Source organism: Phymastichus coffea, unplaced genomic scaffold (genome assembly GCF_024137745.1).
Source record: "Phymastichus coffea isolate CEN01 unplaced genomic scaffold, Cenicafe_Pcof_1.1 PCOF00115, whole genome shotgun sequence".
NCBI classification, from domain to species: Eukaryota; Metazoa; Arthropoda; class Insecta; order Hymenoptera; family Eulophidae; genus Phymastichus; species Phymastichus coffea.
In genome coordinates, this window is record NW_026706926.1 from 437,311 (window position 1) to 509,090 (window position 71,780).

The following is a 71,780-nucleotide window of genomic DNA, read 5'->3' on the forward strand; positions in this document are numbered from 1 at the left end:
TTTCTTTAGCGGCTTAAGTTAGGCACCGGGTGCTCCAGGGGATGCCATTGAGCGGATCGCTGCACATTTTCCTCGCGTGCGTATCCTATACGTACGACGCGCGAGCGAGGGGTGCAAGGGGGACAATGGCTCAAGAAAAAGAAAAAGAAGAAGGTACCTGCCGAGGCTCTATGCTATAAACTATAGGCGCAAGGCCCACCTGCGCCAACGAGACTTTTGATTTTTGGGCCACTGCACTCTCCTCGAGGGTTCACGGCGGCACATCGTTTGTGTCTTTCCGTCTGCGCTTCTGTTAGATTCTAGATGATGAGGCTTGATGGCGCAATACCTCGGGGATTATCCCCCCCCCCCCCCCCCCACCATCTATCTCTCTAGATTTTTTTACATTCTTTTTGCGTTGAATTTTTTCAAAACCGCTTTCGATGTACAACTTTTTTTTATAATAATCGAATCACCAACAAGCAAAGTAATAAATAAGTGTTGTTTAGTAACGAAGAATGTTTTCCGATGTGTCATGACAGTCTCGCCAAAAGAAATCAATTGTTTCTTCCGAAATTAATATTCTATTTTCTTTTGCTGCCAAAATATAGTTAAGAATGCGATAATTATATGACAACTATTCGCGAGATATTATCAGCAAAGCTTGGCAATAAATCGAATGCACATGCCAGTAAAATAGCAGCTTTGTAATTACATTAGGTACAATCTACCCTAGACCAAAAGCCTTGCACACCTTTGAGCATATAAACCAAAACTGAACAAACAGGCTTTGAGAGAACCAGCTGGGTCGAAACAGGAGCCTGATGCCGAAGGATGCCACATGCGCGCACGCGTTTCTACCCTTCGACCTCAAAATACAAGAGGCAAAAAATTTTGAGGGGGAGAGGGAGACGAGCAAGAAATAAAGGGCTGAAACGGTACACACACACACGGGCGGCGACTAAATGGAATTCTTGCAGACTTGGTCGGCTCTAGCTCAAAAACCCGATCGACATCGAACCTGATATACGCGCACGAGGGTTGAATGGGCCTGAGGACGTACAGTTACATGGAACCCCGGTTTTCGTGGCTGTAGATACTTGTTTTTTTTTATCATTCCCATTTTTTTCACATTGTCGATGTGGGATACACTTGGCGCGATGCGTCCTTGGGCTATATTCTTCGTCTTGTAATGCCATCCTAAAGCTTCTCGGAATTGGCCTACTTTCGCTTCAAAGTGCCTTTCGTAGCACCCAACGATACGTGTAGCACGCACTGACTTCTACTGTTACACTCTGGGCGTGCGGCTCTGTCGGTTTTACGGCAGTACAAATGAAACGGAGGTGGCAGGTCTCGGTAAAAATTGCGAAAAGCCAGCGCCGCGAGCCGCGCCGCGATGCGAACCTGGTTAACGGCGACTGCAGGCGCTGGCTTAGGTTATAATGCAAGTCAGCAGGCTGAAGCTGGACGGCCGATCAAAGTGAACGCTCGGACGCATAGGCCGCGCTGCGGTTCGGCCGCGTGTAATCCTGATGGACGTCGCGATAGCATTAGCGTCGGCGCTCTTGTCGCGGCGCGCGCAACCCGACACCGAGCTGGCAAGGCGATTTCACGCAATGAGTAATTCGCGATGGACTGGCAACGAGGAGAGCGGATGAAAGGGCCGGCCTCGCGCGCTGCCTTTGCCGTGCGGCGTCTCTGCGGCGAGGAGACGAGCGAAACGAAGAAGAGAAACGAATTTCCGAGTCAGCGGCCGATCCATGGATCCGCGAGTGACGCGAGCAGGAGGAGGAAGGCGATCGATCAAAGGAGTCGTAATCGAGGTACTGACAAAGGCGCCTGGACTGGCTGCAGCACCGCGGCAGGATAGTTTACGAGGATGCTCGCGCGCTAACGATTAAAGAGCCTGCTACATGCGGACGCTGCGGCGCAGATGAAGAGCGAGCTGGGGAGAGCCAGGTGCGCAGGCCGAGTGCGGCGGCAGGGCGCGTGTCGGGGCCTAGGGGTAGGGGGCAGGTGGGCCCCCTGCGCATTGTGTCAATCTCGGCTGCGCTCGCGCTCGAGGAGCGAGTCGAGGTGCCACAACACATAATGAGGATGTATGCCTCGTAAAGAGGGGTGGCCCCTCCAGAAGGGTAGCCCCATTCATCGCCGCCAGCGGCAGCTCTAGGTGCGTATGCGCGCAGAGCCCATTGTTCGGCCAGCTCCAGCCAGCGAGAGAGAACGAGAGAGGCAGGTGATGAGGACGGTTGATGACTGTACTCCACTACCACGCGACTGCGCGCGCGACGGTGCTCAGTTCTTACCCTGACGTCTCTTTGACACAGCTGCCATCATATACACCTAAAGATTATGTGGACCTACCTAGCCGATGCTCCTGCCATTATAAATGATCGGTTTTATAGGCTCTAGCGATAGCCTTGATAGAGTCAAAAGTCGCGATGAAAGGGATCCAGCGCAGCCCATCCCCGCTGGCTCGTTTATCAATTGATTTTTCCTCGAGTGGAGCGGCATCGTCGCGCCGAATTCAACGTCTTTGCGTGTCCACGTTTTATTAAATATTCTAGCCAATATTCTGCATGCCCGTGCAAAACTCTTTGCCTAAAGCTTTTTGTCGAGTTCGTTTCGTTCGATGAAAGCGCTGGGCGAAGCTCCGCGTCGTCGACATTTCCGATCGTTTTCTTGCGCAAGTTGAGAATCATTGTGGGTCAGTCAAAGCTCAGCATGGCAACACGGCGTTACGGTATGAGGCCCCATCTCGTCAGCGCGTGCAAACTCCCTTTTTATCCCCGCCCCGAAATCCGACGAGGGCACGTGCCATCAGCTGCCCGCACCACCAGTGCTCTACTATTGCTGGACCACAGCTGGTGCATAGCTATAGAATAGGGCTGGAACAATGGCGGCGTGTTCGTTCGACAAACGGTACTCTCCGCGGAAAAGCCGCGACTTTTCAGGCGCTTTCATTGTGCAAAGGAGATAGATGCGTTGTTCGCTCTCCCGCCGAGTGTGCGCCCAGGAAATCAGTCGGGAAAAGCAGAGAGAAGGCAAATTTCCTTCTGAACGGTGTTTTCGCCTGCAGGAGAAACAAAACGAGAGCAGCGCCGGAGATTAATTCGCCGAGTTACGAGGCTGTGGCGGTGGCGGTGACACCCGCGATACGCGAGAAAGCGCCGTAAATCCTGGACCAGTCGACAATGCCGCGGCAGTAGACCGCCGCTGTGGCGTGGCCAATAAGATTACACCCGATGATCTCGGGGCTTGAACGTCTTTAAAAAAAGTAAAAGGCAACAGCGGCAAGAAGGAGGTGTCTAGGCGACAAAGAGACGCGGACAATGAGCGAGATGTGCTTTACGATATCTCGAGAGATCCTGAATGCATTGTATAGAAAATGAAAAAAAAACGTTTGCCTCCGTTAATGATTTATTTACTCCAGAAGAACTTTGACTTTTTATACTCGCTTATACGTGTTTGGACTTGTAGCTTGTGTATTTCTACAATGAAACATTTTTCAGGAGTAACGTGGTTCTCCGCACCTAGCAGACGGACTTTAAAAATCAACGAATTGAAAAAAAAAAATCGTATTAACGTCAACAGTCATTTGTATATAAATACATTAAATGTATTATGTCACTTATTACGTATATTACTTATTCGTATACTTATACCTATGTCACTTATGACGTATATTATGTTTCTTATAGTTACGAATTGCAAAGAGTGACTTAACGGATAGAACTTGCGATTGTTTTCTTGCTGCTTCCTTGTCGGAATCACTGGTTCGAATAAAACATTTGAATCGAAAGCGAGAGAGTCGGTTAATTTCCAAGTTTGTCCACCTGCTGGCAATTAACGCAAATCACAATCGGTGCCTGCAAGCGGTGCCGCGTAGCAATCCTCAACGGAAATCTCGGCTTCCATTACAAAATCTCGAGTGTGCCCAGGTGCTACAATAATGCCTACATAACCGGACGCGTCGTCGTCATCGTCGACGTCGTCGTCGCGGCAATGCTTTTTTCTTATTATTTCTTCTCGAGTGCCCGCGTACTATAAGCTCGCGCGCAGTCAGTGGGCCACTTGTGCCAATCTCTGGGCATCGACGCGCCCGATTGTAACCTGCCGAGCGCGATAGGGGTGCCATGAGAATCGCCAAAATTCACGATGTGAAACTCGCCGTCGCGATAATATGCTGCTGCTGCTGCTGCTGCTGCGCGATCTTAACGGGATTGAAAACCAGCTGTGGTTCCAGTCGTGCATTCGCTGTTGGAGTGCAAATCACAACGGTAATGATGCTCATTCAAGTTTTTAGTTGGCGTGAATTTTTTTACATGAGGCAAACACACCAAGTACCCTGATCTAACAATAAGACGAAATAAGGGCATTAATATTTTTTCTCGAACTTCCATCTCGTAAAAACATCTTTCTTCATATGTTAATCGGCTATTATACAAAAACGTTATTTATTTTCGTGTTGTAGGTTTGAAAGAATAAATATTTTACGTCTCCATATTAGAGTTTTTTCTCGAAAGTTGTAGTTGACATGGCACGCGTACTAGCTAAAAAGTTGTAAGTAAACAAAGCTCGATTTGCAAATAAATTAGAATTTGGAAATCATAGGAATCTAATCATTCTATTTTCACAACGAAATTCATTGATTGCTGCCAGATTTTACACAAAAAGAAACTGATCGTTTCTAATAAGCTATGAATAAAAAGTGTATTTTCACGAATATAAAAACCTTTCAATCATCCGTGCCAGTAACTTATTTGAAATATTTAGCAAAGCTGTTTTTTTCAGACATGAATAATTGATGAATTGAAATGCTCCCTGAATGGGTGAAAATCTTCAAAAGCTCCAGAATTTCGTCAAAAATCCAGCGACAAGCTGTCCCACTGTATAAAATTCAAACTTTAGTCAGAATATTATTGCAATTAATTTGCTACTTGGAAACATTGAGAAAAGCTCATATTATCCATAGAAACGCCTATCGTGTACGTAAAATTGACACCGCAAGCTGCCTTCAGTTATTCGCGTTTCTCTGCCAATAAAAAAAGGATAGCCAGTTCTATTTATCGTAATATCAAATCAAAGCCCGCTGCAACTTTTCTCGAACAAGATCCATCCTCAAAAAGGCGACACCTGGCCTCCAATAAAAAAAATAAAAGACTGCTCTCGCATTGCTACAAAGGACAATCAAAACTAGCTATCAGATAAAAAAAGCAGCCTCGTCGAATTGCACCCTCCTGCTACAGACGCAGCAGCAGCAGCAGCAGCAGCAGCAGCAGCTTCTTAACTTGGGAAGTGGGCGTCGCCCGTCGCATTCCAGCGCTAAAAAAAGGGCATTGCGCGCAAAAGCCACCCCTCGACAATCGCAGAGACACACGCGCAGCGCAGGGGTGAGCGCGCTGCCGCGCGGCAGATGCCTGCACACGGCATGCACATGCTCGCTGCGCAGATTGAAGCAGATGCTGCATCGCGCATGTGCTGCGGCATGCGCCTAGTACTTTTGTGCGCTAGGCGGGGGCAGGTGTGTACACGTATCCCCCTTGGAAGTTGCTCGTGGCGCGTGCCCCACACGAGCGTAGGCGGGCACCGTTCTCCCTTTCAGTTTTCGCCATTCAGCTCCTGAGGGGCGCGCGCGCGCGCACGTGCGTGCTCGCTCGGAGTCCTCTTCAGCCGGCAGCGTCGTTGCTTCCTCCCCTCGGCGTCTTCGGCTCGCACGCGTTTCGGCCTCTCGCGGACGGGAAGGCTTCGCGACTTGGATCTTTGATCGGTCGCGACGCGCAGCCAGGCGGCGGCGGTTTCCGATTTCCGCGCCGCACTCGGTTTTGTCGCGAAGAAAGCGCTGCCGCCGCCAGGAGTAACGGGGAGAAGGGACGAAATCGAACGGCCACCCGATAACGGGGAGGCGAAAAGTTAAGCGTTATATTTGGAATTCGATCTGGTGCTTGGCGCTTTTGTGCATTGAGAAGCCGTGCTGTTTATTGGTATACGTCAAGGGAGACGCGAGTCTAGTGTTTCCCTAATAACGGACATGCGGGGAGTGCTGAGTCGCACGTCATAATGCCACGGGCCAGTTTGCCTACGAGAAATTCAATTTGCCGAGCGTTCCATTTGAGCAAGTGCGATGCTCGAAATAAAAATTACGCAAACAGCAACTGTCGACGTTTGCCGAGCCCGTTATCCCCCGATGATAATTGCATTGAGCCTTCTATTAACATGTAAATCCTGCTTTGTAAGGTGGAGCGCGAATGCGTCATAATGGAGCTAACGCCAATATAATACAGTTAGTGTTGCCTATCAAATTCCAATTTAATAGGAAAACTAAACGAAGCCGCACAGAGGCATCGGCAGAATAGTAATGCAGGGCGAAAGGACCTCGGCATTAGCATTGATCCTACAAATAATCCAGCGCGCTAAGCACAGCCAACCCCAATCAGTCTTTGGCCAATGTACACACAGATCTCTCTCTCTCTCTCTTTCTCGACTACACACAAGCTGCACATCAGTGTTCAACGGTCACAACGGTCCAGAGAGAGAGAGAGAGAGAGAGAGAGAGAGAGAGAGAGAGAGAGAGAGAGAGAAAGAGAGAGCGCGAAGGGGGAGAGGGAGAGCTCGTGTCGACTTGGTATAATGAAAGAAGCCATACGCGCGCGTGCCATCCCAGGAGAGGGGAGGCATTTCAAAAACGGACGACGCGTGCCGGAGAAAGTCGTCGCCTGCCGTGGAAACTGGTTCGAGCGATACTGCGAGCGGTAATGAGCACGTAACACTCATTGTCCGGATTTACCAGATTCGATTGATCGCAGGAGAAGGGAACGGTCAAACAGAAAAGTCTCCGTTGGGCTCGCGCCGCGATTTCTCGTTTTGAGCGCGCCTCGCTGTCGCCGATCGATCGCCCGAGCTTTCGATCCCGACTCGCGCTTTCGTTTACCCTTTCGAAAGCGTTGCATTTTCGAATTCCGAAAGTCGCGAGCGCCTCATTCGAAACTCAACGCCGCTCGCACCCCTGGCGACGCAATTTGCATGCCGATCCCCCTTTTTTCAAAACACGCGCATTGTTCTGCGTGACCGTACAAAGAGACTACAAAAACTAAGCACCAGCAAAACCAGAATGGCATTTTGTTCATTTGCAAACCCATCCTCATCTCGGCGAAGCAAGCAGCCGCGTGAAGAATGGGGTGGGAAACCCGTCCAGCCAGGCAGGTCGTACATCTGCAGAGGAAGGCGCAGATGCTAAGTATAAGTACTATCGTCGTAGGTGCATCGTATCTTTCCCTTTCACTCGCAGTCGCGCCACCCTCTTGGTCTAGTGGCGATCAAGGAGCTGCGCAGGGCGCAGCGTCTCGTGTGTCGTCGCTAGCTGCTGCATCCGGTTGGTCACTTCCGGCACGCGCCCCATTGACACGCGTCTCCATGCAGCACCACCCCTACTTTCTTCAGGCGGAAATTAAGAACTACTGCTGCCGCCGCCGCTGCTGCTGCTGCTGCTTAGTTAAATATTACAGGCGAACGATGGAGAAAGATTGACCACTTCGAGGATAGATCCTCGAGGGAGCATATGTAAGGCTCTTCTATATTTGGACTTGGCTTCCGGACGGCGAGGTGAGTTTCTTTCGGGCAGGGAGGACATGGATTTACTTTTACACTACTTCTCGGCGGATCATCTCAAGTGGCCAACGCAAATACAAGAAGTGCATCTCATTAGGTTTGCGCTGCTTAAGATCGAGACTCGAGCGATGACACTTTGTTTCTCCACAGCTGACGTTCGATTCATGTTGCTCCGGGGTTTTATTCATTTTGTGAGCTCGCGCCCCCCAATTTCTTACGGCGAACAAAGCACGAGCTACCATGGAAAATGCTCGCACAGAGGAAGATGGCGGAAGGCCCCATGAGATCCTCATTCCATAGCTATAAAGTGTCCAGCTGAAAATCGATCCCCCGGAATCTGAAAAGAAGAGAGGAGAGGAAGTCGGAAAAGCCTCGGAAAGAGAAAAAGTTTAAAGCCCCCGTTAAGAAGCAGTCTGCGTCAGAAGCGGCGGATCTGGGTCTGTATACCTGGAGATGTTGCTACACTTGTGCAGCCGAGCCAGCCGTTTACGCAAGACATTCCGCACTTGCCTTGGATAGCGCTGCCGAGGATATGAATGGAGCTGCTGCTGCTGCTGCTGAAGAGAGGGAAGCGCGATGAATGGGAAGAAAAGCATTGGCTGGCGCGCGCCAAGAAAAACCCCGTCCGACAAAGCTTCCCGGTCTCTCGTGCTTTTGTCGTCGAGGTGACACGCGCGCGCTCGCGCTCGCTTTATATATAGAACGACGAGTGTATGGACAGGTGGGACGAGGTTCCTTCTATGATTTTGCATCTGTCGACGGAGGGTTGCTTGATCTTGGACCTAGTTTCCGAGAAGCGGCACGCTCCCTTTCACGCTTCTTAAGTCTTTTCTCCGGCGTACAACCGCAGATCTACAAGCAGTGCATCTCCCGAATGCGCGAGGCGCGGAACGCGCGAGATGCGCATCTCCGGACAACCCTTTCCCCTGGCTTATTTTTCTCGCGGCGATGTGTTTCCAGATACAGCTCGTTCAACTCGCTCCATTTAGCGCTCACCCTTTCATCGGATACCTTCCAGATTCAAAAGCAAGCAGCTTTTCGTTGCTCGCGGACAAAAAGATAATAACATGAGAGATCACCTGTTTGTAAAAACCGCTTTTGTGAGTACCATCGAGTAAGCTGAAAATTGAAGATGAAGCAAAAAAGCAAGCTTTTCCGTTGAAAATGTAAAAAGTAGTCTGGCTCGGATCCGGTGTACAAAATTTCATATCGTTACGTTAAATTATTCCATTTCACATTGGTTTTAACCAATTTTTCAGCATATCAACTATACACCATGTTAACTCTGCGCAACTTTTTTCGGCCACAACTGCATCAAATGACATAAAAATTTACACAATAATATTAATAACAATAATGAAATAGCCGTGGGGGTATTGAAAAAAAGTGATTGTGAGACGTAGAGTGCTTATTTAGTCAGTCCATAAAGTGCAGGATTGTATGCCCTCTTCAAACAGCGTAAAAGGACGCGTCGAACAAGTAGATATTTCTGTCGAGAAAGAAAATCATCGTACTCCCCGGCGCGCGCGCGCAGCCACGCGTCTCGCGACGAAATTGAAGATTTTTGAAAAAAAGCACCAACAGCCAACGCACGTGTTATTCATTTGGTGGCACGCACGCGCTGCTCCTTTGTAAGATGCCGGTGCTCTGTATACTGGCGGCTGCGCCCCAAAATAGAAGACAGAGGAAAAACGCCTGGTTGCGCTACTGAACGGCGCAGCCGTCCCGGAGATTTTCTGGATGTGGAACAAAGAGCCTCCTTAATTTAAGGCTATAAGTTTTCAAAGTACCGGTAACTAAATATTTTTCTGGGCTCCGAGGCGCACCTACAACCGAGAGAGCGCGTGGGTCCACGTCGGCTGAAAGTGGGAAAGAGTAGAATGGCTAAAAATAAAAGCGCAATCGCAGTAGATTGTTCTGAAAGCTCGAGAGCGAGGACGCGATGGAAGTCGGACTACGAAGCGCGCGCCGCGCTAAAAACAAAAAAACTCATCCAGGCGTATGAGCATGACAAAAGCTGGGCCGCGCGCATAATGCACTCGGTCGAAATTCACCTCGGGTGATCGGCCGTGAAAATGGCCGTGTGCGCGGAGCCGAGGAGCAGATGGCGCAACACCTCCAGACAGAGAGAGAGAGAGAGAGAGAGAGAGCGCACGATCGCCGTTACGGAGTGACAAAAAGGCTGCTGCGAACCCCTGGTCGCGCGCCCTTCCGACCCCCGCCGAAGCTATAGCATCGCCTCCGGATAAACAGGCGTGCACGCGCGCGCGCGCTCACGCTCTCAATCCCGCTAATGGCGCCCGATCGCGTTACTAACTCAAATGGGCGCAGGTGTTCTCCGGCCGGACGCGTTTTCTCTCTAATTGAACTTGGCCCGCGCCCACGCGTCCGATTGACGGCGCGTCGGCGCTGCTCCCACCCGCGGCACCAACTCGGCAGAGCGAGATCCTCGGCCGTCGATTCGCGCCGCCGCGGAGCAAATAACGCGCGGCACCGAGATAGTCCCATATCTGACCTGCAGATTCGAGATAGCGAGGCGCAGCTTGTACCAGGAAAGAAATACGGCAAACAGATTTTCGTATCGCCGTCAAATAAGGACTAATCTGAAAATACTATAGACGATGCTATCGCCAAAGCAACGCTAGAGAGCTGCGATAAATATAGGAGCGAGCGATGCGCACTGAAGGACCCTGCGACGCGCGTACACAACGGAGCCTACATGTGTATTTTCCCACTGGAGGTGCCGCGGCGATAAGGGATTTTTCACTAAGCAGAGATAAGCGAGGCTCAACAGGTATGCGCATCGCGCTGTTTACTCGATTCCAATGCGAGCACGCGCGTTAGGGAAATCCGTTTTGAAAACAAGCGGCGACACTATCGCGCAGCGAACCTTGAAACCCACTCGACGTCGCCGAATCCCGATAAATCATTCTCGCCTTTTTCTTGTATTTGGCGGACGAATTCAGCGGAGAATGAGATAAGAGCCGAGTGACAGTTGGTTTGGCAGGTGTCAAGGGTGTCGTGACGGCGACTCCTGCACGCGCACCTTGTGACAAATGCAAATAAGCGCGATCGGTCTCGGGAAGGGACCGTCTTCGACCACCTTTTTTTCCTTTTTTGCGCCTTCGCGATCTGTAGAGGATATTGATAAGTGCCGATTCGCTGTACGAAGGGACCACGAGCCAGCTTACTTACTACCACGGGGGAACGTATGTGTGCCGTATCGGCAGTGTGTCAACTTTGGTCGTGTATTTCGTAAAAACTGTGCCTGTAAACCAGACTGTAGACCGCGCCATGCACGGTAGTTGAACGACTGCCTCCTATTGATTGTTCGAGTCGCACGCTGTACGATGAGATTTTTCTTCATTACTTTCACTTCGTAGAATACAGAGGCGGGATTATTAATTCGAGTGACGAACCAGATGCAATCTTTCAGTTTATTAAAAAATAAGCCTTTAGTATCGAGACGAGCAATTTTTCAAATTTTTGTAATGTAAAATTGATAAGTGAGACGCAAATAAGAATGACGACGTGCGAAAATCTTATCGAATGCAAAAATCGTTGAGATACGAAGAAAAACAGACGGACCGAGCGAAAATATCGAATATATGACGAATGCGCGATGCAATCGACGTGGAAAAAAATTGGACAGCACCTGCTCGACATTAGCGACAACATTGCTCTCAACGGTATCAGCCCAGCTGCATAAGCCGACTTGCATGTTCGCGGGTGCGTAAACAGGCGTCGGCGTTCTCCTCCGCTATCGGCGCCAGCTTCGAAAAAAAACCTTCTCCAGGAGATAAAGTCAAAGCTACACACTTCGAATTCGGGCCCGTTTGCTTGTTTGCCATCGTCGACCGCAAGATTAACCGCATTTAATCCCTGCGCGGCGAAGAGAGGGAAGAGCGAGAGAGAGAGAGAGAGAGAAAGGAGAAGGGAGCAAAGAAAACAAAGACGCGAAACCGCATCTTCTGATCTTCTCCGCGCGAGCGCGAGGTGCACTACACGGGAATTCGTCGCTTGGCCCGAAACCGCAGCCAACCTTCCTCCTTTTTTTTATTTTACGATCAATTTGTTTGATCTCGGTTTGTTTTCATTGCGCTTGGGCATGTCTCGCTCGACGGCTGAAAAGAAGTGAATTCCTTCGGACACTACGGCAGCAGATAAAGCCTCGACAGGCATCGTTGCCGACATCGTCGCCGAGTTGGCGAAAAGTGATTGATAGTGCTTGAGAAAGCTGACACACTCGTGACGACACGCAACAATATTTGAACTCCGGCAGAATGGCATTGACGTTACAGCGAACTTGGCGTCAAATATGCAATGCGTTCGGATTAAATCGCGCGTTAACAAACGATCCTCTCGGCGAAAACCGAGTATTTTCTCGTAAATGCCGCCGAATTGATGCACACCGAAGAGAACCAGCGATCGCCGAGTCCCGAAAGGTTATTGGCCTATTTCAGCAGCCCGTGCCCTCACAAAGGGCGCCATTGTACGAGAAATGGAGGAAACAAGCAGAAAAGTTGGCCGAAGGAGTCACGGTATTGACACACGCTGGCATGATGTACTGGTCGAATAAAGAGTATTATCGAGAGAGAGAGAGAGAGAGAGCGCGAGACACGTGCGGCGCTCTACACATATAGGAACACTACTGTTGCACGCCGCGAATTCCCACACAAAGAGCAAGCCTGTCGCTGGACGACACTCATCTACGGGCACAATCGGCCTAGAGTTTTGTGTTTGTCCTAGTTTTATTGGTTAATACCGCCGCCTGCGCCGTTGATACGCTTTCTCACGCCTCTATCGCTATTCACTGATAATCGTCTCTTTGTCGCGCCATCGCTCGCCGTACACGAATGCCCGTGGACGCGCAGATGAGCGGGAGAGCACGTGAGAGAGTTTGACGCGGGGAAAGGCAATCGAAGGCTAATTAGGAGTGCGTGCGTGAGAGCGGCTCGAGTGCACTTTGGAGAGCCGCAAAGTGCTCGTGAACTTGCCGCGAAAGATTTTCATCGGCCGATGGCTTTCTCAATCCGAACAGACATTGCGCCGAGGATTTATCGTCGTCGCGAGCGATTCTTCAGTTTTCAGCTCATTAACGTTTTATAGCCCGTACTTACGGGCCTGGCAGACGAGCAAACGAATCCGCCACGGCTGAGTGCATGGCGCGCGTCGAAAGCCAACCACAATGAAAGAGAGCTTTAAATTTGCCATCGATATCGAAATTCCAAATTATCCTTGGGACTCGACAGGTGCAATCGATAGATAATATTGGATATTAATTGCACGCTCGTTTTTTGTCTCCCGCGCGCACACGCGCACACGCGCACTAGTTGCTTAATGAAATACGCGCGCACAAGTTATGGGTAATTTACATTCCGTCGAGTATCGTACAGTGTACCGGTTGCTGACGTCACACCGCGCGCGAGCCTTTTTTCCCCCTCGCCTCCTCGCGCCGCGGCAAGGAGAAAGCACGCCGACAATTACCCGCAAATACTAGTCGATCAGCGCCAGCATTCGGCGAAGGAAAAAGCAACAGCGACGTCTGCAGCTCTGCTGCTCTGGCCGAGCAGGTAAGCATCTTCGGCGGCTAGTTCTGCTGCCGAGAGAGCTCTCGGGATGATGGATCGCCCGAGCATCAGGTCGGAAGTTGGTCTTTCGCATGAGAACGCCTTAATAACCTGCTAAACGTCTTTGCTAATACGCGCTTCGAACATCATTCCCACGTACCTCTTTTTCTAGCTTTATCTCTTACACGCGGCTCTGTGTATTTGCGCGCCTCGAGATGCCGCATAGCGATTATACAATCGTTACGTGCATATACGTGTATTACATCATTTGCGCGAAGATAGTGCGGGTTTGGGGGGGGGGGGGCGCAAACAGAAGGCGAGGTGGACAGGAAGTTGTCGATATCATCTGTGAACGATAAGTGGCAAGTGCTTATTCTGCGTCTTGATGGAATTTTTACGCGACAACTTGGCGAGAAAAGGGGAAAAAAACGCTCGAGCATGCGAAATTGTATTTTTAATTTGCAATTATCAGGCTTTGAAAAGCGCGAGTATACAAGACGGCGATTACGTATTCTGCAGATCGGCGAGTCAAGCAAGATGATTATTATGTCCCGTATATGATTTAGTGCACTTGGAGAGCCGCGCGAGATGCGTGCCTACCGCGAAAGAAAGGAAAAAAGGGCACATGACGCGCATATGAAATTAATGTTGCACGAGCTGACAATGGCTTCTCTCGGCTGAGAAAGAGAGGAAAAAAAGGCTGGCGCAGGGAATAAAAGGCGAGGGTTAAACGTCTCGGCATTGGCGTGTTTTTATCTCCCCATTGCAGGAATTAGCATAGAAGCGTAAGCTTTTGTGCGCGCGTTTGGCTTTTGTGCAAGGTGCTGCTCTGTCCGTGCCTCTGTTTTCTGCCGATGAGAGCGCTTACCGGTCGACTAAAAGGATGCTTCGCTGCGGCGCGTCGACACAGGTGACCTGTGGGAATGACCGTTGTGCGAACAGGTTGGAGACGACTTTCTACCCTTGGCGACCGTTGTTCGCCGTGTGAGAGAAAAATCACGCTAAACCGCTCGAGGAGATAACTGTCAAGTGCCCGGCGACACTTTTGTTCGCCGACCAATCATTTTTATCCGTCGAATCCATCGGTCGACTCGCTTTGTCTCGGCGCGCACCTCGCGACAATCCCAACCGTTGCTGCTGCCTCCTGCGCGCTCGCGACAAAAAGCCGACACGTGTACGGAAACGCCGTTTATCGAGGCCCGATAAAAAAAGAACGAGGAGGAGAGAAAGGAAGACGTCGGAGAGGGAGGTAGCGAGGGGGATGGGGGAGGGGGGTCGAAGACGAGCGCGTATGCTTCCAGGAAAGTGGCTCGTGTGGGGGCACGTGCTCGCGAGGAAATGGGGCGTAGGAGTCTCTCTTTGGGCTTAATCACCGAGCATCTGCCGCGCACGGATCACGCGGGGGTCGGCCAGGTGCTTGGCCGCTCGCACTCGCGCGCACATGCTTTTCCAAATGCTGCCGCCGGCACGCGTCTCGCGGGGCGTCGAAAGCGGACGAGGCCGAGGCAAGCAGGCGCTGCCGAGACGGTTATCGTTTCTCTCTTCTTTTTCATTCCGGTCTCGCATCGGCTCGATGATGCATCGGCGCGATGAGTGCTCGGGGATATTTCAACGATTCCTGTGCGATCGAGCGCGTCCATCGGCTCCGCACCCGAGGAGTCCGCGAACGCAGCATAGCCCGATCGATCGGGATCTCTTGTAAATTACGCCCGTCGCGTCGGCCTATTGCTGCGAAGCTGACGAGCGCGATCGTGGAAACGCTTTATCGAGCCTACAAAGCCTAATCCGCGAGTCATAGTACGCCACCGAACGCACGGCCGAAGCATGCAAATTGGCAGATATGCCACGGAATCGAGCCCGCAAAAGAGGGCGCGTGTCTGCCTCTCTGGTTTTGCAATAACCGACCGCACAATACTCTTGTCCGATCGGCAGGAAAAAAGAAAAGGCGACACCGAAAAATCGCGTCTCAATTACAAAGACAATCTAGCCCCAGGGGGACAAAGCTCTTTCTTTCTCTCTCTCTCTCTCTCTCTCTCTTGGCCGGATTAGTGCTTTGTCCGATAAGGTGTTGCGCTCGCGCGTGCAAGAATAGCCGCGGGGGGTGCAGACCAATGCGCCGCTTGCTCTCGTAAATTATGCTTTGAAATTTCGCGCGTGACACCGCCACCTGACGAAAGCTCGATGCCCACGACGAAAAGAAGAAGAAAATAAGAAAGACCTGCCTGGCAGCTCGTAAATCTTGATCGTGCTTACGTCGATGCTCTCGGCCAGACGACTGATGAGGATTTGGAGAGCAGCGGTACGCGCAGGGCTTGTTCGACTCTGCTCGCGTGGATTTCGACACTTTACCTCGTGCCTGATTAGATAGGTCTCTGATCGAAGCAGTGGTTTCTTTGTCACGCTGCCGTTTTCAATGCGAATTAGCGATAAATCGCGAGGAATTGAAAATTATCAGTCGGCCCAACAATTTATTTATATACACGCGTGCAACGAAATTCAGAACAGAATTATTAGTTGACGAGGATTTATTGATAAAGTAATGCTGATTTTCATGTACGGAATTCTTTATGGCAAAGCGTTCAGATAACTGGCCCGTGCGCTACGCCGCATTGATAGAAAGTAACACGCAGAAAATACACCAATAACATTACTTACTAACAAGCGGAATATAGTGTTTCTGCAATGCGATTGAATTTTATGGCGAATACTCTGAGAAATCTCGCGGTAGTCCGGCGATTAAATAGGCGCTGTTCAATCGCGAGAGCTTGTCAGCGTTAATATCTATCAACTGCGAAAGCTCGACTAAGTGAAAAGGACACCGAGGGCGTGACGAATAATTATAAAATTAGCCCAGTTTCTTTTGCTCGTGCATCGCGCTCTGCGAGTAAAAGTCAGCTGCGGATTACGAGCCGTGTAATTTCAAAGTGTACGGGATTAAAAGTGTGGCGCAAAAGATCGTCTAAACAGATTTGTCGACTATTTTTTCCCTCCTCCCGTGCGCGCGGCGAAAACTCGTTCCCCGACTTAGAGCGCGCCAAATCCTGACTCCGCGCACGCACCGGCCCATTGTGCATAATAATATTGGCGCGCGGCGCCGTATCGTTCGACATTTATCTCGCTCAATAACGCCGATCCTATTAGAAGCGTGCGAGCCCGGCTGGATAATTATTGCGGGCCGCGCGGCGCCGATCGCTTATCGAACTGACCGCGCGGCGAAAGTCGCGAGTACCCGTATGGGCGCGCGCGCGAGCTTTTTCCCCGAAAGCGCCACAGCGTCCGCGGGCGAACCGTCGCGAGATTGTCGTGACGTCAAGTGCGCGCACGACGATCGCTAGGGCCACACACTCGCGCGCCGCTGTGTGCTTCGCGAGCTTATAAATCACGCGCGCGCGCGGGAACGATCGTCGCGGCAGATTAACCCGTAACGGTTCCGTTATGACTTCGGCTCCTCCTTTTCTCCTTTTTTCCTCGTTTAATTATCCGCGAGATTAATGTCGCTCACCGGGCGCTTTCAAATAATTGTCAGAATGGTCCTGCGCACGCAGAGACACGCGGAGACACGCGGGACGAGCTTGTCAGGCATTAAAAAGCCAGTAGCCTCGATCCGTCGAGGAATTTCGCATGTGTGTACGTCTTTTTCGGGGGCGAGCTGCCCGCGCGAGATATCATCGCATCGCGCAGAGAGCATCAAGGAAGAAACGCTGATGCTAGGCGAACCATGTTACACAGATCCTCTTACCCGCCACCGAGAAACTGCTTACAGGTTGTTAAGCAAACGCATCGAATTCCTTGTTTTGCGCCACTGATAGCCGCTCGCTGCTGCTCTCTAAACAGACACGACGTGCAATGTTGCAGATCGTCAGCGCAGCCCGACTTTTGTTTACTCGCTCGTCGACTGCATTTAAGACAAACAGAGCTCGAATGCAGTGTCGATGGGTTCGAGCGCGCGAAGCTTGCCGCTCTTGTGTCCGTGCACGAGGAGCAGGATGAAAGAGGCGACGACGAGTCCAAATGCAAATCGAATTCGTGCTCGGACTTGAGAGGCGCGTCTTACCGACATAGCTCCGTGTGAAATCCTCGTCGTGGAAAACAGAGGCGACGGAAATTGGGCGAATGGCTGCACGTGTGCGACAAAAGCCAACGGCCCGACAAGGGGATCGTCGCTTCTCGCGGGTCGTTCAACCCTCGGAGGCTCTTTCTTTCCCTCTCGACCGCGCGTCCTCCTCCGATTGCGCCGTCGATTCCACACGTCGACGCGCGAGAGAAGCGAGCTTCGGCAACCAATTATCTCGCGCCCGGAGAACGGAGAGTGGGACTAGGAAAGACGAGGCGCGCGTCTCCGGTGTGGAGCGCGGTCGGTGATCGGCCTCGAGGAGTCCGCCAGCGGACACCTTTGCGTCGGCCGGCCGTGCGTCTGGGACCGATCAATCAGCGCCGATAACGGGGTCCTTGGCGAGCGAGGCGGGAGGGGCCGCGCCGTTGCGCAAAGCGCGAACGATGTCAATGAGGTATTGGAAATCGGAGAGCAGGAGAGCAGGAGAGCAGGAGAGTGCGGCGGCGCACGTGCGAAAAGTCGTAAAGAGCAGGAACTGCCCTACACTGCTCGCTTACTCGCTCGAGGCAGCATCCCGGCGGCGCTGGCATTATTGTTATCGGGGCGGGCCGGCTGCGGCCGAGTGTAGCGCGCGGCTATCTGATGCAGATATCGATGCGCGGCGAAAGTGCGAGCCAGAGGCCGAGGGCCTCGGAATGCCGCCTAATTGGCCGTTTCCCGATGTATCGCTCGATTATCGTTTTTAATTGGGAATCGCCGGCTCTGTTTACACAGGCAATTAAAATAGGCGAGCGCGTGCAGCCGCGCGCGATAATGGCCGCGCGGTACGTGTGCGATTGGAATACATCAGCCGGGCGTGCATGAAATATTAATGACGCGACGCCAGCCTCCGAGTCCATTAATAACCGGAGGAATCGCGAGGATCGGCTGGCGGGCGGAGAAGGGGCGCGCGCCTCTCGCGGCCGGCAGCTAATTTCGAGAACACAATGGGGTTAGCGCTTTTCCGTAATGGCCGATCAGATAAGCGGCCCGCGATACCGGTGGTCCCTCCGCTGCGATCTTATCGGCCTTTCACACGCTCCGCGGTTTGCTGCTCGCTGCGCTTGATGTCATTATAGGCGACCGCGTGACTGTTCTATAAGCGGCTCCGCGTCGCGGCGCGCTTTCAACCCCCGCTCGCTCGCCACGAGCATTCCGATCACGCTCCCGCGCGCCAAGATCGCGAGAGGACTGCCGACGCTGCTCGCGCCTGCTCTCGTCTCCGCCTGATAAATATGTAAACAGCACTCGAACCGAGCAGTACTGCAGCCTCGCTTATATTTGCTTATTCATTGCCGCTCTTGTAAGTGCTCCAAACGACTCTCTAATTGTCTCGAGCCGTTCGCGCGGCTGCTTAATGCAGAACTGATTAGTTTTCGATTGTACGGCACGCCAGAATATTTAGAATACCAGATATAGCCGACAATTTGACCGGTCAACGTGCGCGACACTGTATTATTTTCGATAATCAAGGCTGACTTTGCTAGTCGACGAACCAATGATCAATCGTGAAAATATGCGAGTTGGGCTACTTGGTTCGTTCAATCAAGCTGAAATTTCATGCAGTTGATTTCAATGACAAATGGACAACAGCAAGCGAGAGATCCAGGGAGCCCGAATTAATGAGGCAGCCCTCAAAGAGGTAAGGATCCCAGAGCAGCCAAGCTAGGTCAGCTGGCTCAAAGGAGAGCACACGTGGCACTCGCATTTGAGAATAAAGGACGTCAACGGTCAGTTGGTGCGCGCGACAATGCTCGCGGCGCGTGCGCGAAAAGCCCACTGAGGCCCGGTCGTCCGCAGCTCACCTGCAGCTTTGAAAAAGCCGAGCGACAGGGAAAGCCGACCGAATGGGCTTCCCGGAAAATCGAAGCCGCTGAATTTAGACCAGAGGACTTATCGGCGTGAGAGATGAGGGCTGCTCGATAAGAGGCTCTGCTCTCTCGTGGGGCAAAAGGAGTCGCTATCGACAGTCACGATCTCCCGAAAAAGATATTTCAGTCACTTATTTTACACGCGATCGATATTAGCGATACCTCTCTCTCTCTCTCTCTCTCTCTCTCTCTCTCTCTCTCTCTCTCTCTCTCTCTCCTTTTCTTACGGACTCGCGCCCCCGCGGTCTTTTTACGCTTTTTGTGCGTGCGCTCGCTTATGTTTGTTTTTGGTGGTTAGAGAGTTTGATTTATGACGTGTTGGCTTATTTTCTACACAAAAGAGGCGAGAAAACACTTAATTTCTTTTCAGGCTCGATGTATGAATAATATCGAGTTCCATGAACATGTTGGAATTCGGTATTGACTTGTACGCGTATGGGGCTCGACGGGTGAATGGATTGGTAATCTGATTATCTCCGATTTTTTTCAATTTGTCATACAACGTCTATAACTCAATTATGCTTTATTATACATTACCAAAAGAAAACACGCTGAATGAATATTTATCAACGATAGGGACCTGATAAGAGAGAGCAACTCGACTACGTATACGTATGATTTACGCAATCGATTCACAAAATTACACAATATGTGTGAAGGTTGCGCAATCTTTCATCAATTCTGCCTGATTAATGTACATATTTAAGCTTGTTTGTATATTCCGAATCAATTTATAAACCTTTTTCGAACTTGATAGGGCAAGCCGCGCGAGTTTCTTACATCAGCAGTCGCCATACACACTTTTACGCATTAACGTTTCACAGCATAAATCATTTGTCGACGCACTTATATAAATAATCCGATCGATTACCTTGATCTCTGAGAAATGTCCGCTCACGCCCCGAAAGAGGAAGAAAGAAAGATCGCTAAAAAGTTCCAAAGTTGTTTGCACAGATCAACTCGACTACCTATGAGCGTGCCAGAAAAAAAGAGAGAAAAAAAGGGCCATCGGGTAGTCGCCAAAGTTATAACGGTCACCGAGTATGTCGGCAGCCTCCTGTCGGTTCCTGTGCTTATGCTTCGTCCCCCCTCGCGGCTTTTCGGAAATGAAAAGTGCCACGCGTGCTCACCTCGGATCAGCTGTCTCTCTCTCTCTCTCTCTCTCTCTCTCTCTCTCTCTCTCTCTCTCTCTCTCTCTCATTTGCTCTCTCCCTCTTTGGTCCATGGGGCAGATGTGCGACTCAATGGTCGATTTTTCCCTGCAGGTGAAATATACGCGCACGCAGGTTTCGGAGGGTCCGCTTCTTTTGGCTTTTTTATTTCTGAATTTCTCCCTCTCGCTCTCTCGCTCCTTCGACTGCGGCCGCTACTTCCTTCCACATGCGCGCGGCGCAGGATTGTCGATGCGTGATGGAACTAGCTGTTTTGCGCTTGTTGATTCGATTCGGCATTGTGCTCGTTCGGAGGCTCAAACGCAACTGTTGGTTTTGTTGCGAGCAGGTGCTCGTGCAGGCAGCTCGTAATGTACTTGGCTCTACAAAGGAGCGAAAAAAACGACGCGTTTGTGGAAAAATCGTCCGTGATTTCGTGCAGTGATTTTCACTGCGAATCTGCCGTGATTCCAGATCGGTGTTTATTACGGTGTCGAGAAACCGACAGCGAGCGAGCAATAAAAAGATAAACCGGAAGAGATTATTATTTATCCACTAAACGGCTTCCAAACACGGAGCCCACGCGGGGCTTCGCTCCTCATTTTTTCAAATCAAAGGCTACCCCCATACATACACGGTGCGCGCACGCACAGCAACGACCAAGTTTCAGGCTGCCACAAGGTGCGCCATTGAAGGGCAGCAGCTTGTAGACTAAACGTGAAATTCCAACGAATTTAAAGCCAGCATCTCGTCCCCAACAGAAAAAAAGCAGCCCGTATTATAACAGATTTGTTCTCCTTTGCTCGTTCATCCCCGAGACCGAACGAAATTGCAGCAGGTCCTCCGACTATAGTCCGACGAGCGACAAAGGAAACCTTCCCGGCTCGGTGACCGAGAGAGCAGCAGTGCTACACAGTATACGGAGAAGCGCGCGCTGATTCTTCGAGTGCACGACAAAGAGAAGTGTCCTCCCTCTCTCCATTCATCGCGGCAGCATCCGGCATTGTTGAGGCACCGAAAAATCGAGCGGAAAATCGAGCCGATTTTCGCGCCCTCCGCGCGCCCGCACCGCTCTGGCCGACGCGTCCTCTATACGGTTTTGCGAAGGACTCAATGAATTGGAAAATGATAAAGACACCACTCCAGATGCTTTTCCTCAAAGCCGCGCACGGCCCATTCTGTTGCGACGACTCCGCGCGCGCACGCGTCCAGTCCTTTTGTTCTCGATATTTGATGATTGACCGCGCGCTTTTCAATAGTTCTCAATACCACTCCGAGCAAATTACTTTGTACTCGACTGAACGGTTAGACAAACGTTTACTTTCTTCTTACGTTCGCTGCTGTTTCATCACGTGTGTTGTTTATAGAGCAATGCTCTTCTCGCGACCAATAGTCGTATCATTAGCGAAATTGAGAGCAACGCTATCAAGACATTTTCTCCAAAAAGTATAGATTGCAACTTGAAATGTGAAATGATGAATAGAGAGAGGCCCCCTTCCAACGAAAAACCGTGAGACCACTCGATCGCCTTCGTTAATTATTCCAAAGACTCATTCAACGTGAGTAGGTGCATAATCGACAAGCGAGCGCGCGCATCGATGCCATTCACGGAAAATTCAAGAATGGACCCGAATTCTCCGCTCTGCTTCGCTCCATTCTTGTCCCCAAGACATTCTTCGTATTTTTCTATTGCTCTCATAGTAGTCCTGTTCACCTGCAGCTAAGTGCGTTTTAAGCATCGCGGCGGACGGACGTCCCGCAAGTTCACTTGCGCTGCGCCGGCCACGGCGGTGGTCCTATTCACGCCCACTCTTTATTGGAGGATCGATGTCCCTTTTTGCCTGCGTGTGGCTTTTCTACTCCTTCTGTGCGCGGCGCAGCGACTTTTCGCTGTCGCGCTTTGTGTGCGTTTCATCCGAGAAGTCAACCGCGGCTCACACTTTTTTCTTCCTCTTTCACAACGATTCTTTTGGGGGGTCCACTGATTTACTACCGACTCTCGACTTCCTCTTTAGCGCCTAGCTAAACATTACCATTGTCGTGGTATTTTTTCCAAAGCAGGCGACTGTGCCAGTGTTGATTTCGATGTCATTGTCTCATTGTACGCTCTCGTTGATTCTCTCTTTTAATTTTGTTTTCGTTTTCAGTCGTCATTGCAGTATTATCTCGTTCCCGTCGGTGTCGCAGCTGTTTTGCAATTATTTGTTTATTAGTCACAGGCCGATGATTGTGCTTGCGACAAAGGCGAGTTGGGCCGACAAAGAGCGAAAATTTCGGTGAATCGATAGCGGGGCCTATTTTCTTCGAGATAGGCTCGTCACAGCAGCAGTGCTCACAGTGCGCGCGCTCTCGCCTCGACAACCTTATTATCTAGGCGGACCGTAATGACCGCGCAGCAAACGTCTACTGCCAAAGAAAATACAAGCCAGAGACGCAAACACCATTAATGAGTGCTCGGATTCTTCGGCAACGCGCGCACATGGCCCAGTTATCTAAGCTTTATCGGGCAGCTCGGGAAATCTCTCTCGCCTCGGGGTGTCCTCCTCCGACGAAACAACAACGAGCCTCGCGCCTTTTCTCTCGCAAACAAACGAGTGGACGAACGTGACGCATGCAGATGATAACGGCAAATCCGTCGCGCGATAATTTCGGACAGATGCGCCGAGTTTTCTCTTTCGTCGCTGTATTGTCTTTATTTCTTCCTTTTTTCTGCTGCCGCGACCAAAAGTGAATCACCGACCGGGCAATCGACTATTTGGCTGTGTCGCACATGGGGGCAGGTATCGACCAGTCGACGGAAGGATGTTTTGGTGGAAATCTTGGCAGGTATATTGAGGGATTTACGACCGGCAGAGTCGATCGCTCGGCAGGGCTAATCGTGCCGCACTTCTGGCCTGTGGATTTGAAACGAGCGCGCTGCTACTCCCAGATGACGTCAGCGATAGCTTAACGAGTCAGTTTTCACGCTTTGACACAGTGCCAATCGGTGACTGCTTATTATGCACCATGTTTGTCAACAACTTGCTCTTCTCACTTCGATCATGTCGACTATGAGTCATTTAATTGAGCCTCTGTTACAGTGTAAATTGCTTTCGAGTGAACATTTCACTTGCCGAAAAATTGCTATTTTTTCATAACGCCAGAATAGTCGATGAACATTGAAAAACAATTGACATTCCGAACGTTCGAAATCGAAACGGTACGTCAAAATATATATTTATATTTGAATAGGCACTTTTAAAATGTTTTGGAACAACAATTTCATTTGCAGGAGACTCAATGTTTTGACGATACGGAATAAAAACAACATACTAAATAAAAATGAAAAACTACATTTGATGATTGGTTACATTGTATATATGTGTGTGTGTGTGTGTGTGTGTGTGTGTGTGTGTGTGTGTGTGTGTGTGTGTGTGTGTGTGTGTATATATATATGATCGGAACATCGAAATCTGTTCGACAATGTATGTTTGAACGTAGTGAAGCCGACTTTGTGTTTCATTTAGAGCATCAGTGACGCGAATCGTTATACCTTACAAAATGGAGAGAACAACACTTAGCATTCAACTTAAGTCAAAATCCCTGGTAACATTACACCGCACCGGTGAACCTCATTACACTTTCAAACTCTCTATGGCATTGAGCGACACGTATATGTGTATTCCCGGTGGCACGCATAGGCTGCGCACTATAAAGCTCGTAAACAAAAATTTCGGCGTCGACTGTTCGGGCGGCCTTTGAATGCTCTTGGATCTCGGGGGCTCGCACATAAATATACATCGACTCCTTCTCGATACAAGCGTCGCAAAGCGTGCGCGCACGAGTGAGAGCGAAATCGCTCGGTGCCGAGAGAGCGATATCGATCGTAGAGCGGTATATCCGCTCCTCCCCTTCGGGTCCAAAAACTAGTCTCGGTGGGGCCTGCTGCATGCATATGGCGCGTGCGCCAGGTGTTTCAAAAGGTGCGGCGCGCGAGCCCCGCGCGTCCCCCCAACGAGCTGGCCCGAAAAAAAGGAACGAGAACGAGCGTCCAACCAGCTTCCTTCCGACCATTAGCCCCTCGATGATTATACAGATTGAACGCGCGACGAGTGAATTATCCGTGGGGACGCGCGCAATTTTTAATTTTCGATCGTCAAACGGAAGCTGCCGATTATTTTGTTTGAGCAAGGCGCCGCGATAGGATTGCGATCAGGGACGACCGCGGATGCGCGCTTCGAAAATTACAGCCCCGCCGCGGGATTCTGTGAAAATTAACTAGCCTCGTCGATAATCACAACTGTTCCGTGCCAACGAGCAACGCGTTAGCATAATTTATTTGTATGGCTTGCAGCGTCGGACCACTTTCAGAATAGAGAGACAGAGAAAGAGAGAGAGAGAGGAAAGAAGGTGAGATTCATCCCTCGACCTAAAAACAAGATTTATCTCGTAGCCAGCAGCAGTGGCAGTAGCAACACGTCTAACCAGCCGAAAAACGTCGCTCAAGCTAGCTGACGGGCGCGTAATTTATCCACGCAGCGCGCATACGTATATACAGTAGGAAGAGACATAAAGGACGACATTTGGCATTATTTAAAAAGTATACCTTTCCCCTACCACCCTGCCGAAGGGAAAACCGGGTCCGCGGGCCGCGGATGGCCGGTAACATGCATATGCATGTATATTCGGGGCGTTTATACGTATACGTTGCAAATGTTGCTCGCGCTGCTCAGGTATATGTATTATGCGTCCGTTTTTTTTCAGAAAAGGTTTAGCCTAAAAAGAGGTTTCGATATTGTTATCGGGAGTAACATGAATATTTAAACAGAACCATTGGCTACGCTGTATACATACCTTATGGTAGATTCGCCTTTCATTAATCAGTGCAGAAGGATTTTTCTAATTTGCCATTAGATTACAGGACGCATTGCGCGAAAGACTTACTGAAAACGTTAGATATCTGAAAGAGCAATATAAACACTTGCTAGACACAGTCGAACGCTGATCCTTACAAGTAGGTTAAGATGCCAGAGTAATCTACGCGCGCATGATAAACGAGGCAAGAAGTGAGCGCGAGTGGAAGCCCTAAAAAGCGCGAGCCGCGCGCGATCGTTTCGCAAAACTGGCTATAACAATCATGTTTAACAAGCGCGTCGAGAAACCGAAGCATTGGAAAGTGGCTCGCGCTCGCGCTGCAGGGAATATAATCGATCGAGCGGCAGCTCATTACGCAAGCGCGAGCGCAAGGTTATTCCCTCAAAAATACGTATGTATCCTATATATCGCCGCGCGCGCGTATCCTTGTCGCTCGGCGGCTTTGTCCCTCCTTGCTGGCTGCCGAGGCGCCAGCGTGTCGCGTGGCTCGCCCTTTACGCGCGCGTACCCGTCGCGCTCTACGCTTCAAGCCAAATAGACCGACTTTTTATCGGCCGCTGCCCGATGATCTTGCGGCAATCTTGCTCAACAGTCCGTACGCGAACGCGCTGCCTGTCCACTCGTGGCCGTTTATTCTACTGCCCCTGAGAGATATGTTCTCCCTGTATATCGCTCCTTTCAATTCTCTTCTCCGGCGAACGATCGCGCATGAATCACTCGAACACGTCCGATCGAGCGACAGACGAACGCGCGTCTCCGACAATTAAGCAAGTCGGAGAAAAGCGTCTCGCGGAAAGCCCGAAACAAATGCGAAGCCCAACGAGGCAACGGAAGGCGCAGAGCACAGCGTCAGCCTGGGCACGCGGACGGCGGCGCCCGGCATCCAGGCGAATGCATTTGCGCGCCCGACTGCCGCCGCGAGGCAGCTAGAGTCGGGGGTGCGCATCGACGGACGTGCGCCTCGTCGGCACGCGCCGATATCGTTATCCTCGCGCAAAATTGGACGGCGCGCGTCGCGGCAGCCCGAAGATAATGACGAGCGAGCGAGAGGGAGATCGCGCGCGCGCGAGCTGTCGAGAGAGTCCACGCGTGGGCGATGCTGTGGCACGCGACACGACCGTTACGAGGCTGCTGCCACCGGAAAAAGGTGGGGATCTTTGCGCGGCGCGGCGAGAGGGGGCACACACACACGCGCGCGCGTGCGCGCACACGTTCCGTGCGCCTGCTTTCACGCGCGCGCAGCCGTTTAACTTTCCTGCGCCAGCGCTCGCCCGTACGCTTTTAGTGCACAAAGATGCGCGCCCGATGCCCTGCCCCGGCTGCAGCTTGCTATCTTCTTTTGTACGCCCGTCTCTCGATTCCCGTGCCGTGCTCCCGAAAATGCGTTTCTCTTCAGCCGACGTCGCTGCTTGCCGCCGCGCGGCGGCCCCATTTTCCTCTCGTCGAATACCCCGATGTCGCTTAATAAATGACCCGACTTCTGTGTGCGAGCGCGCAGGCGTCGGCGCATTGTTGCCTTCGCTCTCACAATTTTCGGCTTGCACTCGCGCGCGCATTATGCGAGTCGAGTGGCGTTAAATCGTCGGGACATTCTAGGCGAGGAACGTCGCGATCACGCTTTCATGCGCGCTTCATCGTCATCCTGCTTCGCAGGATTCCGTCGCCGAGCACGAGAACGCGCCTAAGAGCTGACTGGGCACTGGGTCGGTCATCGAGCCGCAAAAGGCAGCGCGAAAACTGCCGCGGTCTAATCGCCAGCGAGAGCGCGCAAACGGCGCGATTAGGCAGTGGGGCGTCGCGCAAACGGACGCGTGAAAGCTCGCGGGCCGCAGCGGGCATCGCGCGTATACCTGCGCAGGCCCCAACGGGAGCGTACAGAGCACATCTGCCGTGCCGCGGCGCAGTGCTGCAGCGCTGCCAAGCAGCGGTGGCAGGCAGCGGCAGGCAGGGCAGGCGACGGCAGCGCGCGCTCGTGGGGCAGCCGCGCCGTTATGCGATTGGCCGCGGCGAGCGCTGCGCCAGCCCACGAGCGGGGATTGGCCTGGCAGCACGTGCTTGAGCCACCTGCGGCGGCGGCTCGGCGGGGCCGCGGCTACAAAAGGCCCCGCGGAGCCCGCCGCGGGCTCAGAGACCGGCTAGCCGCCGACACTCGACGGTACACGCACTGCGGAGCCCTGCAGACCGACTCTCAGTCAGTGCCGCCAGAACAGATGTCAACAGTAGAGAAAGTGTTCAAGTGCAGTGACCAGCGATTTCGTATTTTTCGTTGACTTGTGCTTGTGTTTCCAAGTAACTCGTGGTCGTTCGAGTTGCACACTCGCCGACTCGACTTGTCTTCAGCGTTCGACGAACGACGACGCCGCCGACTCGACATGCTCGTCGAAGAGATGCCACGAAGCTTCGTGAAGAAGAACAACAGCTACAGTCACTGCCCGCTTAAGAAGCGGCCAGTGAACGTGGAGCCTGTGGAGGAGGTGCCGGCCAAAACGGAGATCAAAGGTAAGTGTCGACGCATGCAGCGCGCGAGCGACTCGCCCTCGCGAGCCCTCTCTGGGTCCCCCCTCTAGGCCTCTCGTCTGCTCGCCGACACGCAAAGTCTCACGGCACCGCTGCTTGCTTTGTTGCAGAGGAGCTGATCGAAGTGGTGGACGACATCCCCGAGCCGGAGAACCTGAGCACCAAGCCCGAGGACTTGAGCCGCTCGGCGGCCCCGGCGAAGCGCTCGCGCTCGCCGTCGCCGCCGCCGGTGACTGCGGCGCACTGCCCGGTGATGCTCAAGCGCTCGGCCTCCCCCGTGGGCACCCGCACGCCGTCGCCGATCCACCGCCAGCCCTACCAGCCGCACTATCCCACCAAGGCGATGACTCCGCCGGCGGCGGTCGCGCCCGTCCACCCGGTAGCCAAGAAGGCCCGCGTCGAGGTGATCCAGCACGACAACGGCTCGGCGGCGCCGATGCACTTCATGGCCAACGGCCCGGTCGAGCCCCTGGCGCACTACGCCAGCCCGGCGGCCTGGGCGCGGGCGCCGCTCTACCCGCCGCACTACCTGCCCTACCCGCCGGCCTACAGATACCCCGGCGAGCTGTACCCGTCGTACCCAGTGCCCGCGTACCCGCACTCGTCGCCCGAGCACCAGTCTGTGTCGCCGTCGCCTCCGCACGCGTCGCTCACGTGCCCGAGCATCCAGCGCCCGATCGCCAGGAGCTACGCCAGCCACTGGGCCGCACCCGACCACTGCGGGCTGTCACCCACCGGCTCGCTTGGCTCGGCCTCGATGCGCTCGCCGCCGCCCGTTACCCCCGAGGACCTCTCCTCGCCGGGTAGCGACAGCGGCCGCTCGTCCGCGGGCAGCGTGTCCGCCGGCTCGGGCATCGTCAAGCTGGAGAAGAGCGCGGCCGCTGGCGCCGCCGGCGGGGCCAGCTCGCCGCGCTACCAGTGCCCCGACTGCGCCAAGTCCTACTCCACCTACTCAGGCCTGTCCAAGCACCAGCAGTTCCACTGCGCCGCCGCCGAGGGCCAGGCCAAGAAGACCTTCACCTGCAAGTACTGCGAGAAGGTCTACCTGACGCTGGGCGCCCTCAAGATGCACATCAGGACGCACACGCTGCCCTGCAAGTGCCACCTCTGCGGCAAGGCCTTCTCCAGGCCGTGGCTGCTGCAGGGCCACATCCGCACGCACACCGGCGAGAAGCCCTTCAGCTGCCAGCACTGCAACCGCGCGTTCGCCGACCGGAGCAACCTGCGCGCCCACCTGCAGACCCATAGCGACGTGAAGAAGTACTCGTGCTCGTCGTGCAGCAAGACCTTCAGCAGGATGTCGCTGCTCACCAAGCACCAGGAGGGCGGCTGCCCGGGCGTCGCCGTGCCCATCGGCTACGCCTGCTAGACTGCCTGCCGTTCAGTGCAGTGAACGCGGACGGAACACTGTGCCTTAATCTCGCAGCAGAGTACAAAAGAACGAGACTTTTTTGCGCTGTGCATACCCCGGATGCTTGTACTTACGCGCCGCGGAACCGTGAAGCCTTCGTGCCATTCCCCCTCGAGTTTTAAAAATTGCGAGATTTGCCATTTTCTCCCTTGTCCTCCGCCGCTTCTTTCGGCGCCCCCTTCCCTTCTCTCCCGTTCGAGTTTTTCCAGTTTTTCCAGTTTCGCCTTTTCGCCTCCCGTTTCGCCTCTCCCGCCTCTAGTTATTTAGACCGCCTGTGTAGTGAACTGTACGCCGCGCGCACCAAAGTGCCATTCGCGCATCGCACCATAACATGTATTTATTGGTTGAGAAATTGCATATATGTAAATAATCATCGTCGTTGTTAAGCAAAATGCAAACAAAATATCACGATGCGAAGCCAACACTGAGACATTTGTAAAACTCTTCGCAGCCATTCCTTCATTACTTTTCTTGCGCATACCTTAGATTATGAATTTCGATCGATACTAGTCATTGTATTATAATATTTAATGGGCGTACCCAAGTTTTTCAGAAAGCACAGATATATTTATATTACTTCTGAGTCGCTGCTCATTGTTGCGTGCAACTCGGGACGAGTACCACTATTTCTAGACCTGTATAGAAAGTAAACTATTGCGAGATAAAGTTTATTGCCTATATATAAAGATTATTTTATACGAAATAAAATATGAAATTTAAACTATAAAACCAATGGTATATTCATTCGTCGCCAGCCCTACCTGAACACTTCATCCACAACCGTACGCTCACTTAATATATTCTTACTGAACATTTTTATCAGTGGCTTTCTTTCGGAACTCAATACCAGACTTTACTTTCGAACGATGTCAAGGATAAACGACCTCAGCAAAGTTTTCGCTTTAATTACTCGTCTCTGCATCGGGATATGAACATTTGACGAGGAAACCTGAATGGAGATCGATATTCCGACCGAAAAATAGGACATTACATCTGAAAGATTACTGGCAGACCATTCGCAAGCTCTCCACGTATTATTTCGCAATCGGGTTCAGCAAAATCATCGCGCTCGATTGAGCTATGGCTTTAAATAAGAAAAAGAGCACGCGTAACATCGAATTAGAGCAGAGCGCTGCGCTGCTTGAAGAGAAAATAATTCGAACGGCAAACATCGTTACGATATGAAAGCAAAAGCGTCCGTGGAAACGGCAGCGGCACAATAAGCCGGCGCGATATAGATTGATGGAGCTGGTCGTGGGTTTATAGAGCGCGTGCCGCGGCGATCTCTCATTCGGAAATTAGCCTACACGACGCGCACAAAGCTCTTTAGCGAGCGCAGCGGCAACGCACGCAATAACTTACCTGCGGGCGGCGCTCGATATGCGCACGTATTCCATTCGATTGCCAACCACTGAAAAGTCGTCGCGCGTCGCTTTCCGCTCTTTCGCTCGATTGAAATCTAACGCTCTCGCCTCCCCCGTTTATCCATTCACGCTTATCGCGCCATTGAGCCTCTCTTGTTCTTTTCCCTTTTTTTCTCGCTGCTCGCGCCGCGCAGATTTTTTCAGGCTGCCGCCACTTTCTGCCCAAGAGTCCATTAAAAGATAACGAAGCACTTGTCGCATCTAGCGCCAGCTGTTATTACAGCTAAGAGCGTATGACGCTCTCGAATAAGGATAAACAGCCAATTAGTTTCGAGCCCATTGATTCTTGACGACTCATACACGTGATGCTGTCACAGGTGATTCGCTTTATAATCACAACTGAATTGACTCGTTTCGTCAGAATGGCGCGCGCCTTTCGCCGCTAATGTTCACTGGAACGGCCCCATTTGCCAGAATGATTTTAATGGTTGGAACGTTCTATTTGCAAGTGCAGAAAAAGCAATCAACGATGGTCGAGCTCTCGGTTGCCCCGACCATTCGTACTTAACAATTTTCGCTAATAATCAATTAAGGACGTTTGCGCGCGCGACAGCGAAGAGTCGCGAGTCCGCTTGCATTATTCATAAAGCAGGCATAGCGCAAATAAAGGCTCAGCATGCGCGAGATGAAACCGAAATTGAAAAAGTCAAAGTGTTTTCCAGGTGAGAGGGTACGTTAAAAATAGGTCCTACGTCCCATAACGCACGCAATTTGTTCGTTATAAGCGCGCGGAGGCAGCAGCACAGCATGCATGTGCGAACAAGTTTCTCCGTCTCTTTCCCTTCTCTCTCGCTCTCCCTGGTGGACGAGAAAAGCGTAGAGGTATGAGATCACACGCGTCCTCGCGTCCCTTCCGAAACGGTCCAACGGCCGACAGCGCAGCGCCAGCTTTCTCGTGTGAGCCTAAAAAAATTGTCCGCGGCTTTCTGGCGAATGATCCAGCCCGAGTACCTTGCATCTCATTAGAATCAATGGATTAGCCAAATTCATAACTTGGACGTGATTACGCTTCGAACGAAGAAAAATCCGTTTTGACACGTTCGCACAGGGCATTGGCATTTCTGCAAACGATCAACGTTATTTCGAATGAGAATCCGAGGTCTTTTCGAAAGCACAATCAGAACAGAATCGCGCGGCGGGTTTCTCGCAACGAAGCTAAAAGCAAAAAAAAGAAGAAAAAAAAAACGGTGCAGAAGCCAAGGCGTGCTCGGCGAGAGAGGGGCGAGAGAGAGAGAAGTCTCGCTGACTGAAAATCCCCGTAAAGCGTGCCAAAGCGCGCGCTCGCGAAACCCGAGTAGCAGCGCGCTGCCCACGGAGACGAAGAAGACGAAGAAGCGGGAACGATTTCGCAGGCAAATCCACGGTGGCTGACGGACGCCTCGGAATGTCCCCATTCACTCGGCCTCATTCATCGCTCCTTCCCCGTGCGGTGGCGGCGGCGGCGGCGGCAGCAGCGGCGGTGCGACAGGTGTTCAAAAGCATAAAACTTTGCAGTCCGAACGGGACCGCCAATTGTATACGCGTACACGATTGAACAGGTGCTGCTACGCTGGCGCGAACGCGCGCGACAAAAGATATATACAAATCCGGCCGTCGTCGTGCGGCTATTGCTTTTATTTGCGAGCGAAGCGCGTAATTTGGCGAGAAACAACCGCGGAAAAAACAAGAAAAAAAACGGGTCAGTGCCGTAGCCACGAGTCGCTCGCGGTTTTTTATTGTCAATTAGCTGTGGAAATGTCCTTTCGGCGGGATATCGAGTTCCCGATTCATTTCAATTTACAACCTCCCGGTAATGATAAATCCCCGGGCCGATAGCGATCGGTCGACTCACGAAAAACATCAGAGGCGAGGCACGCGTTTGCAGAGATACGAGCTTCGGATGTCGGGCCACGAATTAGAATTTCCAATTAATTCGGCGCTGTGAAATTAGGGATGCGTCGTATGCAAAAATTCTTTGTTCGGCCGGGTCTTTATTGTGAGATTATGTTAAGCGCTTCCCAGGGAAGAAGACCTCCGCTCCGTACACTCGATTTGCTGAGCTAAGCGACCTTTATCGCTAACAAGGTGGAGGTAGCATATAATACGCGCCGCAGGACGAGATTTCATTAGCATACGCATGCGCGCGCGCATTTCCAAAGTAAAGAGCGAAAAATCTGGGAGGAGGTTCGGATTACGGCCGTTGGCACCTGCCACGTCGTCGTCGCGTACGCGCACCTGACTGTCCTCGAGGAAGCCCTTCATCGCTTCCGGGAAGACGCATCTCCGCGGGCGCGCCGCTTGTGCGCAGCCTCGCGCCGGATCAGCCGTATGTGCGCGCGCGTGACCGCGGCTCGCGCTCGATTAGGAGGCCTAATTAGCGAGCGCGCGGCGAAAATTTATTTGACTTGATTGTCTAATTATCAGCGCTCGATTCCCGGCCTTATCAAATTTACAATCGCGCGCCCGTCGCGCGCCAATGTTTGTTTACAGTCGCGCTCGTAAAGTATCTACAACGCGCCTGCTGTGTGACAAGCGCGCGCGCCCAGCCGAATTAAAATATTAAATTGAACTAAACGTCGATATTGCGTAAGGTGCGTTCACGCGCGAGCACGCATACTTGGATTAGTCATCGCACGCGCGCGCTCTCGTGCGTGCGTCTGCGTGTGCGTAGACGGGGGAGAAAGAGAAATAAAAATGGGACGGGTCAAACGAGTTTTAATTGATCGTGAGCTTATGCCATACGTATACACAGGCACACTCGGTAATTTAGTCTTGCCACAGTCGCCGGGACAGAGAAATTGATACAAGGGCGGCAGATTGTTTAGTGTGAGCGCCCTCGCGGAATGTTATGTACTCTTGCTCTCGTTCAGACTTAATTAGCATGTTTATAAAATCTGCTTAATTTATGGTTACTACTTTCATCCAGTTTTTTTACGCGACTCAAAAGTATCTTTTGCGAATATCCAATTGGCTTCATTGTCGTAACTGAGCGAACAGGACAGTGACTCAATAGGTGATAACTGGATCCAACGAATCTGCTTTCGATTAGATTTCTGAAATGCGAACGTCGCTCAAGGAACACTCGGAAATAAGCCTGTTCTCAGCAGCATACAGCCAGCCAGCCTATCCACTCCAGAAACCGCCCCAAAAATACACTTGTAAGCCTGCTAAAGAGCTGACCGTTAACCGACTGAATTCTTCAGAACACTCGAAATCCATATCTTTTGAAAGGCTACTCGGTGGAAAAAGAAGGAGCGGAAAATAAAAGGTCTTTGAGGCCGATATGCCTTCTCATTAGCCGCTCGCCTCGACCTCTCGAACAAAGCAATCTCTCGTGCGCGTGAACTGAACCTGGGCGCGCGCGGCAACAGATGGCTCGCCCGCAGAAATCCACCTGTTGATGCCTTTACGCACGCGTATATGTACGGCAGGACTCTCGCACGTCCAGCTCGCGCCGCATCTTCTTCTTCTTCTCCTTCTTCTTCTTTTTATTTCACGCTTCGTCCTCGCGTGCACACGCCCACTATCGCGGATCCCTTTCGCCGAAGAAGGTTCGACGTAGATTAGATTTGGGCAGCCACATGGTTTTTTTCCTTCGCGGAGGAAGTGCTCGAACGCTTGTACGTTGTACACTTGAATTTCTCGATAATCATCTGTGTTTCTCATTGACGATCGCCTTTATTTTTATTCTCAAGACTGATCGAATATTTTTTCTTCTTCACTTTTCGAACAATTAACCTTTGCAATGAGCCATGGACGAATTTCATTTTTAACGAAGGCATGTATGTAAATGAGACATTGCTAGGTCGTAAAGTAAATAAATTAACCGTTTAAAGTAGCATTGAACAATCTTAATGGAATCTTCGGATGACAAGTTAAACTTAAAACATGCGCGAGAAAAGAACCTCTATTCAGGCAATAAAGCGCAGTATTTATCGATTGCGCAATGGAAAAAAAGCAGAAAGAGACATGGTGTTTGCAGTAAAAAGCCATTACCATGAAGCGAAGAGCTTCGTCGTCATCGAAAAAAAGTCAAAAGAGAAGGAGAGAGGGAGGGAGAGAAACGCGAAAAATCAACAAACGCTCGCTTCACCGATTACACCTCGTAAATCGTCGAAGCCGCGCGCGCTCGATAAAGTCTCTTTGCAACGAAGAGAAGCTAATCATTCGGCGCCAGTATCTAAATTAGCGGATGGTTCTTGCTGCGCGCGCGCGCGCTCGCGGCACGACCTCCTCGCTTCTCTCGTGCATGCGCTCTTTCTTTCTCTCTCTCGTTCTCCTTCGAGCGGTCGACATGTTTACGTTAATCCCTGCTTGGCGCGTTAACCTTAATTTTATTTGGCTCTCTCTCTCTCTCTCTCTCTCTCTCTCTGTCTCTCTGACTCTCGAGTATCGTTTCGGTCGTCGGGATGTAGCCAAGGTCTACCGGCTTATCGTCGCAGATAAGTGTGTACAAGGTTCTCTCGCCGGCGCGAGAGCCGATGAGTAAATAAAAATGGCCTAACGCGATTTATCAAGCAAATTGAAAACGTAATTTCAGCGCGCGCTCGCGCGGCACCGTCCGCCACTCTTCCGGGGTATGTACACACATGTGCGCCTGCGCGGGTTCCGAGTTATACGAATGAGCCTCGCATCCATCAGCGAGCAAATTAATAGCCATCCCCGATTAATCTCGCGAGTGAACCTTTCACTGATGCACCGCGGCCGCACGTAAATAGGCAGCTCAAGCGCAAAACACAGCGCGCAGGTATACAGACTATATGTACCACAAGCAGTCCCCTTTGTCGTCGCTGTCCTCTTTTATGGAAAAGGTATGGAGCAGATGGTTAGGCTGTGCGCGGAGGAGGAATCGCGCCGTTGAAGCCTTTTGATAAAAAAAGAAAAAGGAAAAAATCCATGATCGAGCTTCCGTCTTGCCGGGATCTCTCTTTTTGTGCTGTCATGCTCACATGTTCGTAACGAATTTCTTGTTTTTTTTCCAAATTTCGAGAGTGAAAGTTTATAGTTTGCGAGTGAAAAAAATATACATACCACAATGCACCGCCTATCAACCACAGGTATGCATGTTTAAGTGAAAAGGTAATTTGCGGTTGTCGGGCAAATCGTCAAAATAACAGAGGGAAAGAGAGAGAAAGGGGGGGGGGGGGGGAGTCCGTCCGGTGACACTCGCGCGTAGCAGATAAAGCGTATACTTAGAAAAAGAGAGCGAGGCTGAGATCTAGCGCTGGAAATCTCTCAATTGGCGCGTGCATCATCCTTCGGCGTTCACACGCGCGAGAACGAGCGAGCGAGCGAGGGGGATGGACCACCTACACGGCTGTTTCATGCGCCACACCTCGGTAATGACCGGTTGTAAGGTCGCCAATTCCCACGGTGTTTCCGCTATTCCACTCGCATAATGAGAGAGAAAGAGAATGACCTTTTGTATATTTTTCGGCGACAGTGCGCGGGCAACTTAATTAGCGAGGACGACCTGTCGGCGCGCATTACTGCAGCGCTTGCATTCAAGGACAGTAGGGGAATGCGCGAGGCAAATTTAGCCTTCGTTATAAGCTGCGCATACGGCCTTTACATAATGAGGTACAGTTACGCCGCGCAGCTTTACTGTTATCACGCGACTGTTTGACAATTGCGCGAGCCTTCGTTAATTAACTCAAATTTCGTCTCGTCTCGCAAGCTGCTGCCAATTATTTCATTAGGATGCACGTTTTCTTCCACGGTGATTTCGCGCGCCAACCGGAGGCCGGCAGCAGAGGCGAGCGGTGCGCATTCGACAATCGGAAATGACGACATGCCACCTCGCGGAAGAAGATACAAGCACCGAGGCTTCCCAAATCAGCGATCAATAAACTCAGCGGGTTGGCGTATATACACGTCGCCGAGTCAGCGTGATTATCAGGGAAATCTTACGGGCGCGCAGGCGCGAGATTTATAGACAGCTTAAAGGTGACGAGGCTTCGCGGGAAGCAGGAAACGCGACGACCCACGCGCAATTTCTCTGCCGCGCGGCGCCATAATCGTCGCCATTCGCGGCCTCGTAAATACGTACCTGCAGCCACGGCGCACCTGCTCGCTGCGAAGCAGTCGCCACGAGCCCTTCCTCCTCCAGTGCCGGATGCGCCGAGCCGGCTATCGACTTTTCCGCGCGCATTGTCGACTATTCTCTCTCGCGTCGCTCGCGACTGGCGCGCAGTTGGCGCGCAGCTCTCGAGTCCTAATCGGATAAATCAGGCGCAACGGCCGTCGCGCTTTCTGCGCGGCTGGGCAGAGCCGCGCGTCCTCCTCGGATATTAATTCGACTTTACGATTAGCTCCGTATTTACGATCCATTGATTTCGAAATCCGTCGCGTTCGCATACATTCCTCCTCGGCGAGATTGTTTCCCGCTCGAGCGTGCGTGTCTGCAAATGACAATGGCAATCCGCCGCCGCAGTCAAATAAAACGATATCCGCGAATCCAATCAGCGTTGTCGCGCACGCGCATACAATTAGATAGACTCGTAAAGAGAACAATAAATCGATGAGTCATGCAGTCATTGAAAACGGCACCTTGTCTCACACTATAAATAGCATCAACGTCTCAATAGGCACCTGTCAGCTTCCTCCGCCTCGCTTGCGAAAGCGAGATCCCGCGCAGGCGATTTTCCCGCTTTTCCGTCCCGCTGTTTTCGCCGCGAGACTCGTCACGGTGCCTACCATTGCTATGAGCGGCCGACTTTCTCTCGAGTGGCAGCCGCGCGTAATACACTTTACGCATGTGCAGCGCCGCCCAGCTGGGGGGCCTAAGTGCGTCGACCGCCTCTCCTTCTCTAGTGCGCAGACGTGATAGAGCCTCATGCCATTATTGGCCGACGCGCTCTCCATTCGTTCGACGACAAAATGAATGGGCCACCGCGCCGACGCGGCGCGCTGCAGATGCGCCCACGGCGCGCAGCGTCCTTTGAAAGTCCGATTGCTAAATGTTTTATTAACGCACCGAGCGATGCCACGGGTGCCACGGGCGCAGCCCGTGCAAGTAATATCGGCACGCGAAAAATCGCCGGACAAAAGAATTTCAATAGGTTTAATTACACTCTAACATTGAACTCCTGAACTGCGTAACGTTCGCATTACCCTTTCAAATCGCTGGGGGAGGGAGCATCGAAAGGCGAATAACTCGTTGACAATCAGAAATCTCGATCACGACTCTCTCGTTGCATTACATCACGGCGTACGCGGAACGGTGCGCGCGCGCGTGCCACGTCTAAATAGGCGCGTACGAAGAAAGCGCTCGTCCGCGATGACACGGGGAAAAAAAGATTGATCGACTTACTTGTTCGCATCCAAGTGAGAGAAGAGGAAGGAAAAAAAATGAAAAATGAGCCAGCTCTTGCGCAACGATAAAGCGAGTGGCGCGCGCGTTTCGTCAGCATCCGAAAGAGCCGGTGCACGCGGCGGACGTGTAGCGGCACGCGCGACCATCTCCAATGACTCACAGCCACCTACGCGTCGCTTGTGCAACGCGCGGCCGACAGCGCGCGAGGCGCTTTACTTTTCGACGGAGGTGCGATGGCCTGCCGCGCGCGATATCGCGCGCCACGACGATTATCGCAAGACGAGCGCGCGCCGCGCGGTTCGCATTTTCGCGCGTCGCCCTCCTCTCGCGAGCGCGACCGACTCGAAAAATCGTCACGATAAATATTGCGAATTGCACCTTTCGCCGAAGACTCGCTCGTAAAGAGCGCCGGTAATGACCTTCTGAAAATGAAAAGGCAGTTTGCGCGCCGGGATATTGTTTATCGCGCGGCCGATTAAAATCACTTCTGCCCGGGCAGATTATGCAGATCCTTTGATCGACGGAGCATTCAGCGCGGAGCGGCCGAGAGACCATTTTAATTATCGCCGAAATTTTTCGGGCGCACTTTCGAGGCGAGACGAGCCTCGCCGAGGTATGCGCGCGCATGCAATTTCGAGACAATGAAAGCGATACGCCGAGCCGCTGCGCGGCCCATCTGGCTTAATGAAAAATGATTGCAAACGAGAGAGGAGATTCGCGGTGTCGCCCAATCCATCAGCGAGCTGCCCCTGCTGCTGCTGGTGCTGCTGCTGCTGCTGTCAGGGTCTGAAACTGACCCAGAAATGGAACAAACGGAGGCAGATATCTGCGGGGCCTCCCGCACACGCGTCTTGCCGCGCAGGCGGCAGAAAGAGCTGATGTATGCGAGGAGTACAAATGAAAATGGCGCTTTACAGTTAAGCCGCAGTGCTTAAAACTCGTAATAAAAGCACGCGCGACGGGCATTGGGAATTTTTTCGCCACGTCGCGAAATTAGCCGAGTTACTCAAATTATTTATGTAATGAAGAGTAATGGGCAGCGCGTCGATAAATATTCGGGAAAATCGTTAAGCGCCCGAGCCGCGCGCCCAACAATATGACGCTTTCTAATTAATTTTTACGATTCCAGTTAGCTTTACGACAGATGCGGCGATAAAATAAAATACGAGATTCGCACCGAGCGCAGAAGCCCCAACTGACCCAGAAATCTCGCTCGAGCAAGGAAGGGCCTTATTTCCCCCCCTTTTTTTGCTTTACGAGGAGGCGAATCTTTGCTTGCTGCACTGCTTGGCCGTACGACGACGACGACGACGACGACGACGACGACCACAAGTATATACGGGAGAGCGGCTAAATTAGCAATTGTAATGCCGCTGCCAAAGCAAAAGGAGCAGAAAAGAAAAAGAGCGCCAAGCGGAGACAATGAGCGCGAGCAGTGTGTCGCTCGTCGCCACGGCTCAGAGAGAGGACAAACAAGAAAAAAATAAAGGGCGATAAACGCGCATTATCATTTATATTATCGGATTATCCGCGAGCTTTTAATGAATCGAAATGGCGAGCGCGCACAGCTAGAGAAAACGAAAGCGAAAGAAAAAGGCCGAAGGGTCACGGAGGATTCGGCTCGAGACGCGCCACGCATACCGTTAGCTGCGTGCAACGTCGAACCGAGGATAATCGATAGCTCGCTCGCGAGCACACCTATACCTAGGGCACGTTGCGTTCGCGAGACGAACCTCCTTCATCCTCTCATTGGCTTGTTTTCTCGGGATTATTCGCGCAGTTGAATGGACGAATCGCTTCGGTCGTTAAAATGATTTATACGATAATTTGGATTGTAAACACGCGGCCGAGCTGCCGCGGCGAACCTATACGCGCGGACCGAGCAAGCGAGGAAAGACGAGAAACAATGAGAGCGACAAAAAATAAATCAATCAAGGTTAATCTCGGCAATTTCTCACTTAGCCGCGAATTAAGCTTTGGGCGCGGCGTAATTGAAATATCCGCGGTGCAATAACGCGCAAAAATGCGCGATTACGTTGCCCGAAAAGCGGCGCCCTTTTCCACGCCCTTGCTCCCAACAGAGCTTCATTAGCCGGCGAAATTCATCTCTCGCTCGCTCAGCTGAGCGGGCCATCAAAGAGCGCGATAATGAGCGGGTCAAGGGCCGGCGTAATGAATTTTTTCGCGCCTTTTTTCTTTACTTTCTTGAAAATTACCCATCACCTCCGGTTCTCCTCGATTTACAAGTTGTAAGCTCTCTCTCCCGAGCGCGCGTTCGGTTAGATTTCGATCTGGCGATAATGAATGACAAAGGATTTTCGAGTTTAAAAGCCATTTAAATAACAAAATAAGGTCAAGCGGACTCGACGTGTAAGTGTCAAAACTGGAAAGGAGAAAAAAATGAAATCCCGTCAGCGCGCGCGCGCTCACACACACACATACACGTATACGCGGGAGTGAAAAAGATTCCTTCCTCTTTTTTCGCTCGACGATCTGATAAGACTGACAATTAATCTCTTCATTAGATAAGAAAGTGCCAGCGACAGAAGTCATTGATGGCTGCGAGAAAAACGCACCGGAGAATCCGAATTGTAAATAGGCGCCTCTTTCGAATTCGTGGCTCTCTCGTGAGATAGAATCGCTCGAACTCTCCTCTTAGTGGCTCGTGCGTTTCAATAATTCACGAGGATTCTGTGGCGTATGGCTCTCTCTCTCTCCCCTTCTTGGCAGCGAAGCCGAGAGTAGCATCGGAAAGAGAGAGAGAGAGAGAGAGAGAGAGAGAGAGAGAGAGCGAGTATTATCTACGCCAGGAGCATGTGTATTCTCGCATACCGGTACAATGTTAATGAGAGGAATACCAAAATCTCGCTTCTCATCTCGTAACTAAACACATGTTAATCGGCTACTACTGCTCTCTGCGCTGTCGAGGCTGTGCTTGTGCTACTGCTGAACGTACCGCTGAATCGGCAAGCTACTTATTTCTTGTTTTTCTCTTTCACCCTGTCTCTCTTTTGCCCTTTTTTTATGCGCTTGTTCGAGAATGAGACGTGAACTTTTTCCCCCTTTGAAATTTCAATCTCACAAACTTTGCTAGATGTATCAACGCACAACATTTTGGAAAATATCTTTTAACATTATCAATAGTCGACAAGTCGGGGACTGTTATAAAATTAATTATTCAAATGACTTACTGTTAAAATATTTTATCGCTCTTTGACTTTTTATTCTCAGCTCATTTTATAATACGGTGCAAGCAGAATGCTCCAATGCAGATTGTTTTTTCCAATGTAGCGGAGCTTCATCAGATACCTGCTTACTTCTAAAAAACAAAGACGGACGAAGCGTTAATGACTTTGGCTTTTTTTGGTTCATCTGTTACACATCTAATCGATGATATCAGTTTAAAAGCAGGTTTTATTTATTTTTGATCGAAAGAGAAAAAAAAGGCATAAGCCAGTCGCCAAATTTGGAAGTAGGTCATCGCCACGATACTTCTTTACAGCAGGCGAACAAACCTGAGCTTGTCTCGGAGAATCGAATTATGCAGAGGTTGTCGCGATAGTAAGGCGCGACAAGAGTGGCGAGGAGGCGGTGTAAGCCGAGAACCGCAGAAATGAATTACCGCACGGCGCTGACTGCGGCGTCGTCGGCGGTGGTCCCTCCGAAAATTATTGCGCGAATTTAACAAGGCCCGCATCGATAGGCGCTAATTGTACAGGCGCGATCAATTATCTCGCTCGCGCGATGTCCGCGTAATTAGCTGGATTAATTCTTACACCCTCTCCTGTTTACTGTAATCGCATCATTTTTTTCTTCTCGCTCGCTGCTGCTCACGAGACTGTTCGCTCTGTCGTACGTGAAACACGCGCGATGCATCCGATGGATGTTTATCGCTCGGTGTTAATGCTTGATATTTTTTTATTTTCGCCGCGAACGCGTCTGATTGTAGCTCGAAGGCGCGAGTTCGACGGCCAGCAAAATGGATGCTCGGTCGAGCGCTGCCCATCTCCGCTCGGAGACGAACGAAATCGGCCGGGAAATAATTTGGCGATATGAGCCATGGGAAATTCCGCGAGGATTCTAATGAAAGCAGAAGAGGAGGCCATGAGAAGAAGGTGCACGTCGCGGATAGCTGAGCAAGCGAGCCGCCTGCGGCCCGATCACGATTCTCGTCGAGAGAGCGAGCGCTGATCGGTAAATCAGCCAACGATGCAGATCGCCCTCTAGCCTTCTTCCTCTTTCTCTCTCTCTCTCTCTCTCTCTCTCTCTCTCTCTCTCTCTCTCTTTACAACTGGTGCACCTTACGAAAAAAGGACGACCTAACCACGCCACAAACTCGCCACACGTTTTGTTTGCCTTTTCTCATTCATAAGCCTTTACAAATAGGTTGCATGCTTTTCACGAGGTTCCGTTCGATTATCTACCCGCTCGAGCTCGAGATTCATGACATACATTAGGATTATTATTTATAGATTGTACTCTTAAACGCCGGTATTTTATTCCCTTTTTATTCGTCATTCTCGTTCATTTGAACAATAATTTTCAAACGGGTAAAAAAGAAGAAAAGAAGAAACAAAGCACGTTAAACATTCCAACTTTTAGATACGCGCCGAGTATAAGTGGAGTGTTGAGTATCCATTATGCGCATTTTAATGTTTCGCGCAACAAAAATATTTGGTGCAAGCGGCGAAGGTTGGAAAAGTATAAAAAAGGCAATTAATTTCTCTGGTTTTCGTCTTGAGAAGGGCTTTACACACGATCGTTAGGCCCTCGAAAGCACGGCACTCACCGGATAATAAGAGCAATTAAGGTCAGGCAGTAAAGCGCGCGCGCATCGGCTTTGGTTAATGAAGCGCACTGCTCAATAAAATTATTGCGAATGTGGAGGGACGCTTCTGGACGAAAAAAGTGCTCTAAAATGCAAAGAAACCGTCGGGGGGAGAAAAAAAAATGCCAAACGTGCCCTCGTGTAAAAATCAATAGGCATCAAAATTAGCCGAACGCGCTGTGCGTCTCGCGGGTGAGAGACAACACCTATAATTTGGCGCTTAATGTCTTGCGCCATTACATTAGTGCTCGCACTAGAGAGAGAAAAGGAGAGAGAGAGAGAGAGAGAGAGAGAGAGAGAGAGAGAGAGAGAGAGAGAGAGAGAGAGAGAAAGAGACTGTAATTTGGCAGCAGTATAAATTCCGCGCGGGTGCGGATATTTATGCTCGCTATTTCGTGGGTTATATGCGCGCGAGCAGACGCCACGCGGACTAAACGGCCTGATTTATGTGATATTTTACAGTGATGTCATAACGACAGCCGAAGGTGTCTGCGCGGCGAGGGTTGCGGTCGCGCATGCACGAACCTCAAGGCTGCGTTTTTCTTTTCCTTCCATTGTGCTTCTGTCGAAAACGAAAAAATGACCGCCCTCGGCGAAATGTCGTCGGGTTTTCAGATACCACGGCGACATGTATAGCCATGCGTTCATTAAGCGCACAATTGAAACATTACGCGATTCGATTGCGTCGCTTCGAGAACGATGTCGTGTGTGCGAAGCTGGCATATCCAGTTTCATCCGAGCTTGGCATAATATTTAAATGAACGTCGAGCAGAGAGAGTGAGAGTGGACACGAACAATACCGTTCAGTGACCAGAGTAAAGTAGGTATATTTAATATTCCATTGCGGCGGGGGAGGGAGAGAGGGAGAGACGGAGATGGAATGGACACGTCGCGTCGCGAGTGAAGAAGAAAGAGGGACACTCGGAGAGAGTTACAGCTGCCATCCACGTCAGTCGCGAATATTTTGGCGAATTTATGCCTAATAAAAATTAACCAGAGCCAAGTTTCTCTCTCTTCCACTGCTGGTCGCTTGCTCTCGGTGCGGTCGCGCGAGACGTTTAACGACAACTCGCCGATGACGCAGTGATTTACGTTTTTGCCTTTTGCGTGCGTTCGCATTTCGCTCTCGCTCCCCCCCTCTCTTTCTCCCTCGCGCCCTCGATCGTCCCTTCGATCTCGCGAGTGCACTCGAGTCATCTTCCAAGTGTGTCGTTGGTGTAAATCAGTCAACGTCTACGCAGGATTAGGCGGCTCATTGTGCGAGTTTAGGTCCCGAGACGTCGACCAAACCTGTACTCTTTTATGTTACTTTTTGAACTTTCATTCCAAAGCTATTTCGAAGTTTATCTTTTATTTTTCGTCGGGCTTGCAGTTATCAATATCGCTTTTCAAGCTTGGGCACACCCATCACTCGCAAATAAATTTGTTTAGCGGAATTCATGAGCCTGCATACCCACGGACGACCGTCAGGAAAGCAAAAAAAAATATATACACCAGAGTCCAGCTGAAGTCGCCATTGGAGGGCGACGGTGAGGGTGACTTGTTCAACGGTGTTTCAAATGGAAGCCCGCGTGCGTCCCTTATCGGGCCTCGTCTAAACAAACGCGTCGGAGGGTAGTGTTTGTTCCGTTGTCGCGTCGGCTTTTGATGTGACGCGGGAGGGGGGGGGGGGGGGGGGGGGGGACGAGTGTAGATTGCCGACCGCAGACCACCTGCTGCGTCTATGGGAATTCGTGAGCTTGTGTCGCTCGCAAACAATGATGGCAGCTCAAAAAAAATCGATTCGCCGTCACCTGCAGTCCAAGCGCAAAACGCGTTCCCATGTGCGACACTGTAATAAACTCCTAATCACTGAGCTTTCGTCGCAGCCCTAATGACATAGCTCGCGCACCTTGCGCTCTTTCTCTCAGCCGTGATACGATCTCTAATTGTTGGCTTTCGAAATATTGATTTCGCGCTCGCGCGAATTTCCATCGTCGGGGAGAGAGAGAGAGAGAGAGAGAGGCCAATTAAATTTATTATGCTAATTGACGTATAGCAGCGATACTATCGGACGACGTGCTGACAGGTCCTGCTATCGTAGAGGAGAAAGGGACACAGAGAGAGAGAGAGAGAGAGAGAGAGAGAGAGAGAGAGAGGTGAGCTAGGAGCGCCCCGAGAGATAGCGCCGATAGCAATCTTTGATGTATCATCCTCTTAAAGTCTTTCTCGCCACCTTATCTCTCCGACCAAGAGCGCGCGCGCCAGCGGTCCTCCGCCTTCTCCTCCTTCTCCTCCTTCTCCAACTCCTCCTCGCCCGATGCGCAGAATTCATTCCGGGTCAATGCTTTGCTTGCTCTTTTTCCTCTTCGCTTTCTTCCTTCTTTTTTTTTTATTCGTCTTTATTTTATTTGTCCTTCCTTCTGTCTCTCGGCTTTCCCCATTGCGAAACTAAACTTTCAAGATTTTTCCTTGTCGATTGGAGCCTTTTTTCCATCGCGATCGTCGGTAGATTATCTACCACAATAAAAGATTGACTCTTTAATTTACGTTTTGTAGCTACATGGTTATCTCAGACAAAGCTCTCGTCGACCCGTACTCCCATCGGTATCTATATATAAATTTCGCTATTCACGCGCTACACGCTGCAAAATTACGTTTGCAAGATTTTTTCTTTGGAATCACGACAGAAACGAAACGTTTGAAAACAACATGGCAATAAAATGTAAGCCACATGCCGAGTTTCGGCACGTCAACGTTCGAAGCGAGCTTACCGCATTATGGCCAACACATTTATGGCTCGCAGGAAAATTCTCACGAAGCCACGTCGCGCTACCGAGTGGGCAGCAAAGCGCAACCCCGGTGTTTGACACATGTGTCCAGTGGCACGCTCGCTCGCTAGCTCATGGACAGGTACGCATAACGCGCGACGGCAGGCGGGCCGAAAAAAAGAGCTGTTTTCGTGCGCACGAAACGCTCGGGGTCCAGCGCAGCTCCAGATGCCTGCCAAATTTTCACTTTCGCACGCGAAGCTCAGGACTGTCGAACACATTGATAGCACGTGTGGCGTCCAAGCGCAGCCCCGACTGTCCGTCCGTCATCACGTGCCTGGAATTCTCGCGGCAAGTCTGACAGGTGATTTACACGTGCGAGATTTACTGCGCGCGTTCCGACTTTTTCCTCCGGCTGTTCTTTCTTTCTCGTCTTTTTCGCCGGGAAAAAGAGTGCTGCTCTTGCACGTGGCAAAACGCGGCAAAACGTGCAAGAGCACTCTTTTGAAATGTCTGCTGCTCGCGTGCTCGTCATTACAGCCGCGGAATTTGGACTTACGCGCGTTGAATACCCGTGACGCTTGTTCGAGCGGCAAGCGAGCAAGCGAGTAACTGTTATTCGATCGATTTGCAACAATTAGATTTGCAAACGGGGGCTACCAGGTGCTTTGCTGGAATACACGGAACAATGGAGCAGGTGTCGTGACCGTTAGACAGATAGCAGGAGGTTGGAGGTGGCGCGGATTAATGCTTAATGTTCACGAGTCGGTGTACATCGAGGACTGTATGGATCGAGAGTAGTGCGAGAAACGCGGCGAGACTCGAGGAGAGGAGCATTAGAGAGGCTTTTAATGCGCGATATCTTGACACAAGTGCCGATCTCTCGGCTCTGCTCGCTCCCCGAACTATTAACTCGGGAGAATTCCCAGAGCTAAGCCTTTATCTGAGCGCGACATTTATATTCCACCCGCTCTCACTCTCTCTCTCGCTCTCTCTCAACAAGGGCGACGAGCAGCTTTCTTTTCTCGATCGCTCGTCACCACCGTCCTCGTCTGCCCGCCGACAAATCAAATGTTTATTCCGCAACGAGAATCGATACCAATGACCTTTGCCGTAGCTCCGTACGAAGTGCACGCGCGCTCCGAGCTCGCACTTGGGAATAAATTTAGCTAAGCAAATCGAGAGCGATCGATCGCAATTCAAATCGGCCGAGTGGCGAGAGAGCGAGCCGCCGAGTAGAGCGACGTGGTCGCGCTGAAATGGCGCAGTTGCATCATGATCAATTGCCGTCCAGCGCGCGCAGCTGAAACGGCGTGGGCGCGTCGACATCTCCACTTTCTCCAGTTTCTCGCGGATCGTTTTGAGAAATCCGATACGTGCAATGCAGTCGACCGGGCGACATCGCGCGCTCACGCCCGCGAAATTGATACTGTTTCCAGTTCCCGTGTCGCTCGCGCTCAATTTTTCGCCGCGACCTATAAGAGAACGGACCGTTTTGCGCGCATAAGTTGATACTGCTAGTCCTCGTTTGTGCACGGATAGTTACATTGTGCAATGTCAGCACGAATTTTTAGTCTGCGCTCATTTTTATAGTCGGCATGCCTACTCTCACTTCTGCAAATAAATTTAATTCGTGGTTGTATTCCGCTGAAAAATAAAGTTGACATGTATACCTGGAAAATAATGGAATTATTTTACTTGTAGAATTTGTGTCGCTTTGAAACCACATGCATTTTTTAATATGTTGTCATCGACAAATTATTAAATCCAAATAACGCTCACGAAAACTCGTTTTTGACAAATTGAAGCACCGTGCAAGTAGTGCGAAAATTTTCGGAAGTGAGAAAGAAAACGCATTTCAAATAACAAAAGTAAAAAAGACGAGAGAGAGTGGGGGGGAGCTCATCGGTGAACACGTAGCACTCAGCGGTTTTATCGCACAGGAGGCCATAAAGCGCAACACCTCGCCTCCTCGCTCGCTCGCGCCTCCAATATTATTCAAATATCTTAATAGCTGGCGCGCGAGAACAAGTCCCTGGCAGGGCCTCGGCTTAATGCTCATTGTTGCTCGGCCGCCCGAAGCTCGGCTCGTAAGCACGTCTCTATACGCGCCGCCGAGCGAATAATCTCGGCGAGTCTACGGCGCACGCTTGTCGCGCGTGAGGTCCAACCAGTGCGCCGCGAAAACGCACACAAAGTCTCGGCGCACGGGCGAGCGCGGCGACGCACTTTTCGAGGCTACGGCGACGCTGGCGCCCAGAGGAAGGAAATAAACCCGAACCGCGGTCGAAACGCCAGCGCGGTGTTCCCGTCGATAGCCCGCGCATTATCGCTCGTGCTCGCTCGTAAGTTTGGCCATTCATAAGGCAAGCCCGACTCAGCTCGAGCGTCGTTGCGGCCGAGAACGTAGCCCGCCAACTTATGGCGGGCATCAACGGCGATAGGCGCGCGCGAGCCCGACGAGCGTAGAACTTACTCGGAATTATTACGCGCTCGCACTTATCCAGCTGCTCACTTGAACGCGGTGCCCCTCGTGAAAAACAATCTCGTAGCGCCAGAGCGCCGATAAGCGCGCAGGCCTGCAGCAGCATTCCGCAAAGACAGCATCGTTCGCCGACGACGGCGACGAGTTCGGCAGCACATGGCTCATTAATGCAGGTGCAGGTACGCTCGCTGTGCTTTAATAGCTGCAGTCTGCGCGCAGCGCTGCCAGCCATGTGTAGCAGGTAGCAGCGGCGCGCGACGACCAGCCGCCCGAATGGAATTGCGCGCTTAGGCACGTAGCGGCCGAATAAACCGGCCCAAACACATGTTCAACACTCGGCCGCGACACGACTGCGACCCCGACGGCCAGCTACGACCCTCATAAAAGATTCGAAATCTTTTACGACCACCTTGGCACTCCGCGCTGCCTGTTTCGGATTATAAAGGTCACTCTCCTCCGCTGCTGGTCCGCTGGTCCGGCGCTTTTTTTACTCCCCCCTCCCGCTCTCTCTCTCACTCACTTACTCTCTCTCTCTTTCGCTCACGGGCGTCAGCTCGATCTCAATTTCAAATTGTTTCGACGGTGGTCTCTCTGTAATAAATGGCCGCGGAAAAATTAAATAACTGGAACGCTATTCGATTATGCAGGCGCGGAAGCAATCCATTTTAAACTTGCCGAGCTAACTTTGAATTGTTATTCGATTGCGTGAGATGTTATGACGTTAATTCGCTTTTCCGATTGATTAATACTTAACCCTAACTTGCAACGCACTACAACTAGGAAACAATCTGTTCTCGTTCACTGGACGCGCGAAAAAGGGTGAAAACGCCATGCGATAATTAATTCTTTCTCTCAGTGTTCTTGGCTCCAAGCGTATGTGTGAGTGTATAAGAACGAAGAAGCGTAGGCCAGGGGGCTGCTACGTGGTCATTGCTAAGGACCGATTCGTCTTCGTCGACTGGCTCGAGTCAGGGAGATTCTAGCCATGCGGTGCGGTTGCATTAATGCCTCATCAATTTATGCAGAACCATTCAACGACAAGCGTGCATTACGCGGTTCAAAGACCCTGCCTTGCCTACCAACATCCACACAGAGCTCCTGAAGCATCAGGATCGTTCTCTCCCGCAGGTCTTTTCTCTTTCCTCGCGCGCGCGTGTGTATCTGTTTCGGCCGGCAATTAGCATACGATTGACCCCTCGTGCAGCAGCAGCACTCTTCGATTCAATTAAATTGTCCCTTCGACGAATGCGGCGCCTGCAGTTGGTAGCTAAGAAACTACCTTCGCAGTCTCTCTCTCTCTCTCGCTCTTTTAAAAATTCAATTACAGGGGTCTACCGGCGCTGCGTGAAATTGAATAATCAGCGCGCTCGAGAAACAAAACGATCAAGGGTCTCTCTCCGATGCAGCGGCTCGTCATTACCGGGCTATCGTGCCCTAATGTCCTCGCATTCACGCGCAGTCTGTAATCCAGTATAAGAGAAAAGAGCTCTCGTTTAATGCTCGCGTAACAGCCTCGTAAAGCGCCTCGTCGGCTCAATGATGAATAATGAAGTATCAAGGAGACGCGTGAAAGCGCCGACGCGCGAGCTTGGCTCACCAGGAAATATCCTCACTGCGTTGCAGTCGTTTTAACGCGCGCTATGGCTCGTGTTAACGCCGTTCCCTACGATTTTATTGGACGAATCACTGAAAGATAGGCAAGAAAGCCTCCCTCTCGTTTACAACCTATTCGTTTTGTTGCTCGTCAGCTTCGCCCGGTTGATTAGGGCGGTGTTTTTATTTGAGAATGTGGGAAGCACGCGTTTTACAATATCTTAATTTGCAAAAGAAAAATAATAATAATAAAGAAATAAAAAAGAGTAGAAGATCAAAAAAGATTTTTTCTAGGTCTCTGCTTTTCCTCGGCGAAGGACAATTTTATTGTCGAATGTAAATTTTTGACAGATTACCCGTGAAAAGTAGGGATTGACCGTTAGCGAGGATGCTTGTATTTATGCACCAGCAGAGAGACAATAAAGAAAGAGAGAAGCACATGGGCATCACGTGTTGACCATCAGGTGTTTGGGGCCAGGAATCGTCGCTAATCTCCAGCATGCGTGCTCTTTCTCTATCTCCCGACTGGTACTTTAGTCTCTTGTAGTTTTGGGCGTGGTCATTCTGGCTGGTTAATGGGCCTGCGGACTTTGCTCACTTTGAAACAATAAACTGCCACCAGCGGCAGCGCCAAGCTGACCTTAGACTTACAACGGCGCAGGTACCAGCCGTCTTTCTTCTCCTTATGGTCGCCAGAGTGTGCACATGTTGTCCGTCGCCATGGTAACAGAGAGAGAGAGAGAGAGAGAGAGAGAGAGAGAGAGCGAAAGTCAGGAAACGACCCCGTGCTAAGACTTGCAGATCCTCAGCGACAAGTGTTTTCTCGAGCCCTAGAGTAAATGCGCTCTCTTGACTTGTTGGGGAAACCCAGCACGCCGTCAACAAACGTTCGCTAGTATTTTGAGAGGGTGACGACTAACTTACCTCTCTCTCTCTCCGCAAATCCGCAAGGATTAACGCGATTACGTCAACTTTGCTCCGTGTTTACGTTAATTTTCACAAATATCCCAGGCTTGATTTTCTTTGCTATTCGTCTTAGCGAAGCAATTAAAAATACTCAATGCTTTTTCGTATTTTTTCGTATTCGAAAGCAATTGACACAGGATGTATGAGCCCACATTGAACAATTTTGCTTGGAACCTCGAGGAAAAGGAATCGTGGCAGGTATACCAGGGATAGCATTTACTAGAAGGAATCCTCAAAACGATCTGCTTTATTGTTGATCGTGGCGTTACAACGCTTGTTTTATTAATCGATTGACAACTTCATAAATAACAAAATCGCCCGAGCGCTCACGAACGTCACGTTTGGGGAAGTCTAGTGCCGCCTTTTGGTCACGTTCCCGGCGTCTAACGAATGATCCCATCCTAAGTACGTGTATACTTCGAAAGACGCGGCTAGAGAAACTTCGATCTTGCGATACATTTTTCAGATTACAGCAGTTTCTTACTGGATCCTTCTTATAATCGATGTAGACTCTTCGTGTCTCTGAATATTAATGACGTAGCACTTTATGAAAGTACACCGAGGTTAGATTTTAAGCAGCTCTAACAACTTAAACATTACTGGTGCTAGTCAGCGAAAATGTTCGCGGTGCACAACTAACACATTTCGTCATCTCCAAATTTGGCATGTCACAAGTTTTCTCCCACACAGTCAATGAAAAAACGACGAGAAAAGCAAGCATACCCCTCGTGCGAGCATTGTAAAAGCAGAAGCGGAAAAAATGCCAAGAGAAGGACATCTAAGCCGGGGTATCTCTGCAGGAGCGCGAGCGTCCGTGACCCCGAAAAATCGTGGACTTACACGTGTGTGACATCGCGGCAGCCAATTCCGTGAGGAGCGCGAGCCACCTACGACCCGCGCGCAGCATTCCTCGGTCACGAGTAAGGAAAAAGGAAAGGATGTATATTCCCACAAGTGAAAGCCCGCGCGCGGCGAGCAGTAAGCAGATCCATATGCGCGACACTCGTGCCCTGGCAAAATCACGGCACGTGTTCGCCGTCGCCATGGTGCAGCTTCGCTGCAGTCGGGGGCTGGGAAATCCACGTGCTAGAAAGCCAAAGGCCAAGCATATGGCGGCAAGCTGTTGGCAGGTGAGTGCGCAGTTGCCGCCACGGGAATATTGGCCGTATCTGACTTACCGCTGCGACTAGGAAGGAAGTCCTCTTCCGGGCGAACGCCAATGCTTTTTTCTACCCCCTGCAACGACCCACGGTAAATTACCAGTTTCGTCGCTATCGCCGCTACCGTTTTTTTTCTTTTTTTTCTTTTTTTTTATTTCACCCACCGTTGCACCTCTTTTTGAAAGTTCAGCCACTACGTAGTTTCTTCGGAAATGCTGTTTGGATCGCGTATTATTGCGGGATCGCTTGTTTACTACATACAAGCAGCTTACAAAGGCAGCGGGACGAAGAGTAATGGAACTTGGCCGAGTCACAAAGGAATGTTTTTAAAGCTCAGCTACCTTTTAAGAGCACAAGCTACACAGTTTCGCCGGAAATATTGTTTGTATTGAGAATTATTACGGAATCATTATTTATTACAATCCCCTTGCGAAGAAGGAGGAGAGAGAAGAGTAAGTAATGATACTTGGTGCAGTCGTATAAAATATTTTTTTTTCGCCGCGACTACCTTTTTAAACTACACGTTTTCATTGAAAATATAGTTTGTATTGAAAGTTATTACGGAACGATTATTTATTGCAATCGTTTTGCGAAAGGAGGAGAAAGAAGAGTAATGGGAGTTGTAGCGCTGTCAGGAAAGAATTTTTTTATTTGCCGGCATGCAAATCGATAACAATCAGGGGGTATAATTCTATCGGCGACCTTGCGGCCGAGCGCTAATATACCGTACAGAAGTGACGAATGAAAGAGAGCAAAAAAGGACAGCTCTTCCTCGAAACGGGTCCCCTTCCTTGCTATAACATTACGATCGGCGAGAGTGAGTTACGCGCGTACGCGAGTTACCGTTCGTGTGAGCTTTCATCGATCTTGCGTGTGGCAAGCGTCACGATAAATGCCTCGCTGGAATTTTGTTACGCCTTTTTTCTTCGGATGTCTTTTGCAGTTGATCAATGCTGTCATAATATTTTTTCAATGGATTCAATTATAACAAGGTTCAAAGGAACGTTACTGGGACAAAAATATAACCTGAAATATTTACTTTGCTAGTCATCCTTATGTTTCAACCAAAAGAGTTAAAATACAGTTTTTCAATTTATTTAGTCGCGTACCGCACAGCTGTCGCTAATGCAGTATTTAAATAATAATATAAATATTGTTGTACAAAAACTGCATTAATTCAAAATAAATCAATGACGTGTATCAATAGCTTTTACGAAACATTTCTTGGAATAAATTAACTTCATCGATTCGCTTGATATTATAAATGATATAATTCTTGATTTTAAGTGGTTAACTTCGGATCATATGCCAGTAAAAAAATCTGCATTTTAAAAGTAACTTTTTCAGGCATATTTTTTAAGTGCATTATTCTCAGTTCGTCAACAATGTATACTCGGAAACGGCTTTCAAAAACGATGTCTTGATAAGTTTTCAATTTGCAGTACTTATAACGTAAAAGCTCTTTAATTACTTTCTCATAAAATTCGCTAATACGTACAATATTTTCTTTATTCTCAGACATATCAGACACTAATTCAACTGTAGCAGCTAAACCCATTTTGCGTACTTTAAACTTTTTAGTAGGTTTAATTACAATGAAGCCAACCAATTTCTCATCATGTTTTTCAATGCCAAATATTATTTTGGGCCTACAGTTAATTACATACCTCATCAACTAAACTTGCATTTACACTGCGTATAATCTCAAAAGGGTATTTAAACGACCTGCTAAAAGTCCGCTCGAGGTCAAGAATACAGTGCCTCCGCCGGTTGATTGCGCGAAATAAAATTGCCCGGACGGACACGCTCCGTGTAAATGTGATCGGCCTATGAGCGTTTTGCCAGCAAATTGTCAGCACCACGTGAAAAAGGCATTGCTGCCTGGAAAGTTTTCACTGGCGGATAAAATATTTTCTGGGATTTTTTCGAAACATACGAGTACACGGTCACGCGACCGGCAGTAAATACTTCGCGCCGAGTGTCGCGCGCGCATGGCGCCTCGCGCCGATTTCACCGAAAAGATCTGTGCTTCGCAGGAGGCAGGCGAATGCGGGAGCTCGTGCGCGAGTACTTGTGTGTGTGTGTGTGTGTGTGTGTGTGTGTGTGTGTGTGTGTGTGTGTGTGTGTGTGTGTGTGTGTGTGTGTGTGTGTGCATGTATGTATAAATACATCTCGGTTGTAATAGCGCGGGGCTTGATTGCGCGAGCAGAGAAAAATGTAATCGCCAAGCCTTGATTTCTGTCCCTCTCTTCTTTCCTCGCGCGATATTTTGATTGGGCGCATCCGAATTAACGGTACCCATTAAAAATACGGTGCGCGTCGCCGTGAAATTGATCTGCGCCAGCAGCTCTCCAGCTTTTCACGCCTGAAAAATTGTCCGATCGTAAACTCTTGTTACACGTGCTGGTATTTATTCACGGAATTCGCGTGTAGCCCTCATATTGATTCACACCCGTCCGCGCGGCTCTTTAATTATGTGTTTTTTTTCCTTCGCCTCGACAATGAACTCTTTTCTTCGGAGACGCTGTATTATTTTCGGCTTTACAATGCAGTTGCGTTCTACTTGCCTGCGTGAAATACGATCGTTTAAATGAGAATTTATCCATAAAGCATAATTACACTTTATCGTCTCGTGAATTTCGCGGTTGGCGTGTGTGCGCCGGGAAAAAAGAATCAATATTCCCGCGAGAGCGAGAGGGAGAAAGACAATCGTGAGTAATGCCTTACTCTCTGCTTATACCGCTGTCCTTATTAACAGTCTCTCTCTCTCCCTTTTTTGCGTACGATAAATATTATTCCCCACACAGAGATCGCTGCAGGCCGACAATAGCTGCTCCGAAAGATATCTCCAGGTTTTTCAATCCCGGCCAAGTAGCGGTGTTCGGCAATAAAAATATTGTCCCTCTCTCTCGGACCATGACGTCCTTGTTAGGTTGGCGCCCACGCGACTGGCGCCACGAAAGTCCGGGAGGAAATACCTCGAGGCACTTTTTACTTGTCGGCGCTCGCGCGAGGTCCGATTGATCGATCAGCGTTTATACGGTCGCGCGCGAAACGCCAACGATACCTCACAGTGGGAACGTGAAATCCTAGGAATGGATCGATGCCAATGGCGCGCAAGGTGCTGCGCGAATATGATCGTGCACGGCGACGGCGGCAGGTGCACCTGCGCAGCCGCGATAATCGGCCGGCTTGTATTTCGCTGGACCTAGCTTATTTTTTTCTGCCGGCGACATTGCCCCCAGGCCTCTTTCCGCACCGCACGCGCGTAGCTCCGCTTCGTGAGCTTTCAGGAGGTTTTGTCGAGGATGCCAAGCTTGTTTCTTAGATACTCTGCTCTGTGTACATTCTCTTGCGATAGCGAATCAATTTTTTTTCTCTTTTAAATCAGCCTAGTTTTTCAGGTCCGCCGTGTTCCGTGTGCGCGCAGGAATTTTAATGGTTTCGAAAGGATTTCCGATGTACATGCCAAGAACCAAGGATTATCAAACACTCTTACTAATTCCTTGATAACCTTCCGCGTTTGTCGTCCTTTTTATCGAAAAAATGTGTATCTATTCCGATTGTGTGGATTTACCGAGTGCACAGAACGGTGCGCTATCATGCTATCAGTGTCGCGGCACCACTATTCGAATATCAAGCAAACGATCATTATCAATGAGTTGTACTTGTACTTCCCGTTATCATTTATATCAATCTTTTAAAACACTACTAGTGTTACACCGTGACCAATCAAAATTAATAATTTCAATTGTACACGTGGAACACAAAGTCAAAGTAATGTCGGGTCTGAGTCGCGGGCGCGTTTTTTTTACAAAATTGCAACGTTTACCAAAACAACTTTTTCTTTCGACGCAGAGTATGAATAACATATAATTTAACACGTAAGCTCCCTGTTAAACCGACGCGAGCGAAAAAAACGTTGAAACGAGAATTTTGAAAAAAGGCAGCTATTTTTAAATCAACAAACGTATACATGCACAGAAATGAGAGAGGGAGAGAGGGGGAGAGCTTTCTCCCGGACTCTGTAACTCGAACCATATAGCGATCATTGCGAGTGACGTCGCTCGTTCGCGCGCTCGCGCCGTCCGTTGCGTGCAAAATCTCGAGCGGCCTGGGGGATAATACTCGGTGCAATCGCTTCGTTAGCGTCCGCTCGGCGCGTCAAGTGCATTAGCGTGCGCATTCGATGCTCGCGTTTTCCTCCGATCGCGTGCACTCGGCACGCCGAAGGGAGCGCGAAGGAGAGATTGAGACCTCAAATTGGCCTGGAAACCAATTTAACAGGCCAAAGTCCGCCGGCGCGGCAGCGGCGTATGATATCGCGGCGCGGCGCGATAGCGTATCGGAGCCGGGGCATTAGCGTAAAAGCTTTACGTCACGCAGGACACCGAAACACGCGCGGGGCACAGAGAGCCGCGCGCACTTTCGACAGACAATTGTCTCTTGAGATATCGATCTGCGCGCGAGCCTCCGGAGGAGGTGGAGGCACGTGAAAAGACGAGGAAAGAAAGAAAGAAGAAGAAACAAATCGACGCGGCAACCGAGCTCCGGGCTTTCTCTTTCCCGCGGAGAGCAGCCGGCGCACGCTTCGAGCAGCGACTTTCACCGTTCGGAGATCAAGCAGAAGGTCAAGGCGTCACCTGGGCACACGCCATCGCAATCGGAGGGTCGCGCTCCGTGGCGGAGCTGCAGTCGCGAGCTATCTCGGGGAGCGAGATGCACGTTGGATTCCAGTCGCTGATAAGATTACGGCTTTAGTGTGGATCTGGGTATATGGAGATCAGTCGAGCGATAGGCAACCTAGACCGAGCGTATACGGGGGAAGGAGCCGAGGAAGCGTCGCTTCTTTCAGTTTTTCCGCACGAAATCTGATAATCGCTAGGTTCAATATTATTTAGCTATGGGGAAAAGCTCTTTGGAAAATATTTGTACAGTTTTTTTTCTCTTATCAGTGTTGTGACGAGATGACAGGTCGCCTACAGGTAGGACACCTGAATATATGCATATATACACGGCCATGGGACGGTTCTTGCTCGAGTTCCCTTTTCTCACGGCATGTTGATTTTTGTCCATTTTGTCAAAACTGATAACTCTCGAAGCATCAATTCAGTTTTATTTTACGATGTTCAAAGTACAAACGTTGAGTAAGTCTTGCTGTCAATAACAGTCCGCGCAAGCCTGAATGCACCTAAATTAAGCAAAATTGAAAAATAAATAGCTCGAGGTAGATAGACGGGAAGATCGCGTTTGACGAACAAAACCGCGTAAAATCCGAGCATCCAAGGTAAAAGCTCAAAGTAGCATTTCAAGATAAAGTCCGTTGCAAGCGACAGCGAAGCATCGTCAACAGCTGTCAGTGGAGCAGCGACGTTTGGGCCAAATTGGTCGGAGACTCGCGGTAACACGTAACGCGGTAACGACGTTTATGATATAGTCTGCTTGCTACGAGATGCGAGACGTGTGTGTGTGCGTGTGCGACGCGTGCGCATCCTTATACGTGCTCGAGGAGAGAGAAGCGAAGAGCGCGCGCGCCCGGCAGCAGCAGCTCTCTTGACTACGAGCGTGGGTGGACGTATCATCGCTAAACTTGCCAGCGGCAACGCTGTGGCTTTGGGTTTTTGACTTTCCGCATGGGCGTTCGAGTGGGCAGCTTTGGCGCTGGCTCGATAGATTTCCGATTTTTCGGCCGCAATGAGCCGCTAAATAGGAGGCACCGCGCGCGGTAATCGCCGCGATAAATCTCTATTGGCGTTTTCTCGAAGTTGGGCCGAGATTTTGCGCCGCCACCGGCGCTGCGCGACGTACATATATCTCGGTCTAACGAGCGCCTCCATGGGTAATAGGAAGAAAGTGAAAGACACTGACAAGTCCTCCCCCTTCTCGATAAAGAGAGAAAAGAGAGTTGAGCAAAGCGACAGGAGCATTGTTTTGCCTCCGCCTGAACTGTCGCGCTTCGCTTTTAATTAGTATCAGCTGCAAACTGCTTATAGTGCACCCGCGCGCGCTAGTGATCGCGAAAGAGGGGGGGGAGGAAGAGGGAGAAAGAGCTCATTAGCGCCGCTTCACACTGATATGCTGGCGAGTTGATATGCGGGATGCACATGCTCATAATTAGTACTTTGACCGCATATCGGCGTCTAATTGATTTATAATTATTGGCGCGATAAGTGGGCGTGATCGCGCCTATATTTCTGCTTTCGGAGAAAAAGATGCACACACGCCTCGCCCACAAGCGACATTCCAGACGATTAGACGACTCGTGGCTTGCCGCTTTCTCGCTCGCTTGTCTTCCTCTTTTTTTCGTCGATTTAATACACCTGTTTGGCCGGTCACAGGTGCGACGTAGGCGACTACAACTCCAAGGATGAGTCTACGAAACACATCCACGCACGGAGATACACAGACACCCACCCACGTCGCCCGGCCAATGATGACATTACCAGAAAAACGTATAGCCGAAAGTGCCTACTTTTTCCTCCGAACGAGAACCTGCTTTTCCAAATCGAGTAGCTCAATCAGCGTCGATGCCTAGAGAGAGCAAGAGAGAGAGAGAGAGAGCCGCTTATATATCGTTACACCGCGTGCGATGACTAATGGACGGCTTTTTGTCAGCTTCTGCTACCGATTTCGACAAATTGATAAACCGGCTCGCTTCCTTTTATCTTACTTGGCCTTTTTGTTTGGTTGCGCTGCTCGCCGTCAGCTAACGCCTCGATGCTAGTTAAAGGCCATTTCTTTTCCGATTTGTTTTCCGTAAATACACGACAACACGGATCATCCATTACGCCAAGCTTTCGCTTCTAATCTCTGCCTAGCCAATGAAAAATGTTTTCGAGAAATCCCAATTTGCCGGCGATACTCGGACGCGAGGAGAGCTGCTGGCGCAACCGAATGTTCGTGATCGGCCTTCCACCCTGAGTTTACCGAGCCGCACGAGCAAGAAGTAGCCACACAATTTCCGACCGCGAAGAAGCGTCAATTAGGTAGGCGTAACGCTCTAAACAGTATTTTTTCCAATCTACCGTCCTCTCTCTCTCTCTCGCTCTCTATCGTGCTCTTTCACCGATGCAGTTACGACACGCGGACTGCACCACTTTTATTGACATTTCGGCTCCAGTTTGCGTAACGAGATTAATTATAATTTTTTACGGCTGCGCTCTTGGGATCACTTGGGAATTGATGGTTTACTCTTGTTTTCTTTTTAAGAACACCTGTAGCAATTGACGTTGCGACATGCTGTGAAAAGCCACAATTGGAACTAACTGTTTTTCAAAGTAGATTTCACGTGCCTCACAATAGTCGAGTTTAGACATTGCATAAAGAAGGTTTGATCGCTAGGCAAGTAATATTCAAACATTATGCACACATGCGATCTTTAGCCACAGCACTTAGAGATTGGAAAGAGTTCTGCGGGTATCGATAAAATCGCTAAAAAGAAAGCGAAAGGAATTTCTTTGTCTCGCAAGGCTTAGATAATATTTATCGTGGGCATTAAGTCCGGTGAACGATAAATCTAAGCAAATCCAAATCTGCGAATCTAAGCTCAATAAAGTAGGGCTGCAAGTGAGCCGCCGCCTCTGCTGCACATCAGGCCCGCGCGCGCGGAAAATTAGAGGCGGTAACGAGAAAGAGAAAGATGCTTACGTCAGGAAATCGTGACCAACTCCACCCTGCCCCCTTCGCGCCATTATTACCCCATTACCGGCGGCTTGCATAACGGGCTCGTTCGCCTCTCGAGGAAGTGTCGGTAATCGATTTGAACTTGCACTTGCTGAGTGGCTGCGAGCTTCGAAAAAGGAGAAGCAAACAGCGAAGAAGGAGCCGGAGAGAGCGCACAGAAAAAACACACACAGTCGCCGGAAGAGGAAGCTGCATCGCAGTTGCACACGTGCGTGTCCCTCGTGAATGGATGCGCGAGAGCGCGTCAAAGGCGGCCAGAGCCAGAGCCTCCCGTCAATGGGGGAGAATAGGACCTTGGATATCTGTCTCGGCGCGCGATTTCGCTTCGCGTTCTCCGTTTATTTTTTCCACCCGGCCGGCGTACCACCGCCCTCGCGCGCTCGAACCCGATCGAGAGGAACAAACTGTAACTTCCATTCCAAGCCTTTCTCGCCGTTTTTCCAGTCGCTATCAAGCCAAACACACATTTCGAGCGATCAATCATGGCCGATTCGTTCAACGAGCTCGAAAAAAGAGAGAGAAAAAAGGAGGAGCAGCCCCTCGGGCCGCGCGGCATAGTAGCCGCGGCAGTAGCAGGTGGTGCGCACTCCGCGCCGCGGCACTTGCACGCATCTGCGGAAGTACTCTGACCCCACATCCGCACGGGATTTTCGAAAACCTGCCGCCCCTCGTCTCTCTCTCTCTCTCTCTCTCTCTCTCTCTCACTCTTGTATTTTTTTCGCTGCAGTTATTTATCGCGCTAGGGCCCGAGGAAAAACGTCGAATGTGACAAAAAGTGCGTGCGTGTGGGTTTCTGTCGGTTGGAGAGACGCGGCCGTGATTTTTGTTTGCCGTCGAAGGGGCTGGAGGGGGAGGGGGCGAAGGAACTAGCTGCGGCGTTAACGCGCGTGTCCTTTCTTTGTACATTTATTTTTGGATTCGAGAATAGGGGACGTGTGTATCGGAGTTGCTGGAAGTTTCCATTCGGCCGAAACGAATAATTGATGGAGGAATGATGAAGAATGCTGGCGCTCGCGTAGCTGGATCATTAGAATTTGAAGGCGTCGGATGAGCAAACGTTCGGACGCGATGGCACTGCTCGGGCGATATTGACCATATTAAGCTGGCGAGAGAGGGACGGAGATAAGTGTAATGGTACACGAGCGACGATTTCTCATCTGGGATTTAGCTAAGAGAGACGGGGACAGTAGCCGGCGGCGTCGCTAGAAAAAGCGTGTGACGTCTCCTCTGGCAAGAGAGTCAGTTCTGGCGAATTGTAAGCTGACACCCACGCGCGGCGGTCGGGCACCTGCTCGCTCCTCTCGACAGGCGTCGCGCTGATATTATAACGGGCTGCGTGCGGCCAAGTGCGTGTTCAGCCCGAGCGATGATCGCTTGCAGAGAGAAGATTCTCCCGTCGGGATTTGCATATTGTCCTCGCGCGTGCGCGCGCCATTTCCGCCTGGCCGCGTGGGTGATGCCTCTGCCTCGTAAAAATTTCGCGTGCATTTAACGGTGCAGAGTTCGCCAGCGAGTTGCCTTTACGATCGTGATTTGTCAATTTCGTTATCTCCGTACGAGCTCTTATGCGAGCCCAAGCATTATTTACTCGCGATCTCTGTAGCTTCGAAACAAGAGATGCTGCTGGGAATAAAATTGCCGATTTAGCGAATCATTGTCTCTCATTGGCCTTTCAAAATTCTCCAGTATTTTCTCCAATGCTATTGCGACTTCCTTAAACGCACGTTTATTGGCAACACTCGTGTCGATGTGCGCTCGGCTAGCGCAGTACTTGCAGTTTATCAATTGAATAAAGTCACGCACGATTTCCTATCAGATCGCTATGAACACGCCTAGCCGTGCATTCAAATTACCCACCTTGTGGAAAGCTATCGAGGACGCGCGCGTCGTCTCAATCAACCTACTCTAATATCTGAAAAGTCACTCACGGCTCAATTTTTTCGCAAGCGTTAACGCCGTTAGCCGGATAATCCGGTAATTGTATGCACGATACAGGATCGCACGGCGTCTCGACGGGAGCCAACCAAGAGAGAGCGAGAGAGAGGGAGAGGGATCTCGATAACGAGAATTTTGCATATCCGTGTGGTCCAGTTCCTTCTTTTCAATTTGCCAGCCAGAGTAGTAGGGAGAAGGGGGCTAGGGGGCCCGGGAGGAGGGGGAGAACAATATGCCATAACGCGCAGTTATCGAAAAGCCCGCGTGCTTTGCATTAATTTTACGAGAGGACTGGTTATATTCTGAGCGCGCGCGAGCTTTTAATAAAATTATACGACGGTAATCTGCGACGCTCTTCGTGGAAACACTTCTTTCTCTTTCTCTTGATTTTTGCAACATTGTGCGCGAGCTCCCCACATCTTTTTCGGGAGAGAAAGAGCGAGAAACGAAAGTGAGCTGGCTGCGAGCGAGAAATCGGTGCAAGCGTGAGCGCGAGACACTTGCCCCGACCTCGAACTCGCAGAACATCACTGTCGAAGCTTATTATACTTTACGTCTGTATAACCTGTCGAACAGTCACGCCATCAGCTTTGCTGACCCTCTGTCTCTCTCTTGTGCACGCTGTACGTATAGGCTTAACGAAGCTCCTCTCTCTCTCTCTCTCTCTTCCTCTCTCTCGTGTGCTTTTCTCTCTCGAAAATTTAACGAGATAACCTCGCGGCGTGGCGCGCACGGCTAATTAAAATATAATGAGGCTCATAATTACCTCTCGTCGTAAAGTAAGAGAGAGAGAGAGAGAGAGAGGAGCGTAGGAGAGAAAGATTGAACGAAGCCATTCGTCAGCGTCGATCGGAATGCCACGATTAATCTTCGACTTTGATTTTCTCTCTCTCTCTCTCTCTCTCTCTCTCTCTCTCTCTCTCTCTCTCTGTTTTTTTCTTTCTCTCAATGGCTTTTGATTCACGGAAATCGAAATTTCAATAACATCCAACTTTCCACCTGTCAGTCGGCCATTGAGCTTCGCTCGTTTTTCAATCGCCAACAGAGAACCAGAGAGACGATCGATCCTCTGCGCCGAGTTCCGATATATATATTTCGCAAGCTCTGTCGCTCAGCTTATTTATGACTTGGACGCACGACTGCGAGATATTTCAGCGAATTATTGCCGCCATACGTGCGTGCCGTGAGAGAAAAACACTTTCGCAATATCGCTGCTTCGCAAGTTTCGTATAGGCGTCTTGTGCGCGCGAGCTCTGCAGCTAGTGTCGGCATTATTAAGCGATTTTCAGCGATCGACCGCGCGAGCACGAAGAAGCGCTCGTCGGCGTCTAATATTAATCGTATTCAGTGTCGGGGAGCCTCGTCGTAGCCTCGCGCGCCTGCGGAAGCTGAGCCTGTGCAGTTGCGAAACGACTGAAATAGCAACGCGGAAAAGTGCATCCAGCGATGGTGCAACAGCGATGGCGAGAAAAGCCAAAGGTCTAGGGGGAGCAAGCGTGCGCAAGAATGAAAAGGGCCGCGCTCACGAGAGGAAGATATAACCGCGAGTCTGAGCGATCGCCGACGCACACGCATGATCCGTCCTTCGTCGTCCGGCTCAAAAACAATAAAGCGCAAAGTGGGATTTCCTCCTTGTAGCTGCACTGCACTCGCACAATGCCAAGCGTGGGCGAGCCGATCGGATCTCTCTCTCTCTCTCTCTCTCTCTCTCTCTCTCGCTCTCTCCCCTCGCAGCTCTCTCAACCTGCTGAAACTCGTTTCTTACACGCGCGGCGGCGCTTGGTAGCGCAAATCCGCGCGACCTTATACTTTTCCGAAGAGAAACAAAAAATACTTGGATTTTGCGAGCCAGCACTGGAGAGCGGGCAAAAGAGGAGGATGAATAAAAAAGAAGGTCGCCCGTAAATAAGACTCGCGCCAACATTCATTTACCGCGCGTGTCATCGATTTTGGCAGCGGAGATTGGCACTCTCTCGGCCCGTAAATAAATCAGGACCACAATGTGCGCGAGCGAGCAAGAGGAGTTCGAGCCAACGGAGAGCGAGAGAGAACCATTTTCAACTTGCAAATTGCTTCGTGTCGCTTTATCTCTTGCTCTTCGTTCTCTCCCACCCTCCCTCCCACTCTCTCTCTCGTTCTCTCTCTCTCTCTCTCTCTCTCTCTCTCTCTCTCTCTCTCTCTCTCGAAATTGCACGCAAGCGAGGAGCACCGTCATCGTGCGGGTCACATCCCCCAGCTACGCCGTTTAGTCTCCGACTAAATTAATATGGCGTTAAATATTAAGAGAACGTATGGCGACAAAAACTTGTTCTGTTCGTACATGCGTATTAGAGACAATGGGCTACTTTCAAAAGTCTCACTTTACTTTCTATCCCACAAATCAATTATTGGAAAAGGGATTGCGGATATCACGTGAATGTTAATTAAATCTATGTATACGGTTTTATCGTCGTTGAACGGGCCAAAGGAGTTAAGGCCATAGAGTAAATGTAATCCCTCCGGACAATGATCCGCCGGTTCAAAGTGCATAATCGGCAGAAAAAGAAAAAAAACCAAGCAAAGTAGACAAAGCCCCGGCGCGGATCTAAAAGAAATGACAAAGCAAAACGGGAGAATAAAAAAGAAAAAAGGAAAAAAAGATCCGTCCGGTCGTTTCTTGGAGGCTGGCAGGCCGAGCGTCTGGATGCAGTCTCCGCTGGCGCGCGCGACGCCCACGCACTGGAACACAGGTGCGGCTAAACCTGTAGCCTCGACGACGACTACGACGACAGTGCGTTGTATGCACGTATATCGAGAGGTGCACGGGTATGCGCTTGTTCTGCGGGACTTTCACGCACTTCTAAACGTCTCTTCTACTCTCGAGATATTATTCCGGGCGCTCGACGAGGAAAAGGCTGCTGCGCCTTCAGAGCAAGAGAGAGAGAGAGAGAGAGAGAGAGAGAGAGAGAGAGAGAGAGAGAGAGAGAGAGAGAGAGAGAGAAAATCAGGTGTGCAGGCCTTATTAAGTAGTAAATCGGATATGGACTCGTGGCATTTTTATAGACAACGAATTAATTGCAGGTGTACGGGCGATATTCAGTCGGAGCTCCATAAATCGCTGCGGGACCTACCTCGGAGTCTCAGACGAATTCTTTATTATATGGACCCACAAGTCGGGGATCTCGCTTAAAAGGCTTCATTTGGCTTTGGCATGCTCGCTCAAATCACGGGAGGTGTTGTATTATGATAATTCGGTGGGAAATAAAAAATTTGTCGGAGAGAGAAAAGAAGCAGTGTTTCGGAGCACACGAACACGCATGTAGCGCGCGGTGTGCAACGAAGATGGTCATTTACATGACAACGAAAATCCCGCGAGAAGCGCAGGCACACAGAGAGCGAGCAAGAGAACGTTAGCTCTGACCCTTTGGCTTATCGCGATCTTCCAATTCTTCCATATTTAAAAGAGTGTGTATAAGTTCTCTCTCTCTCTCTCTCTCTCTCTCAGTGGAGTCGCGGGCCGGGCAGTGACCCGGTCTTTGTCTCCTCTTCTCTATTTCCTCACTTCTTCTCTCCTGCGCGCGCAGTGCTGCGCCGAAAGAAAAAGAACAGTACGTACATGTGGGGGCACAGGTGCTTAGTCGCGGTTCTCTCACTCGCGCCGATGCTATCGAGGCTGCGCGCCAGCCAGCGAGCGGCGATCATTGTGTACATCGAGCGAGCGTCGCCCAAACCAATTTCCATAAGCGATCGCCAAGATATACATTTATGCATCGCCACTCTTTTTTCCTGCTTTTTGTTTGTTTCTTCTTCTTCTCGCTCTGGCCAGGCTTCAACCCCGCCCGATCAAGATCTACCACAACTGGCTAAATAATGGAAGCTGCCGTGTGAAATTCGCCTCTGACCCGCTTGCATATTGCGCGCGCAACGAGCCTCCTATTAGGAGACACCACGAGCGGGATATACCGCAAGTCCCTGCTGCATCGCGGCGAAGCATTGTGTTTTATGTTGTACGTGAGAGGTCGAGCGAAAAGGAGCCGGGCGCCAAACTGGTCACGATCATCGCCCAAATCTCCCGCCACGGCAGCGGCACCAACTCGCGACTTTATGATCGCCATTTTTTCTCTCTTTTCGTTTATTCTCCTTCTGTCCTGTTTGCCAGGTAGATAAGCAGATGTGGGTGGACCATTCCTCCTGCTTGGCCGCATGCTCGCGGCTGTTCTGGCTGCTCGGGAAAAGTGGAAGACGCGAAAGATCTCGAAATTGCCCTGGAAAATTGATAACGACGCGACAGATTGTCCGACTTGTGCTTACAATTGACATTCTGCTATGGTAGCGCAAACAAAAGAAGAATGATAATCGGGTGATGCTCGAGTCGAACCGAGGGCTCGCGAGCTGCCTCGCGGAGGCGCTTGACGAAGAGAGATGACGCGAAGGGATTTCTCTCGGTGCGCGCGCGCAGCAAAAAACAGTGGCGAACTGATAGGAAGAAGGATCGTTGCCGGGCTGAAAACAAACACAACCTGTCTTTCTTTCCCCTGGCGCGCTCTCGTTTCCGTCAGCCCCCTTACGGATTCATTAAAGAACAATGGGGCCCACAACATTCCGCAACGCTGATCGACTTCTGTTTCCTTTTTTTCCATCCTAAAGTCCAAGTGACACACGGCACGAGGATTATAAATACTCGAAGCGGACCAGATTGGTTTAATTTGTAGCACGTTCGGCAAAAATGTTAATGCCTGACGCTCGCTCGTAATTCAGCCGCATCGGGTATACCCTTTTTCGTCCGTGTCTCTCTCGCACTCGGCGTGTCCTCTCTCTCTCCCTCTCTCTCTCTCTCTCTCTCTCTCTCTCTCTCTCTCTCTCTCTCTCTCTCTCTCTCCGACTCGCTCCTTCGCAGCTCAGGCACGCAGACACCGGTGGCTCTTATCTGCGGTTTTATGTTCGGCTTTGCGTCGGCGCGCCTGAAAAATCATTCCTCTCCTCCCTCTTTCGGCTGACTCGCGCGCACACGCTTCTATTATTCCTTATTTATTTTCTGACTCTTTCGCTCGCTCGTTGCGTCTCTTTTCTTTTTATCCGCGTCTCTCTCCAGCTCACTTACACAGTTTTCGAATTCCATTATTACGGCTCGTAAAACTTCCATTGTTTCGCTTGAATTATGCGACCAACTACCAATTCGCATCTCTCCCTCCCACTTTCTCGGTTATCGAGAGGTCGTAAAAGATTAAACGCACATGCAAATTTTCTGAGCAATCAAAAATGATTAAGGGACTTTTGGTGTCAATTCCGAGATTGACTTTCCCATAAGCACCGCCACCGCCGCCGCCGCTGCCGCAGTGTACTTGGCCGCTTTTGCAACAGCTTTTTAGTGCCACAACCAGCCTAGCAATGACTCTGGTTTTCCCACGTGCAGTTACATGCCCCCGACGCGAGATTACGCGCGCACTTTTTTTAATAGCACCCACAGCGGCGGCTCGTTTCTTTTTCGAAATTGCAAATCACGCTGGAGTCGATGATGAGCAAACTGCAATGCCTAGCTGTCACTGCCGAGCGGCGACAGTTTGCCCGCGCCATGTTGCGACGGCGGTTTGCAATCGAATACCCAAAGTGAGCCGGTTCGCCGCTGCGGGCGCGACGGGGCAGAGAGGCAGTTTGCCAAAGGAGGTCCGCGTGCGGCGATTGCATAATGGCCCGTTCATTATCGGCCTGATGGCCTGATGACTACACGGCCGATAGCGCTCGTAAGCATTTTTCATCGTCCGATCCGCGGTCTCCTACTTCCGATGCACTTGTCGCTCTCGCTTTCGGCGGAGCTCTTTCACACGGGCGCCGAGTGTGGGAACAAGCGACGACTCATCTCCCTTCGATTTCATAGCTGTACATCGCGGCGAGCGACGCGCGGAAAGGAAAAAAAGACGCTGCGCACACAAGGGGTGAGTTTGGTGGTGTTTGAGCAGCGAACCGCGCGCTGGCTTCGCGCCGGTAATTGGTTGCGCGCGTGGGCGACTACGATTTCGAGCGGGCCGCGCAGGTGTCGAAAACGCTCGTCGCGGGAGAGCGCGCGCGAGCGCCCGGACCATTCATAAAAAACAAGGAAGAGAAGAAATTTAATTTAATTTAATTTAATTTTCGGCCCGCAATTCCGCAGCCGTATATCACTGCGCGATGATGTACGGCGACGCGGATCCCGTCGCGAAAATTAATTTTTGGCCTTCTGTCCTCGTTGCGCATCGGCGCGCTCGCTAATGCTTTCGATGCCTGGACCCGCACTGGAAACGCGCGCAGTCGACGAATGTTTTCCTTGGCCTTGAGCGGGAGAAAACAGCAATATTTACGGACGACGTTAGCCGAGGCGAGCTTGATTCTGCCAAGAACGAAAGGCACCGAGGCGCGCGCAGATATATGTTTTCCGAGTTGATTGTTTTGCGCTGACGTAAAGTGCAGAATGATGTTGGCACTTGTTGCTCGAAATGAAACAAACGGAATCGTCGACGAAAGTCCCTGGGGCGGAGGGGGGTTCGCAGGTTGCGAAGTATGCGCGGCTGCGGTATGCACTTGCCCAACGGAGAGGAACTTCGCAGCAGCTTCAAGGCCGCTATTCGGCCACTCGAAAACTGACCCTCACCGCGCGTACCAGAGGAGTAACCCCGCGAGCGATCGAGACAGCGGTAGAAAAAGGGACTCTCGCGTAACACGAGACCCACGAACGGAAGTCGCCGCAGCCGTTTCCGTCGCCGCTGTGACAGATGCGATCTCGAGAGAAACCTGCACTCTCTGCCCACACTCTGCCTCTCTACCTATATATACATACGTGTACGTGCAACTCTCAGCTCTGCGCGCGCGCGTGTATCCAGAAGCGTATAGATATCTCTCAGTCGACTCGGCCGATCGACGCCACCGTTTCTGCTGCTGCTGCTGCTGCTGCTGCTGCTGCTGCTGCATTGAAAAGGGCGATCGTTATTGAGATGTCTGCGCGCTCCGCGGCTCCGCGGCTTCGAGGGAAATGTGGAGAATCGATTCCAATTGATCGATGACGAGCGTTTTGTTGGAATTTCGCTACTCGCGCGGCCTTTGTAATACTTCAGCCTCTGGTTACGTCTGCAAGCGGCATTTTTCACAACCGTTCTTTGTACGTGCGCAAACTGTAGTCCGACGGCGAGGCAGGAGACAATTTCGGAAAGACGACGAATGATCGAGCACTCGGACCGATTGGAAAAGTCTCGATTTATTCGCGTGCCGGGTGGCTCTGGTGCAAATGGAAATACCATGGAAATTGCCCGCTTTGCCCGGTAAAACTGCCGGCACAACTGGCGATACTCGCGAATCAGCCCTGTAGAGCTTATCGATTTTATCTCAAATAAATCTCTCGTCCGAATATAATAATTGAATACAGAATTAAAGACCGCAATCAAAGTCTGACGGGAAACTTTTACTCGGCAACATAATGTGCGCATGCATGCGATGTTTGCGTACTCATTGTGTTGGAGCGAGATATACCGTTGCGCGTGCATATAAGATGTACAATACGCACGCGGGCGGCGCGTACATATGTAAAAATCCGGGCCAAAGGAGAAGAAACGCAAGGGAAAGAGAGAGATCGCGCTGCACAATAGCGCCGCCGCGGCGCGATCGCGCGCTCGGCGAGTTAGCGCTGCCACCGCGGCGCGAGCATTGCGATAGCGCATACGGGCAGGCGGTTATTACTCTGTCGATCGCTGCCAAAGTGCAGTGCATGAATAATAGGACAATGGATACCCGCGTCAACGCTCCGCGCGAACAAGTTATCGACGGAGGCTCTCGCTGCTCGGCTGGTGGTCGCTTTCTAAAGCTGCCTGCAAACTGGCCCTCCAACGCGCCCGACGCCGCGCTACCGCTGCCGCGATCCCCTGCCTTAATTATCACCGGCGACGAGTCGATTTTCGTAGGCGTAGGCGCGTCGCGCACTCGCGGTCAGTGACGAGAAGCGCTCGTGCTCGCTTCGCCCGGGGCTGCTCGTCGACGATTATCATAAATTAGCGATGCGCGCGCGCACGCGCGCGGCGTCCCCTCGACAATTCGACCGAGCGCGCTTAGGGAGGAGGCGCGTGAGAAAGAATCGGTGCGTGTCCGAGGCGCGACAGATCCAAGTGCAGCGATACGCCGACGAATGAGGCATGTTTATAGTCGCGCGCGCGGATTGGAGAGAGTCGCGCGCGCATAAATGCATGAACGCGCGTTATTTAACCGGATTTTTCAGTGGGACCCACATTTGCATTATTAATGCACCCGCCGCGGCGCGCTCGCGCGTTTAGCATAGAAAGAATTACGCCGTTTGCATCATTTATCGTTCAACGTCCTCTCCGGCTGTCTCGCCGGGGCGCGCGCGCCTCTTTCTCCCGATATTTTTTCGATAAAGTTCAAGGCTCGCGACGACGCGCGATACAAATGAGCGCGCCCGAGCAATGCTGAAAAATGAGCGCGACCGGCAGTGATTATCGGCTCGCTCGCTCGCTCGCGTCGACGCGTAAAAATCGGCCGATATTTTTTGGCTATCAAGCGCCACGCAACCCGAACCCAACCCACTCACGGGGGCCAGTTCGCGTTTTCCACGTTCGAGAACAGGCGGAATTTTCGGCGCGCTCTTCATGGCGAGTCGGCCCCCTCGACGTGGCTTCCAAATTGTGCTCTCCTCGCCCGATACGCCGCGGCTACCGACCAACTTTTACTCGGAAGTTGTCCAACACAAAAGTTTCGGAGAAATCATTACAGCGCAATCGAAGCTTCGATCAAAGTATTTGTTTTAGTCAAGGGATAAGATTTGAAATATCTCGAACATTTGAATACTTGAATATTCAGGAGTGCGATAGTTCTTGGGAATTTGTAGAGAATTTATCATTGAATTTCTTTCCAGATACCGAATCAACACTGACAAAGCAACGCTTACGAAAAAGCACATACGCGCTCGTTATTTCCTCGGGCGCGCAGCGCTGCGAGGTTGAAAAATGAAAGCTCGTCAGCGAGCGGATGGTCGTTTATTAAAATCGTCATGAGAGCTATGAAAAGTGAGGTAAAGCACTTCATTACTCGACGTGGGCTCAATCACTCCGACACCTCGATGATTGATCGTCGATAATCAAGCATTCGCGCGGGACGCCTGGCCTTGCCACAGCCGACAGCCAGCTGAGATATTTACGTTAATAATTGCCGAAAAATTCAATCTGAGCCGGCGATCTGACCCTTTAACCTCGTTCGTGCCTCGAAAGCTCGAGAATGCTGCGGGGAGAAGAGCAGCTCATTGTGAACGAGAGAACGAAAGCGCGCGAAATGAATACCCTTCAGTCCTGGATAAAAAATTGCCGGATTTTCTCGGCAAACCGCGACGTCGTGTGGCAACAAGCGAGATAAATTCGGCGAGGCTCCGCGTCGATTTCTCCGCGGACTGGGCTGGGCTGGGCGCGTACCATTGTTAGGGCTGTCGATGGGCCGGCCGTCAAGAGGCAGCATCGATCATCGGCCGATCAGCTTGCACAAGCGCGCGGTGACAACGAGGATGAATGGCCGACTCGTTCTTGTCTCTCTTGTCTGCTGGCTGCGCACCTCCTCCGTTACAAGCACCGTTGCTCACGCGCGTATTCCGCCGCGCGTGTATGACGGGCGTCGAATCGAATTAATTACCGAGGCGCGGGCGCGTCGGTGCGCGGCGAACGCGCCGATTCCACGCGGAAGTGCCGAATCGCTGTCGCGACATCGCGGGCGATCGGCGAGGGCGCCGTGAGTCCTGGGCAAATGCGACGGCTGCGAGCTGATTTGCTCTCGGCCAGATTGCTTCGCACACGTGACTGCGGCCCGCGTCTCCACTTAGCCGGGAGTCTCCGCGCGCGAGGCGCATAGCGGATCAGCGTCGAACCTGACTGATTCGCCGTCTAATCGGTCAGCGACCTCTTCCACCTTTTGTACATGCGCGTCCCCTAAGACAACTTGCTTCGACAATTTGCTATTCAAATGCAGCTAGCAGCTGGCAGCTTTCCAAATTCAAAATATTTCCGCCGGCTGCCCCTCGACTGAAATCTCTTTATTCTTCTTTGCGTGCGGAGTCTCTGCTGGCGCCCTGGTCGCTTTGCTGCTCTATTGCCGAGCTCCAAGGATTAACATTGCGCGATCAAAATCGTCGACAGTTAGACGATTCCGGTGCGTCCGTGCGGAATCGATTTTTGCCCCAAGTCGCAAAAACCTCGGCAAGAAGGCAGCTGCGTCATTGGCAACCTCGAAAAACTCCACTGCAAGCACATCGCGCGCGCGCGCGGTCATAAAGAAGAGGATCGCGTGAGTCGAATTCGCATGGCCGCGAGCGAACACACGTATACATCAGATAGAACGCGCGTATAGTTCGAGTCACGACACGGGAGAAGAGTCGCCACGGAGTCGCCCTTTGCCGATTTCCCAACTGCTGCAGAAAAACTCTCTCTGCCGGTAACGTAACGACGTTGCCTTTCTTGTGCGCCGCGATTTCCAGCTGAAACACACCAGCGCTTATCTCGCGGCGCTCCGTAGCGTGCGAAAACTTCGTTTTCCGCAGCACGCGCGCCAAACACAACGGCAATATAAGAATTTGTATCTATTCTATAAATGAAATAGCCGAGTCGCGATCGC

The 71,780-nt window shown here is 50.9% G+C and overlaps 1 protein-coding gene across 1 annotated transcript; it reads left to right on the top strand.

Moving 5' to 3' along the window:
• Window positions 1-27,272: 27,272 nt before the first annotated feature.
• On the top strand, window positions 27,273-29,725 carry LOC131670751 (zinc finger protein SNAI2-like). The gene is made up of 2 exons (XM_058946638.1): window positions 27,273-27,625; window positions 27,754-29,725. Exons 1-2 carry the CDS (start codon window positions 27,499-27,501, stop codon window positions 29,010-29,012), a joined length of 1,386 nt encoding a protein of 461 aa, XP_058802621.1. The 5' UTR covers window positions 27,273-27,498; the 3' UTR covers window positions 29,013-29,725.
• Window positions 29,726-71,780: the final 42,055 nt, after the last annotated feature.

Coding starts and splice junctions, on each gene's coding strand:
- LOC131670751 (XM_058946638.1), top strand. CDS start 27,499: ATGCTCGTCGAAGAGATGCCACGAAGCTTCGTGAAGAAGAACAACAGC. Junction 27,626..27,753: donor GGCCAAAACGGAGATCAAAG/GTAAGTGTCGAC, acceptor GCTTTGTTGCAG/AGGAGCTGATCGAAGTGGTG.